The sequence below is a fragment of the Camelus dromedarius genome, chromosome 3 (assembly GCF_036321535.1).
Source record: "Camelus dromedarius isolate mCamDro1 chromosome 3, mCamDro1.pat, whole genome shotgun sequence".
NCBI classification, from domain to species: domain Eukaryota; kingdom Metazoa; phylum Chordata; class Mammalia; order Artiodactyla; family Camelidae; genus Camelus; species Camelus dromedarius.
The window spans coordinates 69,194,720-69,266,808 of NC_087438.1; the positions used below are offsets into that span (position 1 = coordinate 69,194,720).

The 72,089-nt window shown below is 37.6% G+C and overlaps 1 long non-coding RNA gene and 1 pseudogene across 1 annotated transcript; one reads left to right on the forward strand and one right to left on the reverse strand.

Moving 5' to 3' along the window:
* Positions 1-7,983: 7,983 nt before the first annotated feature.
* On the reverse strand, positions 7,984-44,390 carry LOC116152224 (uncharacterized). The gene is made up of 9 exons (XR_004135780.2): positions 43,703-44,390; positions 43,000-43,128; positions 41,914-41,980; positions 40,751-40,880; positions 39,927-40,069; positions 38,096-38,159; positions 10,741-10,934; positions 10,256-10,406; positions 7,984-8,186 (listed from the first exon to the last, which is right to left on the reverse strand). It is a non-coding gene; the product is annotated as an uncharacterized LOC116152224 (long non-coding RNA).
* A 19,858-nt stretch (positions 44,391-64,248) lies between these two features.
* On the forward strand, positions 64,249-64,364 carry LOC116152364 (U6 spliceosomal RNA; annotated as a pseudogene).
* Positions 64,365-72,089: the final 7,725 nt, after the last annotated feature.

Here is a 72,089-nt window from a genome sequence, read left to right on the forward strand (position 1 = left end):
ATCTTACAGACCCTATTCTTTTTCTTCATAACTTCTTTTTATCATACTTGTTCACCCCAGGCATTTGATTATACTATCTTGTTCATAGGACCTTATAAGCAATATTTTCTCTTCCCTCACTGCATCTGTTGTTAAATAGTCTATCTTCCTTTCATAAAGATTTTGCACACCTTGTCCACTCCATGTTGCTGTTAATGTTGCCAAACACTGCCAGTATTCTGTTCCCTTTACTTCCCTGTCCTTACCTTGAGGCTTGGATTCTGATACTTGGATTAATCAAGAACTTCTGTAGTAGACGGGGTAGGTCACGGCTCAGTGGTAGAGTGTGTGCTTAGCATGCACGAGGACCTGGGTTCAATCCCCAGTACCTGCATTAAAAAAATAATAAGCCTAATTACCCCCCAAATTAAAAAAAAATTAGGATTCTGTGGTAGAAAAGATGTATCTAGAATTCTCTTCCTTGTGTTGTTTCCTACACCAACAGAGGAAGTGTGTGTTTTCACTCTGTGAAAGGACTGACTTCCCAGCAGTGCCACCATGAGAATGCTTCCCCAACAATGAAACAAGCGCTATGACATGATAGGTATTGGAATGAGGCGTCTCCAACATACCCCTAGCCCTCAGCTGCGATGTCCTGAGTTAGTTTTGATAGGAAGTGTAAGGCATAGTAAACCTGCTGCCCGTTCCATGTGTTTAGAAGTGTATTTCATCTGTTGGTGTTAATTAAACAGATTAAGGAAACTTTGTAAAGGACATCATCCCTGATGTGGTTTTTTTGTCCTGCTTGGACATGAATGAATGATATTCTAGTGAAGAAACTAAGATAATTTGTTGCCCAAATGGAAGGAAAGCTACCGAAGATGATAAGCTGCTTCACCTTTCTATGGGAAAGAAAGAGAAAGCAGAGAGTTATCAGATTCTATAAAGAGCTGAAGTGGAACTCATTGAGCAGTAGATGCGACATCTCCATTGTGCATAGGAAGAAAACCAGACTTAATGCCAAAGCGGAGGCTGTACCCTTAGCTCTGTTCATTTGCAAGGGCTGCCATAACCAAGTACCACAAACTGACTGGCTTAAACAACAGAAAGGTTTGTCTCGCATTTCTGGAGGCTAGACGTCCAAGATCAAGGTGTCCGCAGGGCCGGCTCCTTCTGAGGCCATGAGGGAGAATCTGTTCCTCGCCTCTCCTACCTTCTGATAGTTTGCTGGCAATCTTTGTGTTCCTTGGCCTCTGCTACATCTCCTGATCTCTGCCTCCATCTTCACAAGGCGTTCTCGCTGTATGTGTCTGTGTCCAAAATTTCCCCATGTTATAAGAACATCAGTGATATTAGGGGCTCACCTTCCTTTAGGATGACCTCCTCATAACTTAATTACCTCTGCAATGATTATTTCCAAATAAGATCACAGTCTGAGGTACAGAGGTTAGGATTTTAACTTAGGAATTTTGTGAGGACACAGTTCAGCCCGTAACACTAGCTGGTGACAATACCCAGACGTGACCTTAAAATCAAGAATTAGACTTATTTCAAAATCTGGCCGTGATTATAATGACATGGTGGACTCTTAAAATCACTTAATACTGTGCCCCACTTTCAGAGACTGTTGTTCACCTGGTCTGCAGTGGGGTTTATGGGTCATATATTTTAAAAATTCCCCAGATTATTCTTAAATGCAGAAGAAATGAGGACCACTAGAATAAAAGAATCTGGTTTTATAATAACAAAGCAGCCAACAGTTTAGGATTACAAGTCCCTTAGTTCAAACCTGATTCTGTTTTCCAGTGTTTGGAAGCTCCACTGTAAATACAAAGCTGCACCACACTTCCTATTGAAAGCCACTAATTCATCTAGGTTTACTGAATTTAAAATTGCTGTTTGTTTTTAATGTTCCTCCAAAGTCTATTCCCTGCACGGTTTATCTCATTCTCTTACATTATATTGTATGCAAGGGTGATGTTCAAAATATTCAGCAGTTGATAGGGCATAGATCCTGGCCCATCAGAACAGACCCCGGACTGATGAGAAGAGAATTGACCATAAACACCAGGAAGCTGTAAGGGCCGCCAGGAGGCTGTTCTGATATGTACAGCTGCATGTCAGCATGTGATTATGTCTTCTCCTCCTGCCACTGACTTTGGTTTCTCTATCCACTTACTGGTTTGGGAGGGAAATAAGAGCCACACATCCAAGCAGGAGGTGATTTGGTAGCTTCTGCTCTAAACCATGCTGCACAGCTCTAAAGAACTTGCATTCCCAGAGCTTTGTGTACCTAATCCAAGTATCTCAGGGATATCCAGTTACAGAAAGGGAAGTTTTAGTCAAAGTGCTTAATTTGTTTGTGATGGGTGATCCTCCCACCCTCCACCATACACCATTTCCTAGATTCCCTTGTTATATCCGCTGCATAATCCAGCGGCTAGAAGCATGAATAGCTAATGGGCAAGGTGACCACTTGTGGTTTCACACATAACTGTTCACAAATTACTTCAATCTCCTCAGTCTGCACGGATATAAATCAGGCAGCAATTCCGGCTGCCCTTGATAAAGTTCTCAGGTAAATCAGTCAGGCAGGAGCAGACTTACAGAAACGTTGGAATGGGTTGAGCTTTTCTGCTCTACTCATGAGCTACATTCTTTTGTCTTCTGCTAGATCATGAAGATACATTGAAACAATTTTCTAATAAGGTGTATCTGAATGTGTACCTGTTGACATGAAGCCACAAGGTACTGAGGGGCTAAATTTTGTTGAGAAAATTACTATTCCCTGACCACAAAAATCTCTTCAGACTGTTGAACATTAAAATGGAGCAATCTTTCTTTAAAACAGCTATCAAGATAAGGGGAGGTGAAATAATATATCCTCCACCAACTCTCAGAAAAATGGTTCGACTTTGTCTATCAGTTCGGCTCAGGGGAACCGTTTAATGTTATTTCCACAGCAGCAGTCTGTCACAGGTCTCATCGGAGCTGAAAGAACTTAGCTAAAGAAGCTGAAACAAGGTGCCGCCTTGTAGTTGAAAAATCTATTTTCATGGACATAAGAATCAAATATATAGCTTCCTTCTCTGGTGTAAACACTCTCCCCAAAGTTACCAAGGTGGTCCAAAACCTGAGAAATTTTTGCAACCTTTATAACTCATGATATGCCTGATCTTGAACCAGTTCCTTATATGTAATGCCTGCTATGTAAGGGGTGTCACAGGAATGTGATATATTTTTGTGTAAATTATTTTGTGAAATTAGAAAATCATACCAGTAGGAGGTAAGCTAATCTCTACTATCCACATTTGTTCTATTTCAGAAGTAATTAAACTGTATGAGAGGGAAGCACACACCTCTGACTTTCACAGGGAGGTGGAGCTTCCTCCCGGCAGCTGTCACCAGATTGCTGCCGCACAGTGCTCGGCCATCCTGCGGCGCGGCAGCTGCAGGGTGGCCTCGCCCACACTTCCATTTTTGTTCTTTCCACAAAGGACACTTCCTCTGTGGTTACAGTGCTGAAATAAATTGCTGTTAAAACCAAATTAGCCTCTTAGTTGCTACCATCTTGCCATTAGGTGAAGTCCCAAGTGTCATACAAAAGATATTTTCCATTATGCACTGAATCTTCTTGAGTGGATTCTGGATTCGTTTTCACTCCATTGCCCTGAGCTCAACTGGGGAACGTTTGTGGAGGAAAGGTTTTTCTCCTGTGCAGTCTCTTTGTATTCATAATTTTGCTTTTCTTCCTTTGTTTCCACTGTCTGTATTCCCCTATCAGTGTTTTAGTTCTTTTTTTTTTTTTTTTTTTTTTTAAATCTCACCTCAGGCACACCCCTCCTTTCCTAAGCCCAGCTCCTGGGAACCTGACCCCAGCCCGGGATCCGGGGTTCTTGCTTCCCTGAGAGGGTGTTCTAAGCGATGTCGTGCTAGACTCAGCCAAGTGGGGCCTGTGAGGGCCAGATGTGTGCATCTTTCCCAGCTCAGCGTTGTGACTTCACTTCAGTAGCTCAGAGGTGGCTGTGCTGGGAGTGCGTGCATCAGGCACATTGGCAAATGCTGCAGGTCAGGGCCTGTGCCCTCATGGAGAGCTAGCGCGGTGGTGTAGTTTCGGCTGTGAGGCCTGGCCTCCACATTTCCACATTTTCTGGTTCCCTGCATCGAAAATGACAACCTTAGTAGTGATTTCAATCATCCTGTAACCCTGCCTTACTTGCTGGCTTAGGCTACTATGAATTTACAGTACTTTTATTATATCGAGTGTGTGTTTGGAGGGGGTCTATCTGAAAAACAAATTCTGAGCAAATAGGTTACTGGGTTAAAAGATATATAAAATAAATGTTTTTATTTTGGTAGGTAATGCTAAATTGTCCTCTGTTTCCAGATTTTGAGCTTCTGCTAATAGTGCAGAAAAGTGCACACTTACTTCTCCACATCCTCACAAGGATTTGGTGTCTCCAAATATTATTTAACTATTCTGAGAAAAAAATATCTTTTTTCCCTTGGTTGTTATTTCTTTCATTATATGTTACATTGACCTTTCTTACGTATTTGTTGGCCATTTTATATTTATTTGTTACACTGTTCTTTTCCCTGGCGTTTCCTTTTCAGTCATTCTTGGCGAATTCGGATTCGTCCATCTCTGCTGACATCACCCACGCATTGGTTCATGTTGTCCTCTTCTTCCAGGAGAGCCCTTGCCACAGTAATCACAGTCACGTCACACTCCTGCTCTGGTAATGCCAGTATCTCTGCCACAACTGAATCGGACTCTGATGCTTGTTTTGTTTTTTGTTTTGTTTTTCAGACTGTGTTTTTTGCCTCTGAGCTCACCTTGTCATTCTCTGCGGCGCGCCAGGCACGATGGATCACGTAAAGGGAACAGAGGTAAATTGGCCCTTCGTGTGAGGTTTGTCTGTGCAGGAGTCAGGCTGTGTTTACTGTTCGCTGTAGCGGTAGTGTCCTAGGCAGAGTCTCCTCTAGTGTCTTTTTGCCTCTTCCGTTGTCTTTAGGTTTCCCTAAAGACTCCTTAAATAGGAATGAGCCTTGCGGTTCTTCCAGCAGTGAGCCCTCCATTATGATGTAGGATCCTGATTAATGCGCTGTCAAGGCGTAGGGGAGAGGAAGCCTCTGTAATTGTATAAATAGCTTTCATTCTTTGAATGAACCTGTGCCCCTGGGCTATGACCTTCAGCAGGGCTCCTCACCATTTTGGCTGTGTACCTCGGGTGACATGGGAAGGCTGCAGGGGGCTGGGGCTGGGTATTTCTCTTCTTGGTCAGGTAAGCTCTGGGAAAATCAAACTGGTCGGGCTCTGTTTAAAGTTTCCCTTAGAGACAGACATTTGTTAGGAAGAACAGAAGCTCTTGACATGTTTCACAATTGGTTCTTCTCCCCTTCCTCTGCTGGAAGCATGACGGGGCTTTTCTCTAGCTTCACAGTGAGAACTTAGTAAGCTTCTAGAGGTAAAACTCAGGGAAGTGAGGCAGCCCATTTAAGGTTCCTACTGATACTGTCTGCAGCTGAGGGCATCTGCTCCCTGTATAAATTGTGATTCTCTGTGTTGGCCTGTCTCTCCAGGTTTCAGGGCAGGAGTTTTCCCTGTGACTCCAATTCTCTGATAGATTAAAGAAACATTGTTGATTTTTCAGGGTTTGTTTTTTTTTCCAGCTTTTATCCTGTTGTGGGGATGGAAGTGACGTCTTCCAAACTCTTTACATGTCAGACCAGCCCATTCTTTTCAGCAGACTCTTTCATTGTTAGCATGTTTGAAATTATCAAACCAATATGAACCCCATTTAATTTCTCCTTTGGAAAAGAAGCTTTAGTGGACAGCTGAGAGGCTAGGACATCAGACTTCAATTGCAATATATTCCATGACTAAGCAGTGCATTTTTGCCCTGAGACCTTAGGAACATAATTAACCTATTTTTGCATGAGTTTGTCTTCCACAAAATGAGAGTTAATAGTAACTTCCCTGTCATATGTAGATGATTGTATGTTCTCTTATTTGATAAATACTAATTATCTAGACTTGAAATTGGCAAACTAAGGTCTGTAGTCCAAATCCAGCTCACTACCTGGTTTGATAATTAAACTTGCATTTCTAACAAACTGTCGGGTGTTGCTAATGCTGCTGGTCCAGGAACCACACTTCGAGAACCACTGACCTAAACTCTTCTAAAAAAAAAATAAAAATATCCTAAGAATTTGACTTTTATATCTACTTCCTTTTCCCTGAGCTCAGATGAATTTACTGTGTTTTGTTTTGAGTTTACTTTCTCGTGAAGGATGGAAAAAAAGAGAAAAAAACCCTCTAAACTCAGGGACACAGCTGAGAGAACTAGAAAGCCTAACGTGACTTCACCTGAAATTTCTCTAGTGTATCTCTTGTCTCCACCCCTACAAGCCCGTCAACATTCCCCACCTCCTCGTTCCGACTCTGCAGTGGAGCATCGCCCAGGCAGGGTCTCCACCATCGTGCAGCCTCCTGGAATTGGACGTTTTTACACTCTTCTCACTGTGGTAAGAGTAATTTTTTGCAATAGTAACCCGGGAACCTATAGGTAATGTTAACTGAAAGCTAGAGGAGCTCTGTTTGTGAAAGGAGGAATTACTGGGAGGTTTTGCTTTTTGACGGTGTGCGAATTATCATACTGTGAATTAGAAATCACTGCAGTTGGATTGACTGAGTTGTGAAGATTGTATACATTTGTAGGCATTGGTTTTAGGGATTATGAGCTGAGCCTGTCACTGCATTTAAAATGAAAGAAAAACATGTTTTAAATTATCAACTCTACCTACAATTTTATTTTACATGAGAGTTATTTAGATTTTAAATGGTGTAAAATAGATGATATAAGTTATAGTTTTTAATCAGGCTTCTTAAAATTTCCATGAATTCAGTTCCATAAGCATCTATTGTATACTTGCTATATCTAAGACACTGAGAAATACCTTTAAAAAAATGGGTAAGAGACTGACTTTGTTTTCATGCATTTGTATAAATGAAGGATAAAATTAATACAGAAGTAATTCATGAAGTAATAAGTAAATTAGTGTATAAACAATGCAGACCAAGATAAATGTTCTTAAAATATATAAATGTACAAGAAGCCAAAGAAGAAGAGAAACACCTGTGGCAAGGGGCAGCCAGCCGGTTACCCTGAGAACGTGTCGCTGGCCGTGGGTCTTGGGCAACAGCAGTGTTTACACTGGTGAGTGTTTTGTGTGAGGGCGTTTAAGTTAATAGAAACAGCATCTGAGCAAAAGCCAGGAGTCAAAAAAGTATGAACTATTTAGAATGGTGGGTAGTATTGTTTGGCTGTAGATACCCAGGGGAGAAATAAGTGATGAAACAAATACTTGTAGCTTTTGTGGAATACGTACTTCATCTGAGTTGGAATAAGTAGCAGTTTCTGAGCAGGAAAAGATTTGTTCAGAAATAAAGTACAAGTTGCCGAATCTGGCAAGGAGTTTTGCACTATGTGGAAATAAATTAGAAGATAAGATTATGAGCATCTGAAATACAGTAGCAGAAGTTAGAAAAAAGGTGAGAAATTCAGTACCAAATACAAGGACTATACATACATATATATATATATATATATATGTATATATCTTGGTATGGAGTCAGAGGTTTAAAATTTAACATTTCAAGTATGAGACAAATAGTTAGGAAAAATAATTGGTCTTTTTTATTTATAGCTGACATATTGCGGAAACATGGAAATATTTATGCGCAAATAATAAGGCGGTTCTCTTGAGAGGTGATATCAGGAATGATGCTTATTTTTCCTTTTTGCTATTCTCTACATTATATTTTGAAGTTTGTATTTTAGAGTCACATGTGTACTCAATTGAAGTTCTTTGCTAATCCTCTTTAATGTGTGGTGAACTGTTGTTACTGAATGCAAGTTCTCCTGTGCCTGAGGCACAGAGGGGCCAAACAAACCAAAACGGCAGAGTTTGGAGCAGAGAAAGGTTTATTGCAGGGCCAAGCACAGAGAGTGGTGGCTTGTGCTCAAAACCCCCGGATTCCCTGATGGTTTTCAGGAAGAAGTTTTATAGGCAAAATCTGGGGTGATGGCTGCAAGGTGTGTAACTTTGTTCTGATCGGGTGGTGGTGACGTAACAAGGTGGTGTTCCAGGAACCTTGAGCTCACTCTGAAGTTGCCATCCTCCACTGGGTGGGGGCTTAGTACCTGCAGAATTCAAAGATAACCGTTTCCTATATTCCAGCAGGGAAGGTCTAGGAGGCTGAATGAAGCCTGTTTCCTACAAACAAGGAAATAATGTGTACCCGTGAGGGGCTTGCTCAGTTTCCTACGTGTTGGTTAAAGGAAGTATGAGAGCCTAGTAATGATGACTATGCACTATGAACGTTACTTGAGTCACTTCTATTACTTGATATCATGCTACTGAAATCCAGTATATGCACTGTTCCCAATTAGTATTGTTATTTATTGTGGAAATTAGTAAGTGTTCCCTGGGGTACAAACATGAAAAGTATTAAGGATAAAGGTTTAAAAACATAATACATTCTGGAAGATTCCGTTTTATTTTTAAGGAAAATGGAACTTACTGCAATGCCGTTAATGTCTTCTTTTAGTTACTTTTGTTTTTGTAGGGTTTTATCATGCTTGAATGCCAAAAAGAAGCATTCTTACATAACTGGAATTTATCAGTTCACAGAGGAGAATGTGGGAGAGAGAAAATATGTTAGTGTGATTGTAACTTTTGATGGGATTATGGTGTTTCTGTTTACACTTTAATTTTTCCTTATTTCCAAACATTAAAAAGCATAAAACATACATTTCCAAAATAGTATGAAAAATTCCTAGAAAGTGTGATGTTTAATTTTATGTGTCAATTTGACTAGTCTAAGGAATGCTCAGATTGCTGGTAAAATATTATTTCTGAGTGTGTCTGTGAGAGTGTTTCTGGAAGAGATGAGCATCTGATTTGGTGAACTGAGTAAAGCAGGTGGCCGTCCACCATGTGGGTGGGCAGCATCCAGTCCAGTGAGGCCCCAGGTAAACTGAAAGGCAGAGGAAAGGCTAATTTGCTCTCTCTTCTTGAGCTGAGACCCATCTTCTCCTGCCCTTGGACATCATTGGTGCTCCTAGTTCTTAGGCTTTTAGGCTCAAACCAGGACTTAACACAATCAGCCTCCCATTCTTAGGACTTCAGACTTAGACTGAATTACATCACCAGCTTTCCTGGTTCTCCAGATGCAGATCTTGGGACTTGGCCTTCACAACTGTGTGAGCCAATTCCTATGATAGACAGATAGACAGATGTTCCAGTCAATCCTCCCTCACTTCCTCCTTCCCTTTCTTCCACTCTGTTTCTCTGGAGAACCCCAATACAGAGAGCACCATGCAGGTGGTAGCTGTAACACTATATTTTTCTCAAGTTAATACATTTGGATGGGCAGAAACTTAAGGCTCTAACTTCTGATGCTTATTTCAAATATGAGACTCATTTATTTACTTATTTAATAAAACAAAATAAACACAGACACACACATAAATACCCCAGTCTGAACTGCTGGTGTGGTTTGAGTGTGTGGTTGATGATAGGACCTGGATACTACGTCATCCCTATTCTGGAAGACCATACAGTCTTGGAGACCTATACATCCACAAGCAGAAACGATGATAACGTCTGCCAAGTGTTTAATAAAGAAGTATACAGAATTCTGTGGTGAAACGGGGTAGAAAACACCCTGTACTTCCCATGCAGTTAGGGGATAATGTATCAGAAGAAAAGATATTTCAGCTGAATAATTTAAGGATTTGAAAGGGGAACAGGAGTGTAGAACAAATACAAAAGAATAAAAATGTGCAAGAGAGACATGAAAGGATATGACAGACTCCTTGAAAAGGAGATATATATCATGACCAGGACATGTTGCAAGGGTAGAGGCAGAAAATGAAGCCCGATGAAATTAAGACAGATTGGGGCCTGATGGTAAAGTTCTGTAGGCTACGTAATTTAAAGCATATCTTGATGTCAATGTCATAGGACTTACTAAAGATGTTTTAAACAAAGGATAATTTTGTTTTCGTTTGGTGTTATTTAAAAACCAATATTTAACCATGTAAATTTAAAAGATCTAATTGACTTTATTAAATGATGCATGAATCGGGCAGCATCCCATCTAGCAAGTAACGGGGAGCTCCAGAGGGATACAGAAAGGGAAATGTTCTCAAAGACAGGATAAGAAAGTCTTGAATAGAAAGAAATTGTTACAGATTAGGTTGCCTACCTTGTCGGTGAAGAAACGTCTTATTTGGTGGGCTATTTCTTTTTCCTTTAGGGGATGGAGCAGGTCCATCTTGGGTGCTGACTGTCATTGGTCTGTCCTTGGTCTTTCATTGGTCCTCTCTGGTGCTGACTGACCAACTAAGACAGCGTTTCTGGGAAAGGTTGAAGCTCCCATTAGGGTAGGTGTTAAAGCCCAGGTTAGTGGCACAGCCTGCCTAAGTGACTCCATTTTGGGCCTTCAGTTTCTTTCTAACGGTGTCAGTGCTCATTAATGATGGGAAAGGGAAGGGATGCATTACAGAGGGGCCAACTGAGAACTCATTGTGAACAAACCACCCTGAGACGGATTAGCATACTTTATTCTTTCTAGACTAGAAAACCTTTAGGGTATAGTTGTAAATACTTTATTATGAACTAGGTAATTAGAATTTCTGTAGATCTGTGTCATCAGTTACATTGCGAAACTTGGGTATAGGAGAGGATTACCTGAATGATAGAGTAGTGTTCCAGCTGCTAAGTGACACGTTGTCTTCTATGGAAGCTACTCCACATACTAGGTCTGAGGGGAGGGAGCAGCGGGGGGGGCAGTGTTCATGGACTGTTCTCAGGGTTACTCAGCTGAATCACTTGCTTTTCCTTGATTAGTTTTTCTCTTCTACCCCAAACATTTGATTTATTCTCTAGTTAAAAAAAAAAAATTTTTTTTTATTTTTCTCCATTATTCTCAATGTTTTTATTTATTCATAAACTTTATGCCTGAAACTTTTGGAATTTTTTCTTTAAATACTAAAAAGCTAGTTTTTAAAAGATGAGAGGGAAGGAGTGAGGCCGGTGACAAGAACAGCAGCAAAGCCTGGTTTTCACGTCATTTCTGTGCTGTGACCCCTAGAAGCCTGCTTTGGAATCTGAACGTCAGGAATCGCCTTTTCTTTATTTAAGTCTTTCTGTAGAATTAACTTTTGCCTGAGCATAGTGGTTCTAGTTTGCAGCCTTTCTACCTGTGTAGGGGGAAGGCCAAGAGTAAAGAACTAAAAACACCTGTCACTGCAGCCCAGTGATTTTTCTGAAATGGGTGTGGCCCTGGGCTGTGTCCTTATGGATCCCTGCTGTCAGTAACTGCATTAATTCTCTGCACATCAGATCCTTTATTTTGCAACTCTGCCGCACTTGCTCCTTTACCTGCTTTTATATTCCTTCCCCTCTAAAAATTTTACTCTCTTCCAATTAAGTGGAATTTTAATTTCTTTCTGTAGAGTTTGGATAAAAAGTGGTCCTCTTTGCAGCTGGGTTCAGAAACCATTGTAGGTCTTTTCCAAAACAGTGATTCTATGATCTAGTTCTATACTGTGCTTATTAGGAGGGTGTTTAAAGAATAATAAAGATTGTATTTAATGTAAAATGTTCTTAATGGACTTGGGTCATTTTCTGGAAACTATTTGTGATAGTCTGGCCTTGTTAAAACCAGAGTTGTCTGTCTCCAGCTTTATGAATATGAATAACACAGTAGCACACATTTGCATAGTCACACATATCTGGAAATAATCTATGTATTTATAGCCTGTATTTTTGTAAAAATTCAAAAACATACACATATCTTAATTATTTTCATAAAACTGATAATGGTTAACAACTTGACAAAAATTTTAAAACAACATATAAAATAACAGTCTGAGTTACGCTATTATACTGTAACACTGCATTATCCAGTAGGATAAAAATCTTTCCTAACATCTTTTGGGGGTTGTGTTACACTCTCAGCCAATAAACCAAAACATAAAATTTAAACATTTTAGTCCTACTTATTACATGGTCATCTACCCTTTTTGAAGAGGCAGATTCAGAGACATAGTTTATTCTTTTATTTTCATAAAGATAATTTGTACCTAATATAGAAATAACAGTTTTCTGTGAATGGGACTCCTAATTTACGGGACCAAATCCAGAAGTGTAGTAATGAATAACCATGAGAGGTTCTATATCCCTACATTTCTAACCAGTTGGTCATACCTTTCATGCATATCTAATGATACAAAATATTAAGAATGTTGTGATTCTAGAATTTAATCTCTTTAAATGAAATTCTAAGCCTTAAATGTTACCCAAAGCAGACTATCTCATCTACATTTTATATTATGTAGTGTTAATCTCAGTAAATATTGTAAGAAGTAAAATTAAAAAGCTAATGTAGACATGAGGTAAAATTTGCCACATTTCTTGATATTTAAGCTCAAGATATATTTGAAAAGGGTATGAGATACCAATCAAACTGTAGAAACCAACCACTCATATTTAATAGAAACAATCACTACATTACTCTTAGTCTAGATCTCCTCAACTGTATATCGATTTATACTTTGCTTAAGAAAAAGAACATGATAGATGAAAATGTAAACTAACAAAGACCAAAACAGACTAAAACCTTGGACTGTGAGTTAGGAGATTCTCCTTCTACCCCTGGCTCAGACACAAATGAGAAATAGGATGTTTGGCAAGTTGTGTGACCTCTCTGGACCTGAATTCTCATTTATAACATCAGAAGGCTAGCATAAAAGTATTTTTAAGGTCTTTCTTGCATCATATTCTATGACTCTGTTTTCTTCCCATTAGCAAAATTAAAAGAAAAAAATCTAAGCTTAATATATAGCCCAGAGTACATTTGCTGCTGTAGTGGCGTGATCAGAACAAGCCGGAGGGAGGAGGTGAGCCAGGGACAGTTAGGGGAGCATCACATAAAGCGATACCTCTTTCTGACTACCTGCTGTATGGGTTTCACAGCTTCGCTCACATACTGCTTTCCCTACTGTTTTTCCAAACTGATCTTCAAAATAAACAGGCCAATACTTCCCTTACGATAGTGGTTGAAAGGCTCCACTCTTGGAGAAAATCCAAGTGTGAGAATAATCCTCCTCTTGTTTATACCTCTTTAATTTTAGTTCTGAATGCAAATGGAACTCTACCAGGAGAGGTGGTGGAGAAGTCGTGATTTCAGCTCTTTTGCAGTTAACAGTGTGGTAGGGAAGTGGTTGAAGTCAAAACCACATGAAAACCAAACGAACTGTGAGTCAGAAAGTTACGACATCCTAATCGCAGCTGGTCATAGTTTTATAGTCTGGAGCCTGGGACTTGGGGGGTGACCTTCCTTCTCCTTTCCACGGTCAAGCCAGTGCGTCTCTCTGCGGTCATTTACAGTTCCCTCGGTAACATTGTTTTTCATACATTCCAAATGATGTGTCCCTTAGGATACTGATGTTGGTTTTACACATCCTGAAAATCCTGACAAAAATACTGGCAATTACTAGTTAATCACATGGTTTTAACATTCTTAACTCTGTTTTTACCCCTCTGTTTCAGTTGTCATTTTTAAAGAGAGTTCTTTTTTATTTTGTTTTTGAATCTTGAAACCAGCCTTTTTTCCCTACCATTAGTACTCACTCCTGAGTGAGTTCACTTGACAGCTCTATGCAAATTGCACAGTGTAGTTTCAATGGTTCACTGCTTTCTATCTACTTTTGGTTGTATCTCATGAATTACCTTGATGTTTTTCTGGGAAGGAAGCTAAATTTTTATTACTCCCTTGTTTTCTTTTACTCAAAAAGTAGATAGAGGTCATATCCTAGTAGGCTTTTGAAAATAAACATAGAAAGTATATGGACTAGTAAAATGGCCTATATAGCATTTTACCATATATATTGATTCTTCACAAAAATCAAGGTATATTAAAAGTGGCCAAAAAAGCCCCCTAATTTTTGTGTTTTATACTCTTATAAATTTCTGGTAAATTTACATTTGAATTTTATCTAAGTGAAAGCAGATTCTCAATAGAGTTAAGAATAGATGTATATATCTTTAAATTAAGTTTAGTAACAACTAGTTTGTTATGGCCCAAGAAACTGGAGAAAAGCTTGAACAAATCAATCAACAGAACATTCCATTTCAATAAAATTATTTTGCAGTATCTTCCTTAATTAGCAAACTGATTGGTGTGTTAGCATCAACTCTGACTACACTGGAATGATTAATCCTTACATCTTATTTCTTCACCAACGTTTCCAACATAACATCTTGTAATTTTAATGCATAGTAGTTTGAAAATCCATGCATTGCCTTAAATAACAAACTTTTTCTCCTGATTATAACTCAACATAATGATCCTTCTCAACACCTGCATATGATATAATCTGTATACAAGTGCACGAGGAAAAGACTGGAAGTTACTGTACACAGCCCCACCACCATCACCACAGTCCCGTTTTAGGACTCTAACCATCACATCAAAGGACTCCTTGTGCTTAACTGCAGTTGTATTGGAGTTCTCTAGAGGAACAGAACCAAAGGATATACAGGTAACAGATTTATAAATGTAGAGATGGTACATGCCTACAAAAATACACAATATATAGAGACTTACTATAGGAACTGGCTCATACCAGCAAACCCCACAGTCTGTTGTTTGCAAGCTGGAGAACCAACAAGCCAGTGGTGGAATTCAGTCTAAGTCTGAAGGCCTGTGAATCGGGGCTGAAGGTGGAAGACCGGGGTAAAAGTCTGAGGACTAGGAGCCCCAGTGTCCGAGGGCAGGAGAATGGCCATCTCAGCTCATGCAGAGAGAGCAAGTCACCCCTTCCTCTGCCTTTCTGTTCTCCTCGGGCTCTCACAGGGTTGGATACTGCCCTCCTACACTGGGGACTGCCACCTGCTTCATGCAGTTCACCCGTTCAGACGCTCACCTCTTCCAGAAACGCTCTCACAGACATACTCGGAAATAATGCTTTTCCAGCTCTCTGGTCTTTTCTAGAAAAATCATACTGCCTTTTCCATAAATTTAATATAACACATCATGCATTATATAGTCCTTTTTGTCTGGCTCCTTTCATTTGGCATGGTTTGTTTGAGATTTGTCCCATGTTGCTGCATGTCTTAGAGGTGTTTTTTGTTTTTTTCCCCTGGGAATATTCTATTTTATGAATATACCACCTTTTGTTTATCCATTAAACAGTTGACGAACATTTAGATGATTTCCAGTTTGGGGGTATTATGAATAATGGGATAATGAATACTTACATAGAAGTTTGCATTACTGTTTGAGTAATAAAATATGGGTCACGTAGTGACTGTGTGTTTAACTTTTTAAGAAAGAACCAAACTATTCTAAAATGACTGCAGTGTATGAATGCTTCAGTTTTACATCCTTGCCAACATTTGCTATTAGTCTTTTTAAAATGTCACCCATTTTAGCAGGATCTCTTTTGGTTTCACTTCACATTGCCCGAACGGTGGCACTGCAGGTTTGGCATGTGTTTCCCTGAGGCCGAGGGACGCTGCGCTGCTTGTGTATCGTCATTGTAAAGCTCCTATTCAGATACCTTACAGTTTTGTTCTGATGAGGTTTTATTATTGAGTCATAGGGTGCTGTATTCATTTTGGATAAAAGCCCTTTATCTGATACATCCTTTGAAAACATTTTCACTATTTTCTTACTGGTATGTTTGAAGAGCAAACATCTATAATTTGGTTCAGTACTATAAATTTTTCATTTATTGATTGTGCTTTCAACATCATATTTAAGAACACCTTGTCTAACTAAATGTCACTTGAAGTTTCTCCTATGTTTTCTGTAATAAGTTTTGTAACTCTTTTGGGTCTATAACCCATATCAAGTTTATTTTTGTAAGGTGTGAGCTAAGGGTAAAGGTTAATTATTTTTATATGGATAGCCAACGTTACCAGGACCATTTTTGAAAATATTATTTCCTTTATTCATCACCTTGTCTTTATCAAAATAAATTGGTTACATAGGTAAGGGTCTGTTTCTGGATTATTTATGCTACTCACTTGATCTGAATGTTTACTATTATGCAAATAACATGTCCTCTTGATTACTGTAGCTTCATAATACTGTTTGAAAATAAGTGAAAGTCCACTAACTGGTCACCTTTTCTGATATTATTTGGCTATACTAGAAACTTTGCATTTCCATATATATTTTATGATCAACTTATGAGTTTCTATTAATAAGCCTGTGGGGGTTTTGTGGATATTTTATTAAATCTATATGTTAGAATAGAATAGACATGTTTACATTATTTAGTTTTCTGACACATAAGCAAGGTTTATCTGTCCATTTATTTAGGTGGTCTTTAATTTTTCTCAGCATCGTTTTACACATTGTAGTATACGGACTGCACTTTTTTGGCAAACTTATTCCTAAGTATCTTATTCTTTTTGATATTATTGTAAATGGAATTGTCTTCTTAATTTTATTTTCAAATTGTTTATTGCTAGTATATAGATAAGCAATTATTATATATTGATCTTGAATCATAAGATAATGGTAAAATAATTTCTAATACATAGTGATTTTAAGTTTTCTTAGGATTTTATGCATAGAAGATCATGCTGCTGTAAGTTTGATTTCCCGCTTTCAAATTGGCATGCCTTTAGTACTTGTTTTTTTGGAGAGAAATACTCCATTTCTCAGCACTAATTACGATGTTAGCTGTGGGTTTTTTGTTGATGCTCTTCATCTGGTTAAAAAAGTGTTTATGATGAATGTGTTTAATGTGATCACACTTTTTTTTTAATATGATTTTTACCTCTTTACTATATTTATTTTTTCAGATACTATACCAACCTTAAAATCCTAGGCTAAAATATCACTAGGTCTTGATTGACTCTAGTTTTTATATGTTGCCAAATTAAGTGTGCTAATACTTCTTAAGGATTTTAGGTTCAGGTTCATGAGGTTTGCGGTTTTGCTTTTTAGAGTTTTGTTTTTTTTTTTTTTCTTCTGACTTTGGTATCATGGTAATATTAGAGTTTTAGAATTGGAAAGTATATCTTTGTCCTTTATTTTTGGAAAAGTTTTTGTAGGACTGATAATATTTTTTTCAAAAAAAACCATAAAATTTTGTTAAAAAGGTAGATCTCAGGTTGAATGCTCTTAAACACACACACAAAAAGGGACGCTAGAAAATTTGAAGAGGTGATGGATCTCTGTTACCTTGATGGTGCTGATACTTCATGGATATTTGCATGTGCCCAAGTTCATCAAGTTGTAAACATTGTCTGTTTAATTTTGTAGATTAATTATATCTCAAGCTGTCTTTTAAAAATACTTGATAGAATTTACCACTGAAGTTTTCTAACTTTGGACTTTATTTAATGGAAAGATTTGTAATTATCTTTATTTGTAATTATTGTGTTCAGATTTTATTTTCTTAATTCAGTTTTGGTAAATCTGCATCTACAGTCTGAGCATTTTAGATGTCTGAGTTTTTCATAATATTCTCATATAATTCTTAAAAATTCCGAAGATCAGTAGTGATGTATCATCTTTCATTTCTGATTTTGGTAGTTTTCTCTTTTTTTCCTAGACCAATCTTGCTAAGATGCATCAATTCTGATAATCCTTACTGATGACCAACTTTTGGCTTATTGATACTGTTTTTTCTTTCTATTTCATTGATTTTTACTCTGACTTTATCATTTCCTTCCATGTTCTTGCTTTTTGTTTAGTTTGATTTGTTCGTTCATTTATGTTTCCTTTTAGTTTTTAAGATTGAATCTTTGTCTATTAATTTGAGGTCTGTCTTTTTTTAATATAGAAGTTTAAAGCTATAAATTTCCCTCTGAGCACTGATTTACCTATGTGCCATAAAGTTCAATTTTTTTTAATTAATTCAATTTAAAATACATTTCTATTTTCCTTCTTGATTTTTTCTTTGACCCACTGGTTATTTAGAACTGTGTAGGTTGCCAAATACTTGGGAATTTCCCACAGTTCCTTCTGTTACTGATACATAACTCAATTCTGTTGTGGTCAGAGGACACACTGTATGTAATTTCAGTTCTTTTAAGTTTATTAAGATATGCTCTAGAGCCAGGCAAATGGTCTATCTTAATGACTGTTCCCTTGTGCCTAGAAAACAAAGTATATTATTCTGCCTTTGTGTGGGATATTCTATAAAGGTCAGTTAAGTGAAGTTGTTTGACTTCCTTCCTGATGTTTTGTGTAGCTGTTCTGGCAATTATTGAAAATGGTATATCAAATCTCTCAACTCTATATTATTTTCTACTCTTGATTTTGTCAAATTTTGCTTCCTGTATTTTAAGGCACTAAGTATTTATTCAAGAGAAATTAAAACACAAAAGTTTGTATACAAAGCTGTTCATGGCAGCTTTATTCACAGTAGCGGGGGTGGGGAAAGAAACCAGATGTTTAGCAAACATGTAGTCCATCTACGTAATAGAATACTATTCAGTAATTTCTTAAAATCAAAAACCAAAAAACCCTGCTGGTCTGCAACATGGATTGATATGAAAATTAGTATTTTGAGTGAATAAAAAGCCATCCTGAATCTTATTTTGGAATTCCATTTATATAAAATTCTAGAGAATGCACATTAATCTCTAATGACAAAAAGTCAATGATTGGTTGCCTGAAACTGGAAGCTGTGGGAAAGATAGACAGTAAACAGCCCTGGGAAGCTTTATGTGGAGGATGGAAATGCTCTGTATCTTGATTGTAGTAGTGGTTTCACGGGTGTGTACATCTGACAAAATTTATCATAGTAATTCTAATTGATGTAGCTTATATATGTATGCATATACACACACTTATCACTATGATTAATAGCATATATAATTCACATGTGTATCATCCTTAAGCACATGGGCTGCTTCTCTTGGAAAACCTGCTTATATAAATTTGAGATGATGGATACCTTCCAATGGTGATAAAGGAGGTAATTTGGGAAATAGGGATGTTAAGTTCATAGGATGCAAAATGTTAGCCTCTTTTATGCACAGATTTACCCAGATTTAACTCACAGCGCTTTGTCTAAGATGAGTTACACACAATATCCCTCATAAGTATTTTTATTCTATTTTATGTTTAATAAACCATCATTAAAACCATTACATTTATTTAGTAGTAATATATAAAATAAACAAGCAAACAAACCTCCACCTAGTCACAGCACATTGGAGAAAGATGAATGACCAAAATTTCAGAGATCATGAGTGAGTGATCTAAGACAAAAATCTAAGACATCTGCTTTATTTTTTTATGACTTTGCAAAGCAAGTAGTTTCTTAAAAAAAAAAAAACTCGGAAGAGATGATCAGTGCATCATTTTCAAAGATGCGTAATTATCAACCATCATTACTTCCACTTTCAGGCCCTAGGATATACCCATGACAAATTTGATACGGTCTTTGCCCTCACTGAAGTTAAAATCCAGTTATTAACTGTATAAAGGCTTTTTAAAAAAAATATTTTCCCCAGTCTCATAAATACAAAATGACACATGACAGTATTGAGTGTGAGGTTGAGGGTGGCTATTTCAAATTAAGTAGGTGTGTACTTTAAAGGGGGAATGCTTCTAAGGAAGGAAATATTTGAGCATTGAAAGTCACTGTGTCAGTATCTCCAGGAAGAACATTCAAGACATAGGTCACAGACAGCAAGATATCAGAATGAGCTCCACATGTTCCATTAAAAGGACAGAAGCCAACTGAGCCTAACGTTGGTGGATCAGGTTGGAGTTGGGGGATAAGTTGAGTGGAAGGAGACAATTCATTAATTTAACCAATTAACCAAACTGTATTTTTTTCCCAACTGAAATTCCTGAAATTCTAGTTCTCCTGAAATCTTTGGAAATGTTAAAGTGAGCGTGTAACGCTATGAGATAGACTTTCTTGGTATAAAGAGATAAAAGCAAAAATAAAATTTGAAAACTTATAAAATTATTTTCTTCTAATACACTTAAAAAAAATCTCTGTAACTGTTAAGACTCACAAGTACTTCAAAGTACACATTTGGTATTTGCCTGGCTGTCTGGATATACATCTTTAAAAGCTGGAATGTTCACTAATTGAACATGAGATTTAAAGAATTCAGTTGCAGTATGTGGTTAAGGTGAAGCAAGGATATACACATTGACAATTTATATCTTAGGTTACCTGGAGTGTAGGAAAAGAGCAGTTTTACCAGTAAAATTGTAAGCAGGCTGTCTTTACTTCAAGCAACAACTGCTCTTTTGACTAAACTTAAATCATTCAATACTTTTCCACAATTTGGGGAAATGTGTGTCTAGTAAAAGATGTGTGTGTGTAAATATGAAGTTTGATTTTATATTCATTGCTCAGTTGACTTTAAACTGCTCGTATGTTCACCTGCTTAGAAATTTCTAGTTGGCTGATGTGAAAGCTTTTAACCTTTGGAATTTATTAAATAAAAATTCCACACATAGCCCCAAGTAGCAGATTTAATTAATGTTTTTAAAATATTCATTGCCTTAGACACATTTCTTATTTAAGTTTCAGCTGTCCCACTGTCAGCTTCTAAGTATTTAGAGTTATAATACTGATGTGGAAGTTTATATGTTTGAATGTGATCCTTTACCAGCAGCTGTCTCCATTCCATTCAGTTTTCATATTTCAGACTTCTGAGATTTCTTAAAGATACAAAATGCAAACTCACTTAATAAGTCATAACTTAAAATCTTTATTGCTATACCCATATTTTATAGTAGAAAAATAACCTCCTTGAATAAACAGTTACATATATAGATAGATAGTAACTAACAGAAAAGAAACAAAGGAAGAAAAAATTGGTGCTACCTATCAGGTAAGCAGTAAGTGCCAGCCACATGACTAGGTGCTGAATATGCCTTACTTAAAACTGAGATAAATGAAACTTAAAACTAATACAGGGAAATAAACCAGGTTCAAAACCAAGTCTTTATGGCCCCAAAGCCATGGTCTTTGCTCCATGATGCCACTAGGAGACAATGTCAAAAACAATGAATTAATTGGTCCCCTATTATTAGTCTTTTCTTTATATATTAATGGATATTAAAAATTATAATAGTATTGTTTATCGGGTCAGTAACTTGCACTGGTCCTTAGCGGAATATATACCTACTGGGCCTCAAAGAGGGGCTACTTTCAGGACCCTTTACTTGATCACAAGTCACCAAATGACTATCTCCATTTTACTCAAGTCCAGCTGTACTGAACAAAAGTTATATATATATATGTGTGTGTGTGTGTGTGTGTGTGTGTGTATAAATAGGAACACTTTATAGCATTTTTTAACCCTTTGCCCTTCTCTCATCATCTAAAAAGAGTTCTGCCTTTTTTCATTTAGTGTTTTGTTTTCTTACTTGAGTCTTCTGAGAAGGGTCCTACCACCAAGGAATTTTTGATGTGCAATTTGGAAAAATAGAGGAAAAGAAACAACAAAAGTAACCTAGAATATTCTAGACAGAAAGGTTGTGAGAACAAAAGTGCTCAGAATTCTGGGTACACGGGCAGATGAGAGAGGATAGAGTGCTGTGGGCAAGATTAAAGTGAACAGATGGCCACAGGACAGGGGTGAAGGGATACTTTTCTTGAGTTTGGATAGTGAAAATCTTTGGGGTTTGGAAAGTAGGTAAAGAATTCCTGGGTTCATGGGGGGAGATTTTAGTTAGTTTTATGGTTACATTGTTGGGTACCTGGATTATGGAATGCTTTCATAATACTGTGACAGGCCTGGCCATTTGCTGTAAGCAATGCTTTAATCCATCTGTGAGTATACACTGGAGCCCTGCTGCCGAGAGACAGCCTAGCACAGTGAGGCTCTGTTGTAGTATCTTTTAGAGTTACAAGGAGAAGTTGTGACTGACCGCCATGACTGTGGATGGCCTTGGTATAAATGATTGAGGCAGGTTATGCCAAACAGTGGAAGATGGTGTTTCCTAAATTAGCGTTGCAGGTGCTCAAATGTTTAAGTTACTCAAAAGAGTGGTATCAGCAGAAGCAGTATCTGGTAATGACTTTCTTATTTTGAATGCAATATGAGGTACTTTGTTAAGATATCCTCTGTCTAGGAGGATGGTATATTTTATTCACTGTCTTATATAAAGAACTTACTAAATAATCAATACTCTAACAAGAAGGGGTCTCTTACTACCTTTTAAAAAACTATTCCTAAAACAACACCTTTGAGTTTTCTTTGAAAAAAAAAAAAAAACAGATCAACTCACTTACTGTAATATATTTCAAAATCAACATAGGACTTTGGATCATGTTTACTTGAAATAAACACCACTCCAAAGCTAGACCCAGTGGGTTAGGTTCATACAGTTTACAAATAGATAAAGAACTGGGGAAATGAGTAGCTAGACTGATGAGAAGTGGAGAGCAGGGCTGAGTGAAGGTAGGAATGGGGTTAGAAGGGAGAACACTGAACAAGCTAAACCAGTGAACTCTTAGCTCTCATAGAGGAAAAAGACAAGGGAACTTTAATCAGAGAAAAAAAAAACCAGTACAGTGAATTAATTACACCCATTTATTGGAACATTTTCATATTTTTTTTCAACAGACATGTATAGAGCAAATAAAAGATAAAAGGGCATCACACTTGAAGTCAAGTCATGACTTCTGGGACCTTATTTCAGAGCTAAACCCTCGTGCACTACAGTGGGAGGGCAGCGTCACCACTGCCTTGTGAATCACACACGCAGTCAGAGGTGCCGATTAAACCAGTCTGGCTTACTCATTCACCACCACGTAAGTCATTGCCAAAAGAACATTTTCCTGAAGTCAGTGGAGACACGAAGAAAAAGATTGTGAACAACTCAATAAAATGGATATAGTGATACAAACCTAATTTTAAGACTTGTTTGAGAAATACCCAAACACTGAAACATGAAGCTTTATGTGAACAGTAGAGAGTTTTTCTCCAGAGATACAAAATGCGGTAAATAGAATGATGTGCCTTAACGTAGCATGGGTATTCTGCTACATCGAATGTCCTATATTCTGCTAATTAACTGCTACAATTTCAGGGGAAAAAAAACCAACCCTAAAAATGATTTATTTTAGTTCTGCTTTCAAGACAAACATACTGAAAAAAAGCAGTGCTCCAAAAACAAGGTGGTTAATTACCCGAGTTCTGCTTTAGAGACTAATTCAAAGTACAGTTACTCAATATGTAAGAGATAGTTACTTCAGTTGCTCAATTCTGAATCTTGATCAGATATGCCAAGTATGTAGGCATAAGATTTTTTATTGAAGTAAAGTCATTTACTATGTTCAGTATCTTGTGATAACTTTTAATGAAAAAGAACATGAAAACAAATATATGTATGTATATGCATGATTGGCACCTTGTGCTGTACACCAGAAATTGACACATTGTACCTAACTATATTTCAATTTAAAAAAATTTTTTTAATTAATTTTGTAATGAAAGTTTTTAATTAATTTTGTGATGGAAGTTTCCAGATGACTCAGTAAATCACAAATACCTAAGAGAGTGCAAGTGATATACTTTATATTTTAGTAAAACCCCATCATTTAAAGAAAAAAAATTAAGGTATCAGTGTCAAAATACATTTCCTTATAAAGTTAAGCTCCCACATAGTAATGATGTTGTCAGTAGGAATTTGACAATATAATGTTCATGAAATCATTACCTTGATAGTTAAGGTTAGTACAAAGCTTGGAGTAGCTTTCGGTGTTTTAGTAAAATGCCCTAGTAAGAGTAAAATGCCCTTCATGATGAGTCAGATACAGATAGGAATTCAAACACAAGCACTTACATGTCAGTAACCCCTAGAGTTCTGCTATGCGTGGGGCACAGCTGTCTGTGCTGAAGGATGATTTAGGCAACACAATGAGGTGATTTTTCTTGTATAACTTAAATTTCTTTTGAAACTTAAAATTTTGGTATATAGCTTAAAAAACCCAAAAACATTAATCAAAAAGATACATGGACCCCAATATTCATAGCACTATTTACAATAGCCAAGATAGGAACGCAACCTAAGTGGCCATCAGCAGGTGAATGGATAAAGAAGATGTGGTGCATATATATACCATGGAATACTACTCATATATTAAAAAAAAGAAATTTTGCCATTTGCAACAACGTGGATGGACGCGGAGGTTATCTGTGCTTAGAGAAGTAAATCAGAGAGACAAATATCATGTGACATCACTTATATGAGAAATATAAAAAATAAATCATACTAGTGAATACAACAAAAAGGAAACTTACAGAGAACAAACTCATGGTTACCAGTAAGGACAGAGAAGGAAGCAGGAGCAGATAGGGGTAAGTGATTAAGAAGTACCAACTACTAAGTACAAAATAAATAATCTATGAGGATGTATTGTACAGTGCAGGTAGTATAGTCAGTATTTTTATAATAACTATAAGTGGAGCATAACCTTTAAAAATTGTGAACCAGTATGTTGTACACTTAAAAATTAGATACCATACATTAACTATACCTCAATAAAATTTCTTTAAATAAAAAGTTTACCCACAAAGTTCCCTGCTCATTTATTTACATGCTATCATTTTTGAATTGAGGTATAGTCATTGACAATGTGTCAGTTTCTGGTGTACAATACAATGTCCCAGTCATGCATATACATACATATATTAATTTTCATATTCTTTTTAATGAAAGGTTATCATAAGATATTGAATATAGTTCCCTATGCTATACAGAAGAAATTTGTTTTTTTTTTATCTATTTTCATATGTAGTGGCTAACATTTATTTGCAAATCTCAAATTCCCAAATTTTTCCCTTCCCACCCTCTTTCCTCTGGTAACCATAAGGTTGTTTACTATGTCTGCAAGTCTGTTTCTGTTTTGTAGATGAGTCCATTACTGTCCTCTTTTTTTCTTTTTTTAGATTCCACATACAAGTGATATCATATAGTATTTTCCTTTATCTTTCTGTCTTACTTCACTTAGAATGATGATCTCTAGGTCCATCCATGTTGCTACAAATGGTGTTATTTTATTCTTTTTTATGGCTGAGTAGTATTCCACTGTATAAATATACCACAATTTCTTTATCCAGTCATCTGTAGGCGGACATTTAGATTGTTTCCATGTCTTGGTGCTATTGTATATAGTGCTACTATGAACACTGAGGTGCATGTATCTTTCGAATTAGAGTTCCCTCCAGATATATGCCCAGGAGTGGGATTGCTGGATCATAGGGTAAGTCTATTTTTAGTTTTTGAGTAATCCCCATACTGTTTTCCATAATACCTGCACCAAACTACATTCCCACCAGAAGTGTCAGAGGGTTCTTTTTTTTACACCCTCTCCAGCATTTACTGATTTTGGACTTTCGGATAATGGCCATTCTGGCTGCTGTGAGGTGATATCTCATTGTAGTTTTGATTGGCATTTCACTGATAATTAGCAATACTTAACATTTTTTCATGTGCCTATGGGCCGTTTGTATGTCTTCATTGGAGAATTGCTTGTTTAGGTTGTCAGCCCATTTTTGGATTGGGTTGTTTGGCTTTTTTTATTAAGTTGTATGAGCTGTTTATATATTCTGGAAATTAAACCTTCCTCAGTCGCATCATTTACAAATATTTTCTCCCATTATGTAGGTTGTTGTTTTGTTTTGCTTATGGTTTCCTTTGCTGTGAAAAAGCTTATAAGTTTAATTAGGTCCCATTTGTTAATTCTGGCTTTTATTTCTATTGCCTGTGTAGACTGCCCTAAGGGAACATTGTTAAGATTTATGCCAGAGTGTTTTCCCTATGTTTTCTTCTAGGAGGTTTATCATATCATCTTATATTTAAGTCTTTAAGATATGTTGAGTTTATTTTTGTGCATAGTGTGAAGGGAGTGTTCTAACTTCATTGATTTACAAGTAGCTGTCCAGTTTTCCTAATACCACTTGCTGAAGAGACTGTCTTTTCTCCATTGTATATTCTTGTCTCCTTTGTCAAGGATTAATTGACTGTAGGTCTGTGGGTTTATTTCTGGGCTCTCTATTCTGTTCCATTGATCCATAAGTCTGTTTTTGTACCAATACCATGCTGTTTGATTACTGTAGATCTGTATTGTCTGAAGTCTGGGACGGTTATCCCTCCAGCTTCGTTCTTTTTCTTCAGTATTCCTTTGGCAATTCTGGGTCTTTTGTGATTCCATATAAATTTTAGGATTATTTGTTCCAGTTCTGTTAAAATTGTCCTGGGTAATTTGATAGGGAATCCCATTAAATTTGTCATTTACCTTCAGTGGTATGGCCATTTTAACCATATTAATTCTTCCAATCCAAGACCATGGAGTATCTTTCCATTTCTTTAAGTCATCTTTAATTTCCTTAGTCAGTATTTTGTAGTTCTCCATGTATGTCTTTCACTCCTTGGTCAGATTTATTCCTAAGTATTTTATTGTTTTGGATGTGATTTTAAAAGGGATTGTTTCTTTACTTTCTTTTCCTGCTAATTCATTGTTAGTGTAAAGAAATGCAACTGATTTTTGTATGTTAATCTTGTATCCTGCTACCTTGCTGAATTCTTTTATCAGCTCTAGTAGTTTTTGTGTTGAGTTTTTAGGGTTTTCTACACATAATGTCATTGCATAGAGTGACAATTTTACCTGTTCTCTTCCATTTGGGTCCCTTACATTTTTTTCTTGCCAGATTGCCGTGGATAGGACTTCCAAGACTATGTTGAATAAAAGTGGTGAGAGTGGGCATCCTTGTTCCAGATTTTAGTGGGAAGGCTTTCAGTTTTTTACCATCGAGTATTATGCTGGCTGTGAGTTTGTCATAAATAGCCTGTATTATGTTAAGATATGTTCTGTCTATACCCACTTTGGAAAGAGTTTTTATCATAAATGGGTGTTGAATTTTTATCAAATGCTTTTTCTGCATCTATTGAGATGATCATGTGATTTTTGTCCTTTCTTCTGTTGATGTGGTGTGTCACATTGATTGATTTGTATGTTGACCCATCCTTGTGTCCCTGGGATGAACCCCACTTGATCATGATGTATGATCTTTTTTATGTGCTGTTGGATTCTGCTTTCTAATGTTTTGTTGTGGATTTTTGCATCTATGTTTATCACCAATATTAGCCTATAATTTTCTTTTTTGGTAGTGTCTTTGGTTTTGGTATCAGGATGATGGTAGGTTCATAGAATGAGTTTGGGAGGGTTCCCTACTCTTCAATCTTTTGGAAAGTTTGAAAAGGACCAGTATGTGTTCTTCTTTGTATGCTTGGTAGAATTCTCCAGTGAAGCCACTTTGTCCTGGACTTTTGTTTGTAGAGAGGTTTTTTTATTGCTGATACTATTTCACTTCTAGTGATCTATCTGTTCAAGTGGTCTGTTTCTTCTTGATTCAGTCTTGTTGGATTGTACATTTCCAGAAACTTGTCAATTTCTTTTAGGTTGTTCAATTTGTTTCCATATAGTTGTTAGTATTCTCTTATGGTTTTTTGTATTTCTGTGGTGTTGGTTGTAATTTCTCCATTTTCCTTTCTTGTTTTGTGTCCTCTGGCTTTTCTTCTTGGTGAACCTGGCCAGAGATTTTTCAATTTTCTTTACTCTTTCAAAAAACCAGCTCTTGGTTTGATTGATTTTTTTCCTACTACTTTTTGATTTCTACTTTACTTATTTCCTCCCTGATCTTTATTATTTCATTCCTTCTGCTGACTTTAGCTTTTGTTTGCTCCTCTTTCTGTAATCCTTTTGGGTGGTAGGTTAGGTTGTTTACTTGAGATTGTTCTTTTTTGAGGAAGGCTTTATAACTTTCCATCTTAGGACTGCTTTTGCTGCATCCCATAGATTTTGTGTGGTTGTGTTGTCATTGTCATTTGTCTTAAATTATTTTTAAATTTTTTTCTTTGATTTCATCATTGATCCATTAGGTTTTGTTTTTTTTTTTTTAATAGCATGTTGTTTAATCTCCATGCTGTCATTTTTTTTTCTCTGTTTTTCTGTGATTGATTTCTAGTTTCATAGCATTGTGGTCAGAAAGACGCTTGAAGTAATTTGTATCGTCTTAAATTTGTTGAGACTTCTTTTGTGCCCGAGTACATGATCTATCCCAGAGAATGTTCCATGCGCACTTGAAAAGAATGTATACTCTGTTTTGGAGGGGTGTAATGTCCTCAAAATATCAATCAAGTGCAAGTGTTCTGTTATGTCATTTAGTATCTCCATTGCCTTATTGATTTTGTGTCTAGAAGATCTGTTCAATGACGTTAATCGTGTTAAAATCCCCTGCTATGATTGTGTTCCCATCACTCTCCCCTTTGTCTGTTAGTATTTGCTTTATGTTCTTAGGTGCTCCTATATTGGGTGCATATATGTTAACGAGTATAATGTCCTCATCTTGTATTGCTCTTTTAATCATTATACAGTGTCCCTCTTTATCTTTCTTTATGGCCTTTGTTTTAAAGTCTGTTTTGTCTGAAATTAGAACTGCTACTCCTGCTTCCTGGCTCGTGGCATGCTCCTGGGTCAGCACCGTCCCCAGCACAGAACGCTGCTACTGCCCTCAGCCCTGCTGTGTGAACCCTGCTTGTTCTAGAGGCCTGCACTTGCAGGGCCCCCAGACCTATAGCAATCATGCAGTCACACCGCCATATAGGCACCCTCCCCAGCGCAGCCTCTGTGTACAGTGGGCGAGTCCACTGCAAACTCTGCATCTGCACCTGCCCCTGTTGCATGCCAGAATCTGCTCCTTGCTCGTTTGTTGTAGAGGCTCAAGTCCACAAAGGCACCCACGGAGCAAATCAGCCCCTTTTTCTGGGGCTTTAAACAAATTTCAGTCCTGCTTGTGAAGTTGCAGCGCCCCTGGGGACAAATTCAGGTTTCACCCCGAACTCCACCTGGGAGGCCACACACCATTGAATATAGGGGCTACGGCTGAGCCCGGCCTCTCTTCAGAGAACATGCCAGCAACAGTGCCGCAGGCCTGTGGGGATAGTGGCTACGGCCCAGCCGCTCTGTGCCCCTCGCCGCAGTGCACACCGGCAGTGTTGCTTTTCTTTCTTTCTTTTTTTTTTTTTAATGTGGGGCCCAGGCTATTCTGTTCAGTATACATTTCCAACCAGGGACCCTTTGTGCTGGTTTCTGTCAGTTCTGTTGGCCAAGGTGCTGCTGTGCGGTTCTTCTGTTGTGGGAGAATAGGTTCTTGCCTCACACAGGAAAGAATTTAAGAGTCAGGCATAGTAAAGTGAAAGCAAGTTTATTTGGAGAGATACACACTTCACAGAGAGTGGGGTCTCTCTCACTCAGAAGGGAAAACAGCTTAGGAGATACGCACTTCATAGGAAGAATTTGGGCCGTCTCAGAAAGGTGAGAGGGAGAGAAGCTGTAGGTGTGGGTGTTCAGTTTAAAGTAAATGTAGGTACAGGCTCCACAGAGTGCAGGCCATCTCAGAAGGCAAGAGAGCGAGCGTGAGCACAAGGTGTGGAGTTGTGAGGTTTTATGGGCTTGGTAATTTGTAATTTAATATGCTAGTGAGTAGGAAGATTATTCTAACTATTTTGGGAAAGGGGTAGGGATTTCCAGGAAACACCCGCCCCACCTACTTTTTGACCTTTTATGGTCAGCCTAGGAACTGTCTTGGCACCCGTGGGCGTGCCATGAGCTCAAGGTCTACTGGAAGTCGAATCTTCTGCCATCTTGGTTCTAACCAGTTTGTCCTGTCCTCAGTTGCTCTGTCATTCCTTCAGCAGTTGTGCCCTGCCCCCTTTCCTCCTATTTCATTCTCCTTGGAGATTTTACTCCCATAATCTTACGGGGGTGCAGAGGGGTGATGATAAGTTTTCTGTAGCTACTTTGAGGGCTGTGTCTTTTGCTGTTGTCCCTGAATCCTTTCTGCCTCTTCAACCCTCACTATATTGTTAAATACTCCAAACGTCAGATCCATGAGCTGATTCATCGGGGGTCTGGGGTCCAAGCTGCCAAGATGGGGTGTTAGAGCTAAATGGCCCAGAAGACTGTCTACCCTCAGAGTTGAGGGAGTAGGAGTTTTTGGTTGTGGATCTCAGGGAGGTGGATCCATAAGGGGTCATCTAAAACATGGAGCTCCTGTGGGGGAAGAAGGGCTGTGAAGGGGCGTGAGCCAGGCACACTTGCCAAGAGTTCTTTAGACCTGCATCTTGGAGTAAGGTCTCGAACGCTGAATGTGTGTGACTTCCCCCATTTACCTTCTCTTTTACAAAATAGGTCTAGCTGCAAGATTCAGTAACCCAGCAGGAGAAACAGTGACCAGTTCCAAGGCCTAAATCTTTCAGAGAGGGAGGGAGGAGACTTGGGCCCTGAGGACTGGATTACCTTTATCTCTGAAAGAAAAAAAGAAACAAATAGAGCTGAAGGGTGGGGCTGGAGCACCACAAGGCAGTGGCAATAATACAAGGCAAAATCTCTCCTCAGGGTATGGTCTCTGTGTTGAGGAAGGTTAGCTCATTACCGGAGTAAGAGAAGTAAGTAACAAGCTTGCTGGCAAAACAGGCAAGGAGGCTCAAGTATCAATCGACAGTCAAGAAGTCAGGAGAGCAGGACAGAGAGAAATCCTGGGAGAAGAGGGAAGGTGTGCAGCCACAGTGCCTCCTGGAGTAGAGAGGAGTTGGCAGGAAGTTGTACAGCCTGCAGCTTTCTGGAGGGGCAAAGTTCTGGCTGCACTTCTGCTGTGGAAAGGTAAACAGGCTTAGAGTAGGGACAGGACTAGAGATGGTGAGGGTACTGGGGCTGGGGTCTTCTGTCTGCGGTTTGTGTTCTTCCAGAGTTGCTATTCAAGGGGGGTTTTGTGTAGCCTGAATGGGTCCCAGATGACAAGGTTCCTCACATAGGACTTGGGTATCTCCTGGTTCTCTCTTAGGGCCACAATGGCCTGAACATAAGGTCTAGCTGTAGGATGGTGTCATAGTTGAGGGTTCCACTTTCTGGGCAGGTCTCATGGTCCTCAAGTTCATACTGGGACCAGACTGTATTACAAAAGAAGATGAGCTTTTTCTTTTCAAATAATCTAGAGAAAAACTTACCCCAGTGACTCAAAATGCACCCGAGGAGTGAGCCCTCAGGACTGGGGGAGGTGTTTCCCATTGATCCTTCAGAGAGAGAGTCTACTTTACTGTGTGGTGGCAAAAAGTGGCCTGGACAAGATTGTGGCCCCAGTATCATGGCCCCAAGTATGTGGCACAGAACAGTCCCCTCTCCCAGCACCTGAGGATGCCCACAGGAACAAGGACACAAGGAAGCTCCCAAAGGGATCTCGGTATCCCCTCACCTACTTTTTGACCTTATATGGTCAGCCTAGGAACTGTCTTGGCACCGGTGGGTGTGCCCTGAGACTCAAGGTCTACTGGAAGTTGAATCTTCCGCTGTCTTGGTTGTAACCAGTCTGTCCTTTCCTCAATTGCTGTGTCATTCCTTCAGTGGTTGTGCCCTGCCCCCTTTCCTCCTATTTCACTCCAAGCCTTGGAGGCTCCCCCTCCGTCCTGGCTGACCTCTCTGTTGGAGAGGGGGCATCCCAGTGTAAGAGTGCTATTCCTTCTTTGCTGCTCCCTCCCCCTGGGACAGGTCCTGCACTAATCTCTTTTTTCTTTTCTCCCTCCTACCAGAATTTGTGAGGAATTCTGTCTTTTGAAGAAGGCAATGTTCTGTCAGAGTTCAGCAGGTGTTCTGAGTGAATGGGTGGGGTCCATGGATGTCCCTCTTGCTGTATTCGTGGGAGAGGGTGAGCTCCGAGTGTCCTTCTATTCTGCCATCTTGGCTGCTCTCTACATGCTATCTTAAATGTATGCATTTGCTATCAAGGAAAATTGGCATATTTGTAATATTTTTTAAAAAAGGAAATATTCAAAGAGCATAAAGAAGAAAATGGCATAATCCCTTCAAGGGGGCAAACATAAAACTTTCAGATAATTTTTCAACTTAATCCCACAAATTAACAGCATGAAATAAAAAAGGGCCAACATAAGATGTCATAACCAGTGCTGTGCACTGAGTTATGTCCTTCCAAAATTTATATTTTGAAGCCTTCACCCCAAATCTGACTATATTTTAAAATGGGTCATATAAAGGGGTAATTAACATTAAATAAGGTTATAAGGTGGGGGGAACTTGATAAGATTGGATTAGTGTCCTTATAAAAATCATAATTTTTTTCCTCTATCTCCATTTTCCCCCTCGCCCAAATCAAGGTTTGTTTTGTTTTTGAGGTATAATTGACATGGGATGTTAACTTTAGATGTGCAATGCATTAAGTTGTATAATAGCAACTGATTACCACAGTAAGTTAACATGCACCACATTACATAGTTAAAAAAATTTTTTTCCTTATGAGAATTTTCATGATCCACTCTTCTACTTTCAGATATATAATATGGTATTAACTATAGTCTGTATATTATATTATATGCTGTATATTATATCCCTGTTATTTAGTTTATAACTGAAAGTTTGCACCTTTTGACTCCCTTTACCCATTTCAGACACTCCCCAACTCTGCTCTGGCAGCCACCAATCTGCTCCCCGTATTTAGTAGCTTGGGTTTTTGTTTGTTTGTTTGTAAGATTCCACATAAGTGAGATCATACAGTATTTATCTTTCTCTGTCTGGCTTATTTCACTTAGCATGATGCCCTCAAGGTCCACACATTTTGTCACAAGTGGCCAGGTTTCATTCTTTTTTTATGGCTCAGTAATATTCCATTGTGTGTGTGTGTGTGTGTGTGTGTGTGTATGTATGTATGTAATCACATTTTCTTTATCCATTCGTCTATTGATGGACACACAGAAACAATTTAAGTCATGGCTGTTGTAAATAACACTGCAATGGACATGAGGGTGCATCTCTCTGAGTTAATGTTTCTGTTTTCTCTGGACAAATACCAAGCAGTGGAATTGCTGGGTCATGTAGTTCTTTTTATTTTTATTTTTTTTGTAAAACTTTTACATTATTTTGCATAGTGCCTGCACCAATTTACATTACCACCAACAGTGCACAGTACTGTCATCAGCACTTTTCAGCTCTTCTTTTTGATGCTAGTCGTTCTGACAGATGTAAGTTAAGATCTCATTGTGCTTTTGAAATACATTCCCTAATGATTAGCACCTTTTCATGTACCTGGTGGCCATTTGTATGTCTTCTGAAAGATGGCTATTCAGATTCTGCATCATTTTTTTAATCAGATTGCTTTTGGGCAATTGAAGTATATGAGGTTTTTATATATTTTGAATTTTAACCCCTTCTCAGATACAGTTTTCAAATATTTTTGCCCATTCAATAGGTTAATTTCTCATTTTGCTGATGGTTTCCTTTGCTGTGCATATGGTTTCTAGGTTAATGAAGTCTCCCATATTTTTGATTTTGTTGCCTTTGCTTTTGGTGTCAAATCCACCCCCTACTCCTCCAAAAAAACCCCAGAGCATCACCAACGCTGATGTCAAATAGCTCTAACACCTATGTTTTCTTCCAGGAGTTTTAAGGTGTCAGGTCTTTAACTCAAAATGGGTTAAAGACTTGAAATTATTTTTGTGTATGGTTTAAGATAGTGGTCCAGTTTTATTCTTTTGCATGTGGCTGCCCCGTTTTGCCACAACCATTTATTGGAAGAGATTGTCTTTTCCCCACTGTATGTTCTTGGCCCCTTTCTCCTAAAATAGTGAGCTCTATATCCATGGATTTATTTCTGGACTATCTATTCTTTTCCATTGGTCTCTTTTCCTTTTTTGTGTCAGTACCATGTGGATTTGGTTACTATAGCTCTGCGATACAATGTGAAATCAGGGAATATGATGCCTCCAGCTCTGTTCTTTCTTGAGATTGCTTTTTTTCTATTTGGGGTCTTTTGTGGATTGTTTGACTTTGAAAAATGCCACTGGAATTCTGATAGGGATTACACTGACTCTGTGGATCACTCTGGGTAGTATGGACACAGTAACATTATCAGTTCTTTCAGTTCGTAAGCATGGAGTATCTGTTTGTGCTTTCTTTAGTTGCTTCTGTCAATATCTTAAAGTTTTCAGAGAACAGTTACTTCACATCCCTGGTAAATATATTCCTAGGAATTTTATTCTTCTTATGCAATTATAATGGATTGTTTTCTTTATTTCTCTTTCTGATAGTTATTTGTGTAATTTTTGTGTCCTGCAATTTCACTGATTTGTTGATTACTTCTAACACTATTTTGGTGTAATCTTTAGAGTTTTCTCCATAGAATATTATGTCATATGCAAATACAGACAGTTTTACTTTTCAGTTTGGCTGTCTTATTTCTTTTACTCGCCTAATAGCTCTGGCTAGACTTTCCAATACTGTGTTGAATCAAAGTGGTGAGAGTGGGCATTTTTGTCTTGATCTTAGAGGAAAAGCTTTGAGCTTTTCACTCCTGAGTATGGTGTTAGCTGTGGACTTGTCATCTAAGGCTTTTAATATGTTGAGGTGCATTCCCCCTATATCCAGTTTATCGAATATTTCTATCAAATGAATGCTGACTTGTGTCAAATTGTTTCTGCATTTATTGTGGTGATCATGTCATTCTTTAACAAAATGAAGGATAATGTGGACCACACTGGTTTTTTGCAGATGTTGAACCATCCCTGCATCCCTGGAATAGATCCCACTTGATCAAGTTGAATGATTCTTTTAATGTATTGCTTAATTTGGTTTGCAGTTTTCTTGAGGATTTTTTTTGGTGGCATCCTTCTCTGGTTTTTGGTATCAGGGTAATGCTGGCCTTATAAAGTAACCTTGGCAGTGTTTCTTATTTTTATTTATTTTTATTTTTTGGAAGAGTAGAGAAGAATTTTTATTAATTCTTCTTCCTAAATGTTTGGTAAAATTCACCAGTGAAGCCATCTCATCTGAGACTTGTTTTGGAGGTTTTTGATTACTGATTCAGTTTCCTTATTAGCAATAGATCTGTTAAGATTTTCTATTACTTCATGACTTAGTTTTGGTAGATTGTGAGTTTGGGGGACTTACCCAACTTCTTCAAGATTGTCTGACTTGTCAGCATATAACTGTGGGCTCTTATGATTGTTTATGTTTCTATGGTTATCAGTTGTAACATCTCCACTTTCATTTGATCTTGAGTCATCTCTCCTCCCTACCCTATTTTGTTTTTGTTTTTGGTGAGTCTAGCTAAAGGTTTGTCAATTTTTTCTTTTCAAAGAACCAGCTTTTAGTGTCAGCTTTTCTATTGTCTTTTTATGCTCAGTTTCATTAAGTTTGGGCTTCATTTGTTCTTTTTTAAAAATTTCTCCAGGTGTGACGTTAGATTGACATTTTTCTTGTTTCTTAAGTTAGGAACTTGCTGCTGTGAACTCTCCTCTTAGAACTATTCTGTTTTATCCCATAGGTGTTGGTATGTTTTCTGTTGTCATTGTTTCAAGGTTTGTCTTTTTTTAAAAATTTCTCCTTATAATTTTTTGACTCACTGGTTGTTCAGTATTCTGTTGTTTAATCTCCATATATTTGTGAATTTTCTAGTTTTGTTGTAATTGATCAGAAGGGTTGCTTACTGTGATTCCAGTCCTTTTAAATTTATTAAGACTTGTTTTATAGCCTAACATTATTTGTTCTGGAGGATGTTGCATGTAACTTTGAGAAGAATGTATATTCTGTTGCTTTGGGATGCACTGTGCTGTACATATGTTGAGTCTATCTGGTCTAATGTGCTCTTTAAGGTTGTGTTTCCTTTCTTTTTGTCTAGTTGATCTACCCATTGATGTATGGAGTATTGCAGTCCCCTAATATTATATTGCTTTCTATTTCTCCCTTTACATTTGTTATTATTTGCTTTAAGTATGTGGGTGCTCCTGTGTTGGGGGGAATAAATATTTACAAATGTTATCTCCTGATAGCTGATGTCTACCTCTTCCATATCCTGTTAAGTCATACATTTCCATTTGTCTGAATTCCAACTAAATCATTTTCCATACTGTGCATCTAGGAGAGAGACTGCAAAATGGTTTATTTGTAAACCTTCTAATAAAACTATTAATACTTAAAATATAAAATATAAATATAATTTTAGCTAAAAAATGTTGATATTTTGGAGGGGTAAAAGTTATGTATATAACAAGGTTTTAAATACAATAATGTGGCACTTGGAATGTGCAACTTATATTAGTAAGTAATCAAATTTATTTGAACTGTGTTGAAATTTGAAAATTAGACCTTTAATTTGAGTGGACCAGGCCACAGAACATGCTGTCGGATATATCTAGTTAAGAGACATGTATTGAATGCAAGTTATCCTGATAAACATTTTCCCTAATCACCTATATGCATTAAAAGACCCTGTAAATTGTTAAGTTTAAAAATGTACAGTAAGGATAACACTGAATAGGTGGTGTTACGTTCTGTGGAACACATGGATTCCTGTTCCGTGTTCAGAGAGAACCTCTCTCAGCATTATCATTTCTCATTATGAATATAGTGAAAAATTCACAAGTGGAAATGCCAGGATCATTCATTAGCTATTGGATATCATTTGCTTAACACTGCGATTTTTATTATTTCTTCCCTTTGATAGCACTGAACAATACCTTTTAAAGTATAATCTGAATTGCTGTGTACTTAAAACTTTTGACATTTTCCCTGGTAGGAAGTAGTATGTTACGCAGCCATGGTGCTAAGGAATACCTGGGCCATATCATCAGGACTACTGATGTGCATCCAAGCATGTGGGGTGTGAAAATTGTAAGATGTAATCCTGTTAATTGAGGGGTCTGAAAATGAGATTGGCGCTCAGTAAAGAAGGGATTCTTATACATTAACGTATCTAAAGTTTAAGAAGTCTGTCACTAGGGGGAAAAAGACAGTATTACGTGCAAAAATGTGCATTGAAAAAACCGCTATATGGTAACAGCTTCAAGTTAAAGTCACAGTGTCAGTGAACCAGAGGCTTCTGTATGAGGAGGCAAGTGGCTATTTGTAAGACAACTGAAGGTAAACAGCATGAAAAGATGATAATTTAATACTGGGTCATTCTGTAGATGTTTGACAGATGCGCACAGCTTATGAGTTAAGAATAAACACTGCCCTGGGAAGAGGTATTTTGTTCAAGGGCACAATTAGACAGAATGAGTAAGTCTCAGATGTGCTTTACGACAGAGTGCCTTTAGTTAACCACACTGTATTGTACACCTAAAATTTTTCTAAGAGGGTACATGTTATACTAAGTGTTCTTATCACGAATACTAACAATAATAATAGCAAAAGGAAACTTTTGGAGATAATGGATTTGCTTAGGACATAGATTGTGGTGATGGTTTCATGAATGGATACTTATCCCCAAATTCATCAGATAAATGGTGGTGTAAATAGGCAATAGTTAATATGCAGTTTTATAAATCACTCATACTTCAATACAGATTGTTTTTAAAAGGCTGAAACACTGAGTTGGCAAATACTCTGTAAGTCCATGTTCACCTGGTGTATTACATGGCCTGATGAATTTAATCTAGGTATAATAATAAATTCCCTTACCAGATATACTTTGTATCTACAGGAAAGGAAGGCTAATTTAAATGTTTTTCAGATAGACATATTTTTGTCTTGTTCCTTATGTAAGTATCTTGATCTTGAATAGAAAGAACAGTTTTTCCACAGAATTTTGGGGTTTTCATTTCACATACTTTTCTGTTACAGGATTACAATTATATCCAAATTTTATAACTGAATATTTTTTAAGAGAAGAAAAACTGAGCCAATAAATACTACTTACTTTGAAACAATGGCTTTGAGAGAAAATCAATCAGTTTAATGGTGAATGAACAAGAAAAAAACGTGGGCTTCTTACTCTTGAATGTATTAATATCTCAATTATTGAGGACAATGAATATCCCATGTTCATTCCTCCTCAAATCCTTAGGGAGAATCTACAAATACTGATGTACAATCTACACCAGATTACAGAGAGGGACACCGTGGACTATTAACACCACTACTTTTCCCAGGAAACAGTACTTCATACTGGGCTCTGCATGTCAAGGGTTAACATACAGTCCCTTAAAATTTTAGATTTAGTGGCTCTTTATATTTCAACTGATACTGACCTCAGAAAAGATGCCTGTCTTTGAATCCAGAAAGTTGCATAAGCATTCCTGGCACTTCCGTGTCCTGTCAGGAGCAAAGGGGTGTGGCACAAATTGCTGGTAATAAACCTTGTATTAATAGCCTCACCATATACACCAGAATTATCTTCACTTGACTAATGAAATGCGTAGACTATTGTAACAGGGGCCTATATAAAGTCTTACCAATTTAAAGTAAAGCAGTATGTTCTATATACATTGAGTGTGACTATATAAAATTAATACATGTCACCTTATATGGAACCCAGGATTAAGGTGCTTTGAATCCCATGCCATACAGGCATTTGCTGATAGGAAGGTGTGACCACACAATTCACTAACATGTCATACAGCAATGAAAAGATCATCTATCTAATTTATAAAATTACTGAGAAAGAACAAAAAAAACTGGAAGGGTATTAAAGTATGCGGAAATCACGTTTCTTAGGTATGATTAATGGGGAAAAGGTTTGATTTAAGAAATAAGAAGTCAAGAGAAAGGAAAACAGAACTCAATGTTACATCTTATTTTTTCATGGTTTTCTATTGAGACAAATTTCTAGTCAGAGTTTTATACACAGCAAAATTACGGCAGGATTTATTCACAAGAAGTACTATCTCAAGAGCTTTGTATTAATTTCCAATTGTTTGTAAAACAGATTACAAATTTAGTGATTAAAACAACATAAATTTCTTCTCTTAAATCTGGAGGTGTGAAGTTGGAAATGGGTTGCACTAATGAGTGTCAGCTGGGCTATGTTCCTTCTGGGACTCTCTTTTGAGTGTCTCTTTCATTTTAATGGAGGAGAAGGAAGAAAAGACTAGTGTCTCTTGTATATGTCTCTGTCTTCCTTTCTAAAGGAGGAGGGGACAAAGGAGGTGACTACTGTCTGTCTTTCTCTCAAATGGAGGAGTAGGCGAAGGCAAGTGTTTGTCTATCTCTCATTTGTTCTAATGGAATAGGAGGAGGGGTGTCTCTGGCCGTCTCTCTGTATTTGTCTCTAATGGAGGAGGTTGAGGGGCCTAGTATCTCTGTCTCTCAGTATTTCTCCCTAATGGGGGATGAAGAAGAGGAGTCTTGTGACTGGTTTTCTGTCTATCTTTCTGTCTTTGCCTGTGTGTCTCTCTGTCCTTTCTAATGGAGGAGGAAGAAGGGGCTAATGTCTCTGTCTCTGCCTATCTCTGGCTCTGTCTCTCAGTCTTTTTAATGGAGGATGAGGAAGTTACACTCTTGTCTCTGTATGTGTGTGTTTCTAATGCAGGAGGAGTTGGCCAGTGTCTCTGTCTGAAACGAGGTGTTACCATATAGTATTGTACGTGGCAAAGATTCCAGATTCATGCTCTGGCTCTGCTAATAACAGCACGACACATTCTCTAGTCACTAATTCTGAGTCTCCTTTTCCTAAACAAGCATCAGAATGCTTCCTTTGATTATTCCCCAGGTATGTCATAAAAATCAAAAGGGATAACATTTTGCAAAGTGTAACGATTTATAGAAAGGGGGGACTCTATCCTGAGCTCCACCAGTGATCTGGGTCTCTGCCCCATTTTTAAATACAATCTGTGGCCAGGATTAATAAATGATTACTCTACCTGTCAAGCTGTAAAGTTGTCCCTTTTAAAAATACAGATACCAGGAAGAACTTTTTTTTAATACATTCTAAAGCAATTTAAAATCCTTCCAGGTCAAATTTGTACTACTGCTATGATTGAACACGTTCAGAAAAAGAGAACATCTTCAAAAGAGAGCCTACTTCACTTTTAATTTTGTCAAAATGGTGAAACTTTTATGTTACATGGACTGGGCACCTACCTTTCTGTAGCATCTTCATGGTGTGGTGCTCCGCCCTGTTTAAAAAAACTTCTCACAGATACTGACTGTATTACCATTTTTCCAGGTATCTTACAAACTTCCTGAAGACAGAAGGTTTTCCTCAAAATGATAAAATTTAACAACTGTAATAGAAATAGAACTTAATCACTTAATCACTTTCTTGTGGTAACTGAATTTTTATCCATTCCATTTATATGCACAACTGGTTTAATAGCTTTTTACTGAATAGGTTTTTTGAACTAACTGACTGCAGAGTCAAAAGATCAGACCAGTGCTGCACGGAGATGTGGAGTAAATATCTCCTCTTACGGAATTTAACTGGTCATTAGGCTGCTTTATGAAAGTCTTAACTAATTCCTTCTGATCTCTTCACCTTGTACTGTACCTTTTGTGTCATTCTACTGAGATGAAACAGCTTACTCCAGCAAATGAGACCATTACGGTAAGTTAGTAACAATTCCTCCTCTAACAGTTGCCTGTTTATTTAACAGATCTTGCTTTGAAAAGTTGGTTTCACTCTACTATTGCTCTTATGGTCATTGATAAATCCATATTTTAGTCCTATAACCCCCTAAATTTTATTTCAAGGAATTTATAAAATTATTTTTGTGGCAAGTATTAACTTTTCTTTTAGAATGTTTTCACAAATAATTTTTACTTTTTATTCTGTGATAATTGTAGACTCAGAGAAAGATGTCACGTGGCAATGCCCAGTTTCCACCATTGGGAACGTACTGTGCCAGTAAAGTGTCACGGCCAGAGCACTGACAGTAACACAGCCTGCTGACCTGATTAGGCCTCACCTGCTTTAAATGCACTTGGTGTGTCTTTCTTTCTTGGCAGGTGCACGTTCATGTGGCCACTGTAGACACAGCCACGCTCAGGGCCGTCCATCCCCACAGCCATCTTCTTGTCCTCCTCCTCTTCCTCTTTCTGACACAGTAGATAGAAAAAGGAAAATATTTTCAATAGTGCTAGAAAAACTGGATAGATATATTTAAATAAAAAGAAAAAAAAGCTTAACCCTTATCTCACACCAATTACAAATAAACTTCACTCCAGTGGATCACAGACCAAAACAGAGGAGCAAAACTATTATCCTGTAGAAGAAAAATGAGTTATAAACCTACCTTTTACCACATAACATATATAAATTTCGGATCTAGGATAAGGAAGATCCATTTTGACAAGCTACATGATGGAAGGAATCCTAAAGGAACAGACTAATGAATTTTATTAAACAATTTAGAAAAAAAAACTAGTAACAGATCAAGGGAAATATTTAAAACATACACGAGAGAAAGAATTCATAAGTAAATAACGCAGAGAAGAAAATAAGATAACTTAACCCTGTCACCAGGAAGTTTATAAACAGGCAAATCACAAAAAAACAGTATACAAAAAAAATTACCTTTAAACATATGAAACATTTCATTTCACTTGCTGTCTGAAAGGTAAAATCGAATGATAACACACTACAAAATGAAAAGGAAGAAAAAATAGGTACACTTGATATATTTGATGTTCAGAATTGGTCAAATTGTGGGAAAATACGCATGAACATTTTTGGGAAGCAATATCACAATATGTTTAAAATTAGCCTCATTTTAAACTTAGAAATACTTAAGATATCTCGGGAAGTCTTTGTACAAAGAAAAACACATTCTGTATTTTTATTTTTTTAAGAGACCTTGGAGATTGGACAATGTCCACTAACAGAATTGTTCAAAACTATCACAGCACAAGGTTAACAGTGGAGTATAATTAAATAGATTCATATATTTGATAAAGAAACTTCTCCAAGTCATGTTTTTTAAAGATACAATTCCTAGAAAATTCATACAGTCTGAATCCAGTTATAAAGAAAAACACACTGATCACAAAAGTACAAGTTCTTTTGTCATTACTCATTTACAGCACCATTAAAATTATAAATAGCTACGGGCATTTATCAAAATGTACTTACCAAATTTTGAAGGCAGACAGATACGCTATCCTGTAACACTGACTTTCTGAGAAATAGGATGCCAGAGCTGAAGGGAAATGTTTTCATATAAATCAGTGTCAATCCATTATAACCCTTTCTTGAAATTTTTTCAAGGAGCTACACAGTAAGAGTTAAAAAAGACAGTATAATCCTAGGAGATAAAACCATACATATTTTGCATGAATGTTTACCAACTGCAAAATCTTCAGAATCTATCAATATTTTAGCAAAATATTGCAAAAATACTTGATATACAATGGGGAAAGCATGTTTAAATGTGAAGGACATGATAATTTCACTTGAAAATCACAAATCAGAATTTAAAGGAATGCAAATTTAACATCCACTATGGTATTTTGTTCAGAAATAACATTTCAGATGATGAAGCACTGTCACACATTAGGCTTTTAATACACAACAAGAATTTGACCTTACTGTTCATCTTGCCTATACTCTCCCTGCCTGAAGGCTCCAAAAAGCACCCTAGAGTCCTGAATAAAAATGACAAACGCAAGATATTAAAACTCAAAAAGATGAAAAGTTTCTATAAAACTGACTATTTAGTCAGTTTCCCAGCTCAGTCCTGAATTGGGGAATAGGCTTCAGCAGGCTTAATAATGTCACTGCGATTCACGTTGCTTCCTTATAGAGGAGAAATTGCCATAAAACGCCTCTAGAAAGAAAATCAAACAGATGCTCAACTCCTGATTTTAAGAAAAGGCTTAATTTAAAAGTGTATTTAACACCTTTTTAGTTTCATTGGTAAAAGGCATACTTTTTAAAAATCTAACTTCATTATCACCTGCTGCTTTCTTGTTCCGCAGGAAAAGCTTAATGAGATATTCTTATGTAACAACAGAGGTTCCTGAGAGAAAATTAGAATGCTTGCTCCTGAAGGGATTTACAGATTAATTTGCCTAATCCCCTCATAATATAAGGGAGGAAATTAAAGAAGTATTTTCTAGAAAGGGAAAGAATTGCTTTTTTTTTCCCTTCCTCTGTGGTAATTATGCAGGGAGTCTTGCCTGGCTTCTCCCAGTGTGGCTCATGCGTAGGTTTTGGTACCTGTGACTTAGTCCTCAGTCAGAGGGCAGGTAAGCATCATCGAGAGATGGTTCGGGAGCTGGACAACATGCCGGTCACATCCAAGGCACAGGGTGGCTCTCAAGCTCTTTTTGTTTTGCTTTTCCTTTGCTAAGGATTGAGAAAAAGAAAACATAGGGTATTCAGGATTCACCTAAGATTAGTATCCTCTCCCAGTGTACAGACTGAGGGCACTTTACACAGAATCCAGGGACAACCCTCCCCCCCCACACACACACACGCAGCTAGCTAGAGGGGAAAACATAAAAAGGGAAGACACTCAGGGTGGAGAGGAGGTACCTATTTCACAAACAACCTCAGTAATCTCTATTATACCTAAACTTTATCTGCTGTACTAGATCCTATGTGGTTATAAGACCACTTTTTCCCTTGGGGTCATTAAGCCTTTTGGGTTCATCACATAATATTGAGGTTCTATGGTTATTAATATTTATGTCCAAAAATGGCATGTGAAAAGCATACTGTAATTACAGCATTTTTTCAAATTATCTTGAGCAGCTCATCTGAGAGTAAAATAGGGCTGCACCGTGTGCTGATCCCTGCACCTGCTGTTCTAATCAGTCATTATCCAGATCCATGGGAAGTTGTCTTTCTTGAGACAGAGCAATGGTGGTTGTAGCCGACATGGAAAAAGGCAACCGAACGTGCGAGGTAGGATACTCACAGAGCGACCACAAGCCCATCTGCTACGTACAGTAGAAGTGCAACTGGGGAACGTCATTGGTGAACCACGTAAGATGCAGGCAACCTCACACACAACCGAAGTTTAAAGGGAAAATCATCTGAAAAGGAATATAATGGAACCATCTATTTTTATTAAGGTAAGAAGTTTTGGGCCATTTAAATAGAAAAATTTGATTGTAAAGTTCCACTTCTCACTGACAAGCAGTTCCCAGGGAGTAGACTTCATACCTAAACTTAGGCAAGAGAAGTGCACATGAAGGTAACAGAAATGTCTCAACCAATAATTTAGGAGAATTCTGTTAGATCTGGACCCCTTAGCCCACCACAGCTAAATAAGACGTTCTTACTGTACCCAGCTACCATGTGTCAGGCTGAGAAGATCACCATCTGCTGCGACGTTCTACATCAGAAAGCACTTGGCCTGAACAGATCGTCAGCATAGAATACAACTCACAGAGGTGCTGGCATCGAATTGAAAACAAACTCTTCCTGCATCAGGAGAAGCCCTGGTGGTGGGGAAGTCCTCATTGATTTCTGATCTGAAAACAGCCCTTCCCGACACTGTGGAAAGACTCACAGAAGACTTAAGATTTTGACTACTAAAGGAATTTGAATACTAATAAATACGTAAAACTAAAGGATTTGCTTTAAAAAAAGAAAAAAAAAAAGCTACCAGAAAAACAAAGCTCCTCACAGGAATGCCTGTGCCAGGTACCACTGGCCTGAGTCACCTGATGCATTAAATGAGGGAGGAGAGTGAGGAGAGACTACGGCTGGGTCACATGGCTTGCTGTGGTGACAACATCTTCCTCGCCTCCCTTCCGAGGAGTGAGAATTGGCTGGTGACTGTTGGGAGTTACCCAGCTCCCCGCTGCGGCAGTCCCTGCTGTAGGAAGAGAATGAGGAGATAGCTGTGGGAAGGAAACTCTTATATCCTCCTTTCTCTGCCCTACCAATTTCAGTTTCAATCCAATCTGATTGAAGTTTAGCCAATATTTTAGCCAATATTTTTGTGTTATTACAACAAGCAAGTTGATAGGCCCAAAGGTTCAGATGAGCAAGCAAACAGGACAATACTCTGAAAGCTTTCAGTTTATTAGTAACAATTTGAAGTTCAAAAACTAATGTATCTCAAGATAAATACTATGAAAGGAATCTACTAAAACATTAAGAGAATTTTTTTAATCCCCAAAAAGAATCTAACCTAAATGGGTGCCTCTAGGTAAACTGAAAAAATACTGGCCTCCCATCAAGTCATTCTGCTTCCATATTGTGGAACACTATCCTTAAACATACACAAATGCTGCCCCTCAGAGCTGTGTCACAACTATTCACAGTGGCCACAAAATGCAAAAGTAGTATGTATAGAAGAGAATAGAAAACAAAGTAACTCTGGAGACCCAAATAGAAAACAGCTCAAGTGATTTTTTTTTGCTAGATATATATTTCATAAACAGGTGATATATTTATCCTAAAGTATGTTTCTTATCAAAAGGACTTTTTAAAGGACTCATGTTAAGAAGCTCAGCAAACTCCTAAAGTCACTCAAATAGATTTTAATACCAGAAATACTGTATTTCTATTACTCTGACATACCAAAATTATCTGTAAGTACATTTTCTATCAATGGCTCCACTGATAAGAGTAAAAAAAAATCATCGACCCTGCTTTTCGTAACATGTCAGCGTTCGTTCTTTCCCGAACAGCAACACTGCCAACAACAAAGTTTTCAGCTCTAATAGCATTTGCACTCATAACACAATAAGAAATACTGCTGAAAATCTTTTAACTTTATACTAATTGGTAATGTTGACCAATTTTCAGTGTGTTCCATTGTGACCTAAATTATATTCTTCTGCACAATTGTTGCTGCACATCTAAGATGACTCAAATTAATGTTCTAGATATTAAAAACTGTTCACTTTTGAACCGTAACAGCAATACCAAGCCAAGTGGCTGGGAAGTACTCACAAGAGATGGCTTCAAATGACTGGGTGAGAGCCTCTGTCTTTAGGCCCCAGGGTGAGAGTTATTTGTCATACACTAACAGCAGCAGGTCAGACCGTTGCAGAAAACATTCAGTTTTATTTACGCTCTTTGTCCAAAGAAAAATCTTTGTAAGTAGCTGCAAAAACCAGGCACCAAATGGAAATAAAAGATACATTACAGCTCTGGAATATTTTTTGTTTCTGGCTCACAGATCTGATTTTACATTCTCAGTGAAGATTGCCCAATTACTGCTCTCCATTCAGTTCAAAGAAACAATCACATGGCAGTGCTGAGACTATTCCAGACAAGACCTTATGAAGAGTTCCCAGAGCTGAGCACCGATTAAAAGGCTTGGCTAGAAACAGGGGCCTGTTCTAGGAAAGCTAAGTCAAGTCACCTCTGGGCCAGTGGGAGAGAAAGAATGAACACATTAGTCATTCTAAGAAGACTTTGTAAATATCACATCAGGAATCTTCACACTAATTTTCTCAAGCAAACACCGCGGTTTTCCACAATGTAGAAATTCCATGGGAGTAAGTATAGATTTGAAATTTCTTTCCAGTCCTATTTACTGTGAAAGATAAATAAGATCCCAGACTTTTAACAATAAAAAAACACCTATGGAGATACAGAGCAACTTATTTTTTACTTGCTGGAAAACATATTAAAGCATTAGTATGTTTATAACTTATTATAAAATCCCATACTTACCTCATGCTTAAATAAAAAGTGCACTGATACAAGACTTTTACAAGGAATCAGTTTGACTTTAATGCTCACTATTGAAAAGTGGCCATTGTGGAGTGACAGAACCACTACCATTATTTTAGTGCTGAAATTTGAGATTTGAAAAAAATTTCTTTAATGAAATTGATATGGGAAATTCAGTGAGTCTTTAAGCTAATCAGAACATTTTATAAGTATCTTACTCTTGGTTCACATGGCATGGAGAGATGCCGTTATGTGAATAAAAGCTGTTCACTTTGAGACAGGAGGGAAGGGGGCAGGGCACAGCCACTCAAGGAATGACAGTAACCAAAATGGTGGAAGATTCGCCTCCTAGTTGGCCTTGAGGATTAAGAGGTTTAACTTCTAGTAGATCTTGAGCTTCATTATATGCTCATTGTAACAGGGTGATCAAATAACATGCCCGCAGGCATCATGACAGCCCTAAGGCTAACGCAAAAGGCCAAAGGATGGGCGGTGGCCCAGTTCCTGGGAATCCCAGCCCCGTCCCCAGGGCAGTTGGATTGATCTCACTGGTAGGCATGTGAAGCTACCGAGACCATAAAAAGTGACACAACCACGCCCAGTGGCCCTTTGCACTCTCTCCCCTTCTGAGACGGCCTGCACTCTATGGACTGCGTATCTACTTTTAATTTAACCTGAGCACCGAATTCCCACACCTCTTTCCTTGCCTTTCTCTTGCTTTATACTCTATGCAGTGTGTGTCTCTCTAAATACATCTACCTTAACTCAACAGTGGCTCGCACTTGAATTCTTTCCTGCGCGAAGCCAAGGACCCACACTTGGTGGGGCACGTGTCCCAGGGGCTCAACCGAGACCTGGGACTCGGGCCTCCTCACGCCCCACATCAACTTTACTTAAATTCCAGAGGGCTTTATGAAGGAGGCATTGGCATATAATTGAGGACACGAAGGAAATATACTATTCCTACTCCACAAAACCTTATAATCTAATTGAACAGTGTGCTAATTCAGTTCCTCCAGGAAGCAGGCACCAGAACAGGATTAGATACACAAGATTTATACTTGAGTGGAGCCGGGGGTAGAGAGGAAATGCTAGTGAAGATAAAAGAGGAAGCAGGAGTAAACATGGAGAATCCAGAGTTGATACAGATTGATACTTGTGAGAAGAGAGAAGAAAGTCAAAAAAGACAGGCTAGGAAGTGCTGTAGCATGGCCCTGAGAAATTTTTATCAGTCTGCTGGTGAGTATGCTCAGCTGAGTTACTCATGAAGAGAGTCCTCTATCCCACAGGAGTGGCCCTAAATTAGTCACGCTCAGTCATTGACTAGGAGTAGCCTGAGCGAAGAATGGCCTTACTGCAAACATTGTGGTGGATCCATTCAGGAGTCAGTTGGCAGAACTGTGCATTTTCCTGCAGTCCATAGTCCACTCTGCACCACACAGATCTGTTTCTCCACATAGATGCAGAGAGATCTTCACTGGTTCCTGTGGACTTCTCTGAGGAATATTTAGAAAAAAGGTTAGTGAGATGAACTGCAGCTTTAATTGAATTCTTACTTGTCTGTCACTCAGCATCTGTTACACAAAAGCTAATATTTACATCTTATCTTGTTAATGTTCCTGTTAGCTCTGTAAAGGAATTCAATGCCCCCAGACCAGAAATAAGCAAAAAAGAAAGGAAAAGAAAGAAGGGAGGAAGAAAGGAAGAAGAAACACACTAAAAACTTGAAACAATGCCATGGTTGGTTATTGGAGAGAACTGTTAATTTCTAGGAATCATGGCACTAACCATTAAAATGCAGTCATTATTAAAATGACTGCCAGAAGCTGATGATAACACAACAATTCTGAATAAGAAGATGTACTTCATTAAGCCTAGTTAATATGATAAAACTGGCTGGTTGATTTAATCTAAAGAGAAGATGTACACATAGTGCAAGATGGTGATGCAGGAAGATCGTGAACATGCCTCCTCACCTGGATAACCAAATCTACAGCTATATATGGAAAAAATTCCTCTAAAAAAACCTAAAAGCCAGTGGAATAGCCCCTTGACATTAGGCAAATGAGAACAAAACCACACTGAAGCAGGCAGAAAAGGCTGAGACAGAATCTTGCCCCATAAACTCCATCACCAGTATGGCAACCTACAATTGGGAGGGAACTCAAAACCAGGGATTCTGCCCTAGGAACAAAGGGTTTGTACCTCACATCAGGCATCCCAACTTAAGACATGCACCTGAGATGAGCCCCCAAAACCCAACGGCTTGCCCTCAAGACACACAGTGCTGTGGTGAACTGAGAAACAGCTCATAAAGGCTCTCACACAGACTCACTCCAGTGCCCAGCACAGAAGCAGCCCTTTGAGAAACACCCAGACTTTATATTTAAAGGAGACTCATTTGCTAACCTTGAAGTGTTAGTTAGCATTAGGTAAGTGTTCAGGGCATCATTCTTCATATTAAAGTAAGACAGAGGGTCATTCTAAATTTTGTATAGTTTTACCAATTGCTTTTCAAGGATAAAAAGCTGGCAGTTCATTACAATCCTGATGTCTCTTCATAATAGCAGTAGACAGAAGTCATGAATATTAGATGACATGGTTGAAATAAAGGCATCTTCACAGATACCCAAGAAAAGTATAGTAATCCTTCTTTAAAAGGTCATAAAATGAATGCACATCAATGTCTACTAAATAATTAGCCTCTATTGTGAAAACCATAGAAAGCACTATTCTCAAGTCATATCAGAAGAATGTTTCTTAATTGTTTGTGATCTGTATTTTGATCAAGTCTGGTGAATTCTACTAAATATTCAGAAAAGAATAGCAATCCTTCCCAAACTCCTCCAAAAAACAAAAGAGGGTACACTTTCAACTTGTTTTGTAAGGCCATCGTTACCCTAGTAACAAAATCAGACAAGGGCACCACAAGGGAAAAAAAAAAAAAAAAAAAAGACCAATATCCCTGATAATTGTAAATGCAAAAATCCTCAACAAAATGTTAGCAAACCTAATTCAACCCAACATACATTAGAAGTATCATACACCATGATCAAGTGAGATTTATTCCTGGGAGGCAAAGTGGTTCAGCATCCACACATCAATCAACATGATACACCACAGTAACAAAATGAAGGGTAAAATTTATATGACCATCTCAGTAGATGCAGAAAAAGCAACTGACAAAACTCCACGTCCATTTATGATGAAAACTCTCAACAAAGTGGGTATAGAAGGAATATGCCTTGACATGATAAAGGTCATATAAAACAAGCCCACAGTTAATTAACATCATGCTCAACAATGAAAAGCTGAAAGCTTTTCCTCTAAGATCAGAAATAGGACAGGAATGACCACTTTTATTGAACATGGTATTGGAAATCCTAGCCAGAGAAATTAGGCAAGTAAAAGAAATAAAAGGCATCCACATAGTAAAGGAAGAAGTAAAACTGTCATTATCTGCAGATGACATGAATTACAGAGAGAAAGCCCTAAAGACTCCACCAAAACACTGTTAGAGATGATCAGCAGTTCAGTAAAGTTGCAGGATACAAAATGAACATACAAAAATCTGTTATGTTTCTATACACTAGCAACAAACTACCAAAAAAAGAAATTGAGAAAACAATCCCATTTATAATTGCATCAAAATATAGTAAAATCCATAGGAACAAATTTAACCAAGGAGGTAAAATTCGATACCCTGAAAACTCTAAGGCATTCATGAAATAAACTGAATAATACAAATAAATAGAAAGCTATTTTATGATCATGGATTGGAAGAATTAATATTGTTAAATTTTACGTATTACCCAAAGCAATCTGCAGATTCAATGCAATCCCTATCAAAATTCCAATGGCTTTTTTCTTAACAGACATAAAGCAAACAATCCCAAAATTTGTATGGATTCACAAAGACCCCAAAGGCCAAAGCAATCTTGAGAAAAAAGAACAAAGTTAGAAGCATCATGCTCCCTGATTACAAACTGTATTACAAAGCTAGAGTAACCAAAACAGTATGGTATTAGCTTAAAAACATACACATAGATCAATGGAATAGAACAGGAGCCCAGAAATAAGCCCATGCTCATACACTCAGTTAATTTATAACAAAACAACCAAAAGTATGCAATGGGGAAAGGACAGTCTTTTCAATACATGGTGGTGGGAAAACTGGACCACTATCTTACACCATAATTAATTCAAATGGGTTAAAAACTTGAAAGTAACACCTGAAACAAAAATCCTAGAAAAAAACATAGGCTGTTAATTCCTTGACATAGGTCTGTGATGACTTTTTGGACTTGACACTAAAAGCAAAGGCAACAAAAATAAAAACCAGTTGGACCACCTCAAACTGAAAAGCTTCTGCTCAGCAAAGGAAAACAAACTGAAAAGGAAAACTACTGAATGGGAGAAAATACTTGAAAATAATATATCTGATAAGGGGTTAATATTCAAAATATATAAAGAACTCATACAACTCAACAGCCAAAAACAAACAATCCAATCAAAAAATGGGCAGAGGATCTGAACAGACATTTTTCAAAGAACACATACAGATGGCTGATAGGTGTATGATAAAATGCTCAACATCAGGAATCATCAGGAAAATGCAAATCAAAACCACAGTGAGATATCAACTCACACCTGTTAGGATGTTTATTACCAATCAGACAAGAAATAATAAATGCTGGCCAAGATGTAAAGACAAAGGAACCCTGTGCACAGTTGATGGGAATGTAAATTGACACAGCCACCATGGAAAACAGTATGTGGATCCTTAAAATATTAAAAATAGAACTACCATATGATCTAGCAATTCTACCTCTGGGTATTTGTCTCCAGAAAACAAAAACACTAATTCAGAAAGAGGCATGCACTCCCATGTTCACTGCAGCACTATTTACAATAGCCAAGACATGGAAACAGCCTAAATGTCCATCAGTGGATGAATGGATAAAGAATATATGGGGGGAATGTGTTTCCAAAGCAGATTTAGGAGAAAATGATGTATCTCCTGCTTCTGGCTATCTCTCTTTCACCCACATACACATGCACAAACATGCACACAATGGATTACTACTCAGCCATAAGAAAAAATGAAATCTTGCCATTTTGTGTCAACATGGAATGACCTTGACAGCATTATGGTAAGTGAAATAAATCAGACTAAGGAAGACAATTATACAAACTTCCAATTATAAAATAAATAAGTCACAGAGATGTAACATACAGAACTGATGAGTATAGTTAATAATACTATACTGCATACATAGTGAAAGTTGCGAAAAAAAGTAGATTTCTAACCTCTAACCACAAAAAATAATTATATAACTATGTATGGTGATAGGTTTTAACTAGACTTATTGTGGCAATTATTTCACAATATGTACAAATATTAAATTATGTTTTATACCTGAAACTACTATAATGCCATATGTTACTTATACCTCAATTATTTTAAAAAGACGATGTGAGCAACACCTAAACAATAACCCATGAAAGCAAAAAATTGAGAAACTGAACTTCAAAAAAACAAGGACTTTCTGCTTTGCAAAAATATACTCTTAAAAGAATCAAAGACAAGCCACAGACTGGGAGAAAATATCTAGAAAACATGTATCTGAAAAAAGCTATCTAAAATATAAAAGAATTCTTGAAACTCAAATATAAGAAAACAAACAACAATTAAAAATTTAAGAGACCTAAACAAACACCTCATCAAAGAAGACACACAGATGAGAAGTAAGCATATGACAAGGTGCTTAACATAATTTGTTATCAGGTACCTGCAAATTAACAATGAGAATACTACACACCTAGCAGAATGGATAAAAACTTTTTTAATTGAGAATACTAAATGCTGGCAATGAAGTAGAGCAAAAGGAATTCTCATTCGCTGATGCTGGGAATGCAAAATGGCAGAGCCACTCTGGAAAACAGTTTGGCAGTTTCTTAGAAATTTAAACTTTATCTTACCATGTAATCCAGCAGTCACTTTCCTAGGTATTTACTTGAAAACCTAAGTCTACACAAATCCTGCACACGATGGCTTATAGCAGCCCTATTCATCTCTCATGACAAAGCAACCAAGATGTACTATTTCAATAGGAAAACAGGCAAACTGTGGTACCTCCACATGATGGAGTAATACTCAGTAATAAGAAATGAGCTAGCAAGACATGAAAGGACATGGAGGAATCTTAAACACATATTTTGATGTGAAATAAGCCGGTCTGAAAAGGCTATATACAGTGTGATTCCAATTGTAAGACATCCTGGAAAAGAAAAAATATAGGAATGTTCTGGAAAAAAAAAAAGTTCAGAATTTTCCAGAGATTTAGGAGCATGTGGGAAGGGTTGACTAGGTGATTTTCTTTTGGGTGATGAACCTATTCTGAATAATATTGTAGTGATGGATACATGACATTCTTCATTTATCAAAACACTTAGAACTATACGACTTAAAAACCAAACCTTAATGTATGCAAGTTTAAAAAACACTTCAGAGAACAGAGGATCTGGAAATGGAATACATTCTGTGACAAAACAATCTATCCACATTACACACATATTGAACAGCATTAATGATGACAGTTGGGGTATCAAAGTGTGGACCTTAGTAACTTTAGGTATGACTAGCTCTGTGAGAAAAAGAACATAAACACTGTACTCTAATTCATAAAGTCTTGTCCCATGAGAATACAAGTTTAAAATTCTGATACTGCTATGCATGTATACTGAAACTGAACAGTCAAATATTTTCTGGATGACAGGAGCCAGATTCCTCAGTGTTGGAGTAGGAATTTACAGATAAGCAAAAGAAATAGTCTAGAATGACTGATGTGGTAATGAACTTGAGTTGAAGACATCAATATGAACTCATATGTACCTTATATAGATACTGATGGGTAGATACACAGCTACTTATGGATGTGTGTGAACGTGGGTTGCTAGACAGACATATATTTTCTTGCTCTTTCAGCTGAGGGGGTCTAGAGTATGTGATAACCCAGTAGCAATGACACACCCAGCACCCAGAATTTGATTTCTAATACCCTTCTCCAATAAAAGGAACCAGAGCATTTTGGGAAAATGACTGATACACAAGATGAGCCTGGAGCACCTTGTATTGCCAAAAAATAAGGATGCACTAAAAAGTATACACACACACATACGTAGATGGGCATATATTAAAGAAACAAAGAAGCCAACTGAAAAAGCTCCCAATGGCCAAAGCTGAAACAATTTGAGCAAGAAAACCAAGAAAGTATTAGGTCATAACCCTAAGTATAAAATATTCATGAATTCATACTGATATAAATGAATGGTTGAATAATTAAATATGAGTGAGAGAAAAGGCCAATCTTCTATGCAAAAGATTTCCAAATAATGTATATAGATACTGTGCTCTGAGGAGGGAGAGCATGATTCCATTTCTGAAGACTGGGCTGCACACAGTGTCTTTTCTTACAAAGAATGCAGTATGGAGTTTAAAAAGGGTTGTGCAGGAGTAACTTTATAGTGGAGAAACTTGACAAATACTACTTAGATAGGTGATTAAGATCAGTATCACCAAAGAAAGCATGTTGATAATGCATATCCTTGGTATGATAGGATGAAAATGTCAGTTTATCTCTGTAGTACTTTTTCCTAAATTTCAACCCCAGTCTATGTAAAAGGAAAACATTTGAATATTCCAACAGATCAGCATCATACAAAATACCTGACAAGTGCTCCTCAAAACTCCTCAAGGTCACCCAAAAAACAAGGAGAATCTGAGAAAATGTCACAGCCAACAGGAGCCAAAGGAGACAGAACTAAACATATATTCATACCCTGGATGGGAGCCTGGAACAGATAAAGGTCAATGGGTAAAAAAATGAGGAAATATGGTTAACCTGTCAACTCTAATAATTACATTTGATCCTAAATTGTAACAAGTGTACCATACTAATATACGATATTAACAGGGGAATGGGGTGCAGGGTAAATAGCAACTCTCTGTACTATTTTCTCAATGTTTCTGAAAACCTAAAGCTGTTCCAAAAAGTAGTCTATTTTTTAAAAGTTAATGTGGCAAAAGATAGGTTTTGTAGAGAAAACAAGGAAAACAGAAAAATACTGCTTCTGATAAAATGATGTGGAAAAATTCAGAGTCACTTAAATTTATGAAGATATTGAGCTACAAAGAATATGAACAAAATGACATAAATAATAAAATCTGTATACTGTACAGAATATTTCATATTATTAATATATTCATTAAAATTATGTATTTTTTAATATGTGTAAATATTGAACTTACTGAATTTACCTTTTTGTGAACAGATTGTTATGGCATCTATTTCCAAAATGTGAAGGCGTTTTGATTACTAGAAATTATTTCTTGGCCATTAGAAGAAATAGCAACTTCTGAAAAATAATATATTTAAAATTAAAAATTATTTAGGATTGTATTAAATAACTTAATATTTATGCTGAATAACCTTTATTCCTTCTGTATATTCATGAGTAGGATATTTTTAGATTTTGCCTATAATTTACATAGTTTATCAAGCTTATACATGTCTGCAACATGTAGGCTAATTTTCCTTGCTAAAAAGTTTTGAGAATTAGAGAGAGAGAGAGAGAGAGAGAGAGAGAGAGAGAGAGAGACAGACAGAGAGAGAGAGAGAGAGAGAGAGAGAGAGAGAGAGAGAGACAGAGAGACAGAGAGACAGAGAGACAGAGAGACAGAGAGAGAAGCCCCAGACATTCTGAAGCTGGTCTGACCATCACATTTAGGCGTTTATTCTCCCATTTGATCAACAATCTCACAATATACCAATTTCAGACAAGGTTACTCTGAGACATGATCAAATGAGGAAAAAAAAAAAAAGCAAGACCACTTCATAATTTTGTCTAAAAACAAGCAAACAAAAAACAATGTCACTCTACCACCCACCAGAACACATTCTCCTTGTTTAGATACTATTCAAGTGCCTGCTCCTTCTTTACCCAAACGTAGCATTGCCCCTGCTTTCTGACAGTGTCCATTCTAGAGAGCCTCCTCTTCGTTAGACCTTCCCCCCAATCATCGAACCAAAACTTAAATCCCATAGCAGATTCTAACACCCTATAATGAGAAACTCCACATTCCCACATGCTGTGTGCTCTCCCTTGGCGAGGTGAGCACCTGGTTTGTTCACTTCTGATGTGTTGCTGGATGTCTTTAACTGAAAGTCACTGACAGAAATCAAGAAAGCTGTCATCACAAAAATAGAGAACCTTTACATTTCAGAAGATCTAATCAGCAAATTCTCTCTGTAAATTAAGTACTCTTGGAAAAAAGTTACTTTGGTTAGCACGCCAGCTCTTTCAGACTATTAAAATAACTACTAAAATAACTGTTCAACAGGGTTTATTATACTAAATATCTTTTTTGGTAACTGGAGATTGCCATCTCTTTCATCCACTTGGCCAGATCTTCCTAACCACTGAGTTTGTCCTCTCTTCCCTCTGTCTTGCTTTTTGCTGCTCATTGCTCTGTTTGACTTCTCCATTTATAAAGTGTGAGCAGTACTAGCACAGAACAGGCTGCCGGAACATAAGTATTAAACTCGTATGTGCTTTACAGTAGGCTGTGGTGGCTACAGTATGATGCGAATGTGCTCTGCAAAATGTTTACTCTTGTTTTGGAAGGACCAAATTCAAGGATATGATTCCTTATCCTTAATCCTAATGATTCTAGAGGTTCTCTAGTGCATTCAAGTCTATATCAAACTCTAATGCTAATAGTTTATGTAATGTTGGGCAGCTGTACACATGGTTAGCTACTCAGTTTCTTTCTCCTTTAATAAGCATCCATTGCTTTACACATCATACTGGACTGAACAAGGTTCTCAGAAGGAATAATTTAAAGACTGGGTATCTATTTATTAGTTTTTCTATCTACCTTTTATTTATCTGTTTACTCACCCGTCCATTTATTTATTAAACTAACTTATTGATTGCCTATCCTTTCTCTCTTATGGTTTAAGTCCTTGCTTTGTCGGTTTATAACCTGTGTCGTGATTTGGAGCAAGTTACCTCTCTAACCTCATCTCCCGCCACTCTTCCACTCATTAGGCTCCATCTTAGCTGACAAAGTCCTATCTCAGGGCCTTTGCATTTGCTCTCTAATTCTGGGAAAGCTCTTTGACAAATATTTGGGTTTCATTCTGATTTTCTTCAGGACTTCAGTCATGTGTTACCTTCTTCATGCTAACTTCCCTGAAGTTATGTCCCTTCTCCATGACACTTCCTACCCTAATTCCCTGCTTCCTTTTTCTGTTTAAAACAAATATTATAATTTTTATTTTATTTATATATTTTACGAATTTTTGTCTCATCTTTTTCCTCAAGTGGAATGTGAGCTCTACTAGGGCAGAGATGTCTGTTGGTTAGTGATGCTTACCTACTGTCTACAATGGAACTTGCTCATAGAAATCCTCATTAAAAATTATCTGGATTCATGGAGCTTTTGGGAAGATAAACTGACATGAATGGAAGGAGGGTATAGCTCAAGCAGTAGAGTGCCTGCTTAGCATGCATGAGGTCCTGGGTTTAATCCCCAGTACTTCCTCTAAGAGTAAATAAATAAATAAACCTAATTACCTCCCCCAATGAAAAAAGAAAAAAAAGACATGGATGCAAGTAAGGTGCTTGCCATTGAACCCAGTACAGACCATAGACTAAATACATAGCACACATAGGCTTGTATTATTTTACATAACTTCATGCAGAAAATACTTAATAACCACCATGGAACTGAAGTACTCATCACTCTTTTGGAGATGATGATGATGATGATGATGATGATGATGATGATAATGATTAGTTATTTAGTAATTATTAGAGAAATTACTAAGTTTTAGCCAAAGACTATAAAAACATATATAAACACCCATATATACTAGACATGACATAATTACATTTTTACAAGACAATATACTTTGAGTAACCTTACCATAATTATATAAGGTTATGGTTTGAGTAACACGTGAAAATAAATTTCGATGGCATTTGCATAACTATACCTCAATCATAATATTCATAATCAATTCAGAATGATTGTGGGTAAGTATAGTTTTAATGAATGCAGTCAATTAACTTTAATTTACTAGTGAGTGCAATTAAATAATAATTTAGAATTTTCACCAAGTAGAGAAGATCAACACATTACTCTCTGTCAGTTTTTAACTAAGTATTGGCTCCGTACAGTTAATTCACTCACTTTTTCTGAGTGTTGGAATAAAAAATAAAGTATGTATGTGTGTCTAATGTGACACATCAATAGGAGTGATATCTATGATGGTCATATGACTGACTAAGCCCCTTAAAACTACAAAATTGTAGCTCTCAGTTCAAAAACATTTCACATATTAAAAACATCATCAACCAAAATATAAATCATGAGTTGTGGCACAACTGTAATGGAAAATGGGTATAATACATACAGGGAAGTAATGCATGGTGGTTTTTAAATTTCTGGTGAAATTTTAAAAGCTTTAAATAAAAAGTTTAAGTGCCAATAGCTTCCTCTTTATAATTTACCAAGAGTGTGGATTCCTAGGTTAGAATGCTTCTCTTTTACCCCTGAAAGTATGACTTTGAGTAAATCACTTCACCTCTCCAAGCTTAATGTTTTCATGTATAAAATAAAAATATATAATCCATATAATCTTTATACATATAATATTATCCACATAAACCTTTTTAAAAATAAGTATTTAATAAACAGTAGTAGTCATAGTGGTTACAGTCATAGTAGTGACATTTGCATCAGGGGAAAGACTAGCCTTACTATGTAATTCCTGATAGTTCTTTTTCCCACATTTATGAGTTTTGTGCCTACTGAAGGAGAGAATTACAAGGTGAGAAGCATCCACTTGTCCCCAAGCTGGGTAAATCCTCTCCGTATTTCCCCCAGGAAGCAGCATTGCACAAGCCCTGTAACTATACAAGCACAAAACTAGCACAAAATCTACCCCATTTGTCCCAAATTATATTACTATCACGTTGTCTGTAATCTAATCAACATGTAATCTGTGCACAAGGAGGTGAGTGTGGCACCCACCTTGTTATTACTCTGCACACGGTATTACATGATGTCTGCAAATACTGTTCACTGAATGCATCTAACTTCGGTGGACTATTCCATTGACCAGCCCGTTCTCTACTTAAAAGCGCCTGTACAAGGAGATAACAGGTTTCTGTCCCACTTGAAAAACGAAGTAGTTTAAAATCTGACATTATGCCCTTCTTTATTGCTGGGTGAGGAAGGTTTCTGCTCTGGGTATTCAAATAGGCAAGTTTCCAAATTAAATAGGACTGAAAAAAACAAACTCAAGTTGAAAATTGCTACCTCTTATGTAAGGAAAATTAGAGTATGACTTTATTTTGCTGTTCTATTTTAAAACATATTCCCAAAACAACTATTTCAACACTCAGTTAGCATTATATATAGGAATACAAACATTATTTTTTAAAGCACTTTCGAATCAATTTATCAATTTCCCTTCTCCTAACAACTTCCCAAGAGATACAGGACACATTTAATTAGCAGTTATATTTTGTAAATGATAACACTGAAGAATGTCAAAGGAAAGGAAGGAAACCGAAGAAAGGAAGAAGCAGAGTCAGAAAGCTGGACTGGGGCAGATGACAGAACACATTTTGCTTGGGGACCACCAGGGGTCTCTGCCAGATACCCAGTATCCCTCTGTGCATAGCTGACGGATCTGTGCCACAGGTAAAGCGCCCATCTGCAGCGACTATTCTTAGCGAGGGTATGATAGTAAAAGTTGATAAACCTAGTAAAAAGTCTGATCTAAAGTGAACCACAAAACCAAATTTCAGCAGTATTTCTGAAAGAACAACCCTTCATGTATGTCCCTTTAAGACTTTATGTGAGGTTAGCTTTGGATTTATACCCAGTTCAAGAACTGATTAATCGCAGGGGATGCATATACCTAAACTGACTCACTGGTACTAGTATGCTTTGCCGATGTCCACAGCAATCTGCACTCCATTAGATACACACAAACATTTCTATGACACTGTTACATTATTAGTAGTATTTAGTGCTCTAATGTTAGCTAGTCTAATGGCTCTAAAGTGATATCTTATTCTTGTTTTCATTTACATATTTATGATCACTAATAATTCTATGACTTCCCTTATGTGTGCTTGGTAGCTTTTTGGTTTTAATTTTTTGAAAATGCTCTCTCCTATCTTTCACACTTAATTGTATCAGAATTGCTCTATACAGAAGAATTTTTCATATTCCAGGTATTGATTCTTAGTTGATTTTAGGTGTCACAAATATATTCCCCCACTCTATTAGCCATTCATTAACTTGACACATAGTGCCCTTCATTAAAAAGTTTATCTTGATGTAACCAGATTTATTAATTTTCTTTCTTTTGATTCCTAATTTTACATTTTTGTTTAAGAAGTTCTACTACCCCAGGTAGTCTCCTAGCCTTTCTTCTATGAACTTTATATTTTTATCTTTTGATTTTAGGTCTTTACTCTGTCTAGAGTCCACCATCATATGCAGTGTTAGCTGATGTGTCTGAATGGATTCTTCTGATCACTGCCAATCCATTTTCTCTCAGTAACAGAATCACGTATCAAAGACTCTGTGGGATCTCCCACCAGAGCAGGACTCTACATCTCTGCCTCCACTGACTCTGGTTGCCCACTGACTTGCTCTGAGGAAAGTAACATGGGCGGAGGTGAAGTGGTACATTGTCAAGCCGAGATTGTGAGAGGCACGAGGAATTCCCGTTGGCCCCTCCCTGCCTTCCTGCTGCCCACCACCTGAAGAGCAGGCCCCCAGTGACCAACACTCCTTCCTTCTTAGTCTCAGAATGAGAGATACCTGGAGAAGCCCGAGTCCAAGCCTGCTCAGTCTCAGCCGAGCCAGAGATCATCTGTTCTACAGGCAAGAAACCCGTGTGCACCGCGACATCTGACTGACAGACACACGAATCCCATTTTCCGTACCTTCATACAGAGAGCCATTTTTCTGACAGGATGACATGAAGAAGTGTAGTAAATTAAAAAGTTTCAAAAAGAGCTAAATAGGTATCTTATATAAACGGAACGGATATGAAACTTTTCACGTTAAAGAGCAATTTCCCAGCTGTCAGATGTATCATAAGCATCTTAAAAGGAACTGGAGTCCACACTGACTGCAGAAGCACACTGCTACGTTTCTTTCAGAGGAGTGCACTTTGAGGAAGTCAGATGCATGCATAGTTCTCAACAAAGTGTGCAGCTGAGGTGCCGAGACTGTAACTGTGGAGTGTGTACTTTGCAAGTTCATCTAAAAACCTCAAGTCAGGCTTGCTAATTGACAGATGTAAGATGATTTCTTAAATGGACAAACTCTTTAATTATAGGCCCTGTGTATAGTCATTTTTCCTGAATCTTCTCCTAAAACTTCCAGCAATAGGTGGTCAAACCATAGCTGATGATCACAACTTTGACACTTAGAAGTGCTTTATTCACTACTTAGCCTCTTTATTACGTGAGTCATTTACCATACTCAGTGCTTTCAGTGAGTCTGGCTCCCTGTCTGGTAGTCTTGGAGTATACACAAGCGCTATAGTCATCTACTGAGGGAGGTGATTTTATGAAATAACTCCACAATTTTTTTCTTTCTTCTCTTTCTTGTATTTCTTACTTTTTCCCACTTTTCTCCCTTATCTTCGAAAACTCTTTTTATTTTCTTAACTATTTAGCTCATAGCTCTAATAATTAGACTACGGACACTACTTTTTAGATAAGAGATTGCATAAATAAAAAGATACAGTATACCTACATAAAAATGATTTTGTTGCTCTCATGCTAAAACATACCCCCCAGTGAATCACAAGAATGGATTAAATATCTAATGTATAGTCTACCATATTTACCTAATATATCTTAATTTTATTTTCATAAAGATCATTTTCAGTGAAGGAAGAATACCTGTATTTCATCTCCCAGTAGGCCCACAGAATACTGTCAAAATAATGCTGATACCTGTGATTTAATGGGCAGTGTGTGCCAGGGTACTGCACTACATGTAGCTGCACCATCAGGTAGGTTCTGCTGTGGTAACGAGTCCTGAGGTATCAGGGGCTTAGTACTATAAAAATTATTTCTCACTTACGAAAACTTCAGTGCAGCTAAACAGGGATATTCCTCCATTTCCTGCTGCCTGCCTCTCATGGTTTCCAGGATCGCCAAGGCCGGGCAGGAGAGAGACGCGAGAGAGGAAGAAGCACACTGAACCCTAACTGCCGCAGACGAGAGGTGACACGTCCTTTCCTCTCTCAGCCCCACGGTCCCACATGGACTCTGAATCAGGCTTGTGACTAGTGTCATCCTGTCTGCCCAGAAAGTGAAAATAGTCAGTGAAACAGCTAGAACTGCCTTCACTAAATGAAGTAAATCATGTTATCCTTTTAAATCCATTCACAGTCCTATGATCTTACTCTCATGGCTACTAATTGCAAGCAACTCAGACTTCTACTCCTAAGTCAGGACTACTTTCTCCATCTGTCACCAGCTGAATAATCATGGGACTGTTGGTGAAGTTTTAAAATGTAGTGTGTTCCCAGAGTAGCTAACTGACGATCATCACGTGACCCAAGCACATGTAACCCCACTCTCATATTTGCTCTCAGACAAGGGCTTGGGGAAACCCCTTTCCTTGGTGGAGGGCCACTGTATCTAGAATGAGAAAGGCTATGGTGTGCACAGGGTTCATCAGCCATCACCACCCAATGGAAACAGAAATGAACGGAAAGGTTCTAGCAGTCATTATTACAGTATAATTTCAAACTGTAACATGCAGGCTCTGTAAAGACGAAAAATTGGAAAGGAAAGTGTGAAAACAAGAATGAGCAGAGAGACAACAATGAACAGTGAGAGTGAAAAAAAAAAGAGGTGAAGAGATTCACTGAGTTGACAAAGAGCACAGACTCACCATCTCTAACAGTACGGAAGCCTGAGGACTGTTCACTTTCATTTTTCTCTCTCATCTTTTATTTTGCTTTGTCTGCTCTTTACTCTTCTCTGGCATTGGTCTCATTCACAATTACACAGAAATATCATTGAAAAATTCTCTTGCTTTTAAAAAGCTTAAAAGGATCAATTCAGTAATAAAATTTAGGAAACTTGATAGATTAATCTTTGCTAAGAGGTTAAAAAATAATAATAAATCAAATAAACAAATTACAAAATTCAAATTTCTAATTCCTGCCTCCTCCCTCTTCCTCCACCCTGACCTCCTTTCTTTCAGACACTCTCCCTTTGTCACCTCCATAAAAGCAACTATGAATGAGTATCTGTCAGTGACCCTCCCTCAGTGTGAGGGACAAAACTACAAAATCAGGCCTTTAATCTGAACCTCAAAAGAAAACCGGGTTCAGGCAGGCACGTGCCCCATTGCTGTCTCCTGAGTCCTCACACACCTATAGATCTATTTTTAGTGACAACATCCAAAGTAATTTCAGCACTTGATAAAAACCAAATGGCTTCCCACAACATTACCATTAGAGCATTTTATGCTACCATAAAAGGAGCACTAATTACACAGGAAGTCAGGACAGCTTTATATTTCTCTCTCTAAATGACAGAACATTGTAAGCTCTGGAGTTAGAATCATTTTTGTTATGAGTTCTTTTTAGATTTAAATATAGACCATTTCCAAGCTCATTTTGTAAAGCTCATGTCTGAAGAGTAATGAATGACATATTTATACTATAAGCATCTCTTAAAAATAGACACAAGGAGTTTATTTCAGTCCCCAAATAAAGATGTTCACATATGCTAAACAATCACCAGAGAGAGTTTCATATCCATGTCTCCAATTATCTACTTGATTCCTTATCAGCAACAATGAAGTTTTCCTGGCAAATGGGAAGCATTTAAACATACCAGCTTCCAGTGGGGATGCTACACAGTCTTCCTAGTGCAGGCACTAAACCCAGAGAGAAGAGGGGAGTTTTATTTTATTGGATGACTACAAATTATTGCTTAAGATCATGGTATTTCTGGGATAGAACAAGATCAAGTTTAAATGTTTCCAAGTGTCTTTCCTATGCTGTCGTTTAAAAATTTTGTAACGTCCTTCCCATAAGAATACTTTTTATGGAATTTGACACAACATTGTAAAATGATTATAAATCAGCAAAAAATGTAAAAATAAAATAAAGAAAACAAATGAGCACCACATGCATTACATAAACATTAACTACAACACTGGCTGAAGTGCAAGGTATGTTAAATCATGGGCTGAATATAATTATACTTTGAATACAGTCTATTGTTTCTCCCAGTGTTTAATACTATTCTAGGCAATTTCAAATCCATTTTTCTGTTTCAAAGCCAAGCTACAATTTGTCAAGTTATTATACTTTTATCACCCAGCTATGTTACCAGTGGGTATTGAATGAATACTAGTACAACAACAACAATAATTTTCTGTATCCTAGTCTGAAATTATAATGCCAATCTCTTCTATTTGGCCTGGAATTAAATAAAAATAGGAGAATTAGCAAAGAATTTACATTAAGTTTTGTAGATTGTGCAGTCTACAAAATGACCTGGGAAATATAGGTATTAAAGATAAGACCCAGCTTGCATTCTGTATGTAGAACCAGGCACCTTGGCATTGGACTCTGTCCATGGGTTTTGTCAAATTCAGGTAAAGATTCCTTACAGACTAATGACAATCCTCAGTTTTAGGGCCCCTGTGGCCAAGCATGCCATCAGAAATCTGCCCCTGTTTTAAGATTCCCAGTGCTTGTTTCAGCATCACATACTCTAAAATTAGAACAATACATGTTCTCTCTGTAGTACATGCGTGGCCCCCGTGCAAGGATGACATGCACATTTGTGAGGCATTCCATGTGTTTCCATCTCATGTTCATGGACTGGAAGAATTAATATTGTTAAAATGGCCATACTACTCAAAAGTATCTACAGATTCAATGCAATACCCATCAAAACACCAAAGGCACTGTTGACAGAAATAGAAGAAACAATCTTAAAACTTGTGTGAAACCACAAAAGACCGTGAATATCCAAAGCAATCCTGAGAAAGAACAAAGAGCCATCACACGTCTTGATCTCAAACTATACTACGGAGTGTAGCAGTAAACAAACAGCATGGCAGCAGCACACAGACACAGACCAATGAAACAGAACAGAGCGCCCAGAAGTAAATCATGGCATAAACGGTCAACTAATATTTGACAAGGAAACACAGAACACCCCACGGAGAAAGGACAGTCCATTGAACTGGAAAAACTGGGGGGAAGAAACACACACAAAAAACAATCAAATTAGACCTCTATCTCACACTCTTCACAAAAACTAACTCAAAATGGATCAAAGACTTTAACATAAGAGCTGATACTGTAGAAGAAAGTATACGGAAGAAAATGTAGAGAAGCAGCTTATTGATCTTGGTCTTGGCAATGATTTTTTTAGACATGGTGCCAAAAACACAAAAAACAAAAACAAAAATCAACAAACGGGACTACATTAAACTCAAAAGCTTCTGCACAGCAAAGAAATAAAAAAAACTAATAAACAAAATACATAGAGAACTCATACTTAATAGCAATCAGTCAATCCAATTAAAAATGGTCAGAAGAACTAATTAGACATTTTTCCAAAGAGGGTGTCAAAAATGGCCAAAAGGTACATGAAAAGATGCTCAACATTACTGATCATCAGGGAAATGCATATCAAAGCCACAAGGAATATTATCTCACACCCGTAGAATGACTATCATCAAGAAGACAAGAGACAAGGATGTGGTGAAAAGGGAAACCCTTATACACTGGCAGGAGGAATGTACTTTGGTCCAACCAGCATAAACAATATGGAAGTTCCTCAAAGAATTGAAAGTAATCTACCACATGATCCAGCAATTTGGGGTTTATACCCAAAAGGAAATAAAAACAAGACTTTGACAAGACTTTGGATTCCCATGTTTATTGAAGCATTATTCACAGTATGATGATAAAACTGAAAATAACCCAAATGCCCATCAATAGATGAATGAATACAAAAGATGTGGTACATATACACAATGGAATATTATTCAGTCACGAGAAAGAGGATATCCTGCCACTTGAGACAACCTGGATGGACCTTAAGCACATTATGTAAAGTGAGGTAAGTCAGAGGAAGACAAGTATAATGTGATATTGTTAAGATAAGACTCTTAAATATGGAGTCTTAAAAAAAAAAAACCTTTAAAAAACAAGGGAGTATGGGTGGTACCAGGGAAACCACAAAAGACCCTGAATATCCAGGGTCTTCTCAAAGAAAGTGAAATGGATAGATAGATCCTCCAAGGGGATTCTGAACTAAATGGACTGGGGTGGTGACCTTCATGAACCGAGTGTGGATGAATTCTTCAGATTGATAGCTTAAGGGTACCAAGTTGTGAGAGGGAGTAAATAAGCCGTAGAAATATAATGCCCAGTATAATGAATACAGACAATGAAACTATACTACAATTATGTAATCTGATAAATATTGCTACAATGGCGATCATATTACAGTGCATGAAAGTGTCAAAGTAACATGCTTTACACCTTAAATTTACACACTACATGTTAAATTTATTCAATTAAAAATAAAAAAAAGACAGACACATAGATCAATGGAACAGAATAGAGAGCCAAGAAATAAAATGACACATAAATGGTCAATTAGCTTATGACAAAAGAGCCAAGCGGGTAAAGGACAGTCTCTTCAATAAAAGGTACTGGGGAAACTGGACTCCTATCTTACATCACACTCAAAAGTCATCTCACAATGAATTAAAGACTTTACATATCAATGTCTGTTTAGACTTAATAGCACACCACCTCATGCAAACTGTTAAGAACCTTAAATAGGAGAATGCTATTTATACCCCCAGCCTTTATATTATTATTGTGATATTTTATATTTAAATAAATCATAAACCCCACAGTACAATGTTATGATTTTTATTTAAATTATTTTTCAAGTAAAAGACCCCCAAATTAGACCAAGCATTCTAAAGAATTCATCCACTCTCAGTTCATGAAGGTCACCACCCCAGTCCATTAAGTTCAGAATCCCCTTGGAGGACCTATCTGTCCATTTCACTCTCTCTTTGAGAAGATATAAAAAGGCCCAGATCCTGCGATGCCTCTAAGGGAAATCATCTTAACAAATGTAATACAGGACATTTAAATGCTAATTACAAAAACAAAAATGTCAAATTAACCTCAATTATTCTCCCTTGAGCCTTACTTTAACCTTTGGGAATTTCATAATTGTTAAAAATTATCTCCCAAATAATGAATCCTAAGACCACCTGCCCCATACTTTTATACTCTAACCCAACTTTTTCCCAAAATACCTTCTGATTCCCTTGGTAATGATTAGACATACCGGGAGACTTAAAAAATAAAGTGCAGATAATAGAATTGTTAAACTAGCCATGACTTGTTTTACAAGTGTCCTGCCCAGATTACAAAGGTCCTATTCTATCATGGGCAGCCTTGAGAAAGGCAAACACTGGACTCAAAGATTGACAGCCTTCAGAAGCATCTTGTCCAGATTTCTCATTTCCTTTCTCTTCCCAGGGTTTACTATTTCATATCCCACCATCAAGAAGTCCCCCTTGTATTAAAAATAAAAGCATTCTGAAGCATCTGTGCTCAAGATACCAAGATGTAGGCCCACGCCTGAAGGCTCTAGAGAATAGTCTGTCAGTGTCGCGATATCACGTACACATACACACCGTATGCGGAGAGAGCTGATGGCTACTCTGTTTATTGATTCTCGTAAAAGGGTTTATATAGTACATGCATGATGCCTCACATACCATCTAAGTTATAACAATGTTAATAATCTTAAGCCATTTAGGTTCCCAGACTCCAGGTTCCCAGGCTCCTGCAGTAAGCACAGGATGTTACATGATCAAGGACAGATTGTTTTAAAGTTCATCACAAAACTTCATTAAGTAGGCCATCTCTTATCCAGCTGGCTGTGCCTGTCTTAGGTTGTCCTCCTCTGAGGATCTTACCCATTGTTGGCCATCCGGCCGTCCATACTGGATACATTAAGTAGGCCATCTCTTACCCAGCTGGCTACGTGACAATTCTCACAGCTTGTTTATCAGTTTAGCCCATGGCTTATTCTCTAGAGCCTTCAGGCAGGGGCCTACACAAGAGAGGCAGAATTCCATTCTGTACCCCACCTAGGCATTCCCTGACTTCCACTTTCTAGTGTGAGAAATGCTCCCAAGTGCCCCTGCCCCTCCCCCCATCTGTCACTGAGGTAACTGTTGCAGTGACAGATCTTCTCAACCTTCTGAACAGACTTACCACAGGCACATGACCATCCCAGTTGCACAGGAATTGCTTTCAACTCTATCAAAGGGGAATGAGGAAGAACATGAATCACAAGGTTTTAAGAGTCTAACTTTGAATAGAACTGATTAGAGAAAACCTAAACTATCCATGGAGCAAAGAGGAAGAGCATCCTGTAGGAACCTTTCTCACCAAGAGCTGGAAAACGTCTCTGGAAGAGTCTCGGCTGCTAACGTTAATGGCCCGCTCTCCAGACTCCACCCAGGTGTGTTTGCTAATCCTCCCTGGGCCATTCCTCAGGACGTGGGCTGAAGCTTCTCTCAGATCTCATGCTTCCCTGAGAAGATTGGTTTTATCAGTATCTTTCCAGAACTCTAACCCTCATCTCTGCTGAACAGACTACATTTCTCACCTGAGTTGTTTGTTACTTCATTTGGTTGTTTTGCCAATATCATCAGCTTGACCAAAACCAACATTTGCACAGGAAATCTGAAGCCATTACAGTGCAACAAATATAATCTGAAACTACTAATCTTAAATCCTAAAAAAAAAGAGAATTAAAAAAAATCGAATCTAAGTATGTCCATTATTCATATTTGCAGAGCCCTACATAGCAAGAGAAAGTCCATTAAATATAGGCACACAGTGGAATCACAAAAGCAAGGACTGTGCCCAGTAAAGCTGACAGTGTTTGAAAACAGAGCATGGAGAGTCAGCAGGAGAAATCTACAGACACACTAACCTTGGATTTGAGTCCTCATTCAATAGCACACAACATACAAAAGACTAACCTGCAGGTTCAGAAAATAAAATAATTTGTGATTAGGAACAATCATAGGTAAATATTAGAAGGCAAATAGTTTGAGGCAGTGAAAGTGTCTTAAAATGAGCAGAGAAATTATCACCTAGATAGGGATTCAGTTTTAAGGCACTTATACCTAGAGTAAGGGATGTGGAATGAAATAGCAAAATGTATCATCACACACTAGTGATACATCAATAAAAGTAAAACAACATAGAATGACTTGAAAAAATGAATTTGAGAAGAGCTCAGTGATTACTACTTAAACAAATGCTCATGGAGCAAACACAGTTCGTAAGGAAATTTAAAGTAGTACATGTAGGATAAGAATAAACAAAGAAAAGTAATCCCACAGACACTGCCAAACATGGGGCTCTTTTCCTTGAATGTTTGTATTCCAAAGAGACGGCTCTCAGATCCTTGAGAAAGCCATTTGGGGGCCGTGAAGCTGAGGAGAGGCTTATTTTGCTTTTGAAAAGATTTATTTACACTTCAAAGATACAGAGAAAGAATGTACAGGTTTTCAAGTAAATGCTTTAAGAGTAAAGGGAGCGGGGAGAAGTCTCTTCCCTCCTTATTCCTCTTACTTTTAGTTTCTATTTGCTCGTACACTGCCAAGTCCTATTGGAAGTTCTGGTGCTCCACAAACAAGTAACATGAAATCACTGCCCTCAAGGCATTCACACTGCATCCGAATAACAGTTTAATCTGATTACTATGTTCTTTCTGAGATTATCACATATTAAAATGTTAGTAGAAACAGGCAAACATGAATTTAGTGCATAAATAAGGCACTGACATCTATTTCATTTCCTTTAGAGTGCTTTCCTGTACTTCAGAATCTGTAAGGCTAAAAACAACTGTCCACACTCCCTTGCAGCTACAGTTATTAGGTAGAAATGAAGCAGAGAATGTCTCTCTGCTTTGGATCTTGCTGCTCCTAGGTGACATTATGGAGGCAGTAAGGCTGTCTGCAATGGCATGTAGTCGTCCATTTGCTGACATTACGAGTTTCAAGGGGCAGATGCAGTGGAAGAGGCAGAGTTGGAAATTGGATTCCCCCCAACCCCCACTAGAGTGAAACTAGGACAGGGTGTTCTTGGACCTAACAGTTGCCATGGCAACCACCTGATTCTCCACCTTACCAGGGGCAGCATTTCCCCCTGAGCACCAGTTCAGTGATCTTGTTCAAAAAGACATGCCTAGTGATCCACAACTACTCCTCTAGGCCCTTCAATAACCTTGTAAGACCTGAATTCCCTCTATATTAAATCTGTTTCTATTTAAAAGATCTAGAGTAGTTCCTGTTTCCTACAACGTAATCTCTGTGTGGAGCTGGCTCTCTGGAGTCCTAAAACCCCCACCCCAGGGCTCTCTGTGTGCCGGGAGCCTACTGACACCTTAACCCCACTGCCCACTGCAGGATGCTTCACACATCTGCATTTCTACAGGATAAAAGCATCTCTTGATGTGTGTTTACCCTAACAAAGCTAAACCGCCCCCCAAAATAGCCCATCTCATTAACACCCTAGGTGGACAGGCCTCACATCCTGCCCTTATCAGAGTCTTATATCTTGTTGTTCAGAGAAGTCCCAACCAGGTACCTGTGCACGAACGAACTGATCATGCAGCCCCCTACTGCTTGTGTGCACAGCCCCTTCCCCCCAGTAAAAGACCCTGCAGGACCACCTGGGGGCTCACACAGGCACCTCTCCTGTGTGGCCCACTGTCCCCTGTAGCAGCGTATCAAATAAACCTCCCCTTTGTTCTTAAATCCCTGTGGTCTTTAGTTCTTGGTAAATTTTTACCACCCACGACCACCACATTGTGTCCCACAACACTCTGGTCTTAAAGTCAATTGTTTAATTTTAATTTTGCTAGTTTTAGCTGGTCTTCTGTATACTGAAAGCACTAATGCTGAAACTGAAACTTAACAATTACATGGAGGAAAGGTCTATCAGTCCAACCAGACATTATCAGTGTGTTAATCCAGGATGAAATGTCCAAAACCATAAATTTCTTAAATGAATTGCATTTATCATTATACATTGTTATTTTAATATATGTAATACATTTCAGGCTCTTTAAAGCCAGTAGCTATCTTCTCTTTACAATGTTTTACATATGTTGATTAACACATGAGATCAGAGATAAAAGTAGATTATAATAAGGAAAAATTCAGAATTTTTTTCCTCTTTTAAAAAGTCATTATTTTTAAATGAGGCAAAGAGTAAAGAAATACAAGTAGGTCAAGAAATTCAAAGTAAATTATACTGTCCTCTTATTTATTCCATTATTTGCAAAACACAAAAAAATAACTCTTGCATCACAGTGAGACAGGAGGGAAGGGAGCAGAGCACAATCACTGAAGGAATGACGACACAGCTAACTGAGGACAGGACAAACGCCTTACAACCAGGATGGTGGAAGATTCCACTTCCAGTAGACCTTGAGCCCAGTGGCCTGCCCACAGGCACCATGACAGTTCCCAGGCTTACTATAAAAGGTCAAAAAGTAGGTGGGCAGGGGGGTGGCAATTTCTGGAAATCCCCGGCCTTTCCCCAACATAGTTAGAACAATCTTCCTACTCATTAGCATATGAAATTACTGAGCTCACAAAAACTAACAACCCCACACCCTGTGGCCTGCACTCTACTGAGTGTGTATCTACTTTTACTTTAAACTAAACACCCCATACCTCTTGGCCTCTCTTCCTTTTGCCTCGTGAGATGGCCCGCATCCTGACTATGGAATGTGCATCCCCTGAGTGAAGCGGACTGCGCTGTCTACAGAGTGTGTGTCTCTCTTACTTACCCCTTACTATGCCTCGCTTTTTAATTCTTTCTTCCGCGACACAAGAACCTATTCTCTGGCAACAGGACTAATAAGCTTTTGTCACCTAATAAGCTATGACTATCGCTCACAACCTGGTTTAAGTAGCAAACCAAAAACATTTTTTTAAGTTCAATACACAGGTTTCAAAAGTTAGTTTTAAGCACAAAGAATCAAGGGAAAAAATTTTAAAGATTTTAAAAACCCGCTTTTTCATCCATGTTCACCGAGTATTGATGTTTGTGGAACAGAGGCATATTGCAGATAAATGTATTTCATTTACAAACCATTTTTTCTTTTACAAAGGCCAGTAATGAACATTAAGAGTACCTGATAAAAATTCCACCTCTGCAGACTTAGAATCTGGGAAGTCCTTGCAAATGCAGTTCCTAACTTATCAACAGTTATTACCTAAAACCCCATCGAAAAGGCAGCTGTGTGAACATTTGTAAACCTCTTTTAAACATAGGATGTTAGAAATTATACATCAAATCTATACCACTGAATTTCAGGTATGTTGCTGAAATGATATTTATGGTCTTTCTCAGGAATGAAGACATTGTTTTATTGTACTTATTTCACTGCAAAATTGATCAATTTCCTTCTTTCCCATGAGCGAGTGGGAACTTCTGCATGCCCTTGTC